The sequence below is a fragment of the Cornus florida genome, unplaced genomic scaffold (assembly GCF_030987335.1).
Source record: "Cornus florida cultivar Cherokee Brave unplaced genomic scaffold, ASM3098733v1 CherokeeBrave_3.0.0_Hap2_Chr10, whole genome shotgun sequence".
NCBI lineage: Eukaryota > Viridiplantae > Streptophyta > Magnoliopsida > Cornales > Cornaceae > Cornus > Cornus florida.
In genome coordinates this window covers 99,958,918-100,031,006 of record NW_026775580.1, presented here as the reverse complement: position 1 = coordinate 100,031,006, position 72,089 = coordinate 99,958,918, and the positions used below count along the sequence as shown (strand labels likewise).

The 72,089-nt window shown below is 36.2% G+C and overlaps 5 protein-coding genes across 5 annotated transcripts in view; 4 read left to right on the top strand and 1 right to left on the bottom strand.

Annotated features, from left to right (window-relative positions):
* The window catches only part of LOC132276349 (hypothetical protein At1g04090-like), a 2,164-nt gene extending 408 nt beyond the window's left edge, over nucleotides 1-1,756 (bottom strand). The window contains exons 1-2 of the mRNA XM_059777739.1: nucleotides 1,574-1,756; nucleotides 1-1,447 (exon numbers count right to left, since the gene is read on the bottom strand). The exon at nucleotides 1-1,447 is cut by the window's left edge and continues 408 nt beyond it. Of these exons, the coding sequence (XP_059633722.1) occupies nucleotides 1-1,447; nucleotides 1,574-1,667 (1,541 nt within the window). The 5' untranslated portion in view covers nucleotides 1,668-1,756. The remainder of the gene's footprint in view (nucleotides 1,448-1,573) is intronic.
* A 6,120-nt stretch (nucleotides 1,757-7,876) lies between these two features.
* On the top strand, nucleotides 7,877-11,017 carry LOC132276348 (beta-hexosaminidase 2-like). Its single transcript, XM_059777738.1, has 2 exons — nucleotides 7,877-8,719; nucleotides 9,868-11,017. Exons 1-2 carry the CDS (start codon nucleotides 7,933-7,935, stop codon nucleotides 10,818-10,820), a joined length of 1,740 nt encoding a protein of 579 aa, XP_059633721.1. The 5' UTR covers nucleotides 7,877-7,932; the 3' UTR covers nucleotides 10,821-11,017.
* A 28,417-nt stretch (nucleotides 11,018-39,434) lies between these two features.
* LOC132276347 (beta-hexosaminidase 2-like) lies at nucleotides 39,435-42,262 on the top strand. The gene is made up of 2 exons (XM_059777737.1): nucleotides 39,435-40,336; nucleotides 41,124-42,262. The coding sequence occupies exons 1-2, from the start codon at nucleotides 39,550-39,552 to the stop codon at nucleotides 42,083-42,085; spliced, it is 1,749 nt and encodes a 582-aa protein (XP_059633720.1). The 5' UTR covers nucleotides 39,435-39,549; the 3' UTR covers nucleotides 42,086-42,262.
* Nucleotides 42,263-45,321: 3,059 nt separating this feature from the next.
* LOC132279445 (glucan endo-1,3-beta-glucosidase-like) lies at nucleotides 45,322-47,112 on the top strand. The gene is made up of 2 exons (XM_059781425.1): nucleotides 45,322-45,591; nucleotides 45,685-47,112. The coding sequence occupies exons 1-2, from the start codon at nucleotides 45,516-45,518 to the stop codon at nucleotides 46,644-46,646; spliced, it is 1,038 nt and encodes a 345-aa protein (XP_059637408.1). The 5' UTR covers nucleotides 45,322-45,515; the 3' UTR covers nucleotides 46,647-47,112.
* A 5,113-nt stretch (nucleotides 47,113-52,225) lies between these two features.
* On the top strand, nucleotides 52,226-56,369 carry LOC132276344 (probable nucleoredoxin 1). The gene is made up of 4 exons (XM_059777733.1): nucleotides 52,226-52,576; nucleotides 54,306-54,785; nucleotides 54,913-55,392; nucleotides 55,559-56,369. Exons 1-4 carry the CDS (start codon nucleotides 52,457-52,459, stop codon nucleotides 56,231-56,233), a joined length of 1,755 nt encoding a protein of 584 aa, XP_059633716.1. The 5' UTR covers nucleotides 52,226-52,456; the 3' UTR covers nucleotides 56,234-56,369.
* The last annotated feature ends 15,720 nt before the right edge of the window (nucleotides 56,370-72,089 follow it).

Here is a 72,089-nt window from a genome sequence, read left to right as displayed (position 1 = left end):
TTCCCAGGTAATAGTTTCTCCACCTTCTTGATTTCTTCTTCAATGTCATAGCCAACTGTTGGACCCCATTCCCTAGCATAGTTCAACCATGGTGGCTCAACAATAGTTGAGCCCAAGTAATCGGCTGCAACCACCACAAACCTCGCTTCAGAGTCCATGACCATCTTACTCTTGGCAGTATCATTCCTTATACCTATACTTCCATTCCCTTGTAAAACTAGGCCTGCCTTTGGATAGAAGGCGTGGCCGTGCAATGATGCATAGGTAACTACTTTGTTACCATTTTGGAACTCAAGTTCTGAAGCACTGACCCATTGGCCTCCACTGTGTTGCGAAAAATAAACACCCTCTAGCTCCCCATTGAAGTTGCTCACCCTTAGTGTTACATGTTCCCAATCACCAACATGTTGCCCAATTTTATCGAGGGAAATATTGATGGGTCCAACTTTAACCCTTGCTGGTCCATTAAAAGGGTACCACACCCATATAGCTATGTCTGTGAATGTTGCGCCAAGCATTGGTTTAACGTGCAAATATACCCCGGCATCTTGTAAATCTCCTTTCTTGATTTGCTGTTTGGCTGCTTCATCCACTGGGAGGTCCAACCAATAGGCACCATCATTTGAACCACCTTGTGGGAGGTTCGAGCCTGTTGGTTCGATAGGAACAGGTTTCGACTCTTCCCCCTTTTTGTATAGCAGTGCCCCATTTGTGAAAAACCAGCTCACTGAAGCGGGAAGGTATTTTTCATCAGGGTGAAAGTAGATAAAAGGAGAGTAAGCTTGAAACAATGCCTGAATTTGGCTTAGATTAGGCATAGAAGAAAGATTGGCTTTGACATTCTTCAAGCAAGCTATAGATAAAGCATCCCCACCATTTTGGGCTATAAATGTATTTGTGGAGACACCTAGAGCTTGTGTCCCTCTATTAGTTGGTCTTGAACTGAATATATTGAACCCGTTTGTATTGACCTCTTTACCTAGCCCCCAAATCCATGCCTCAGTCTCACACACATCAGTGAGGTCAGAGCGAACACACCGGATTTTGTCAAGGGAAGGCTTTTCAGGCGAGTTTGTGACAACATGGCCAACGGCTTTATAACCGTCAGGCGGTGTTGGCAGCCAAATGTAGCCATTGCCATCTTGGTTGATTTTGGAAGACTCGCTACTCCAAACAAGAGTATAGCCAATTGGTTGCTTCAGAGCGCCATTTGATGGGTCAGCTGTGACATCTTTCCCTGCTAGAACCCATCCAAATAGAGGCAAATTGTTCGGTTGGCTATAGTAGCCAAGCATGAAGAAACCTTCTGGCACTGTAGATGGTTCAAAAAATGTCGCGCCACGCCCATCCGGTCCGCCTTCGTGGGTTGCCCAAATTTTGGTGAAAGATGAGATTTGGCACACTTGTAATCCTCCTAGATCAATGGTTCCACTTGCGAAACCTTCACCTACAATTCAAGATGAAAACAAAACACATATATGTATTTAGGACATGTCAAATCGGAACGACACATAGAATATGATGACCATAGGACACAGTAATGATTGCTATGATGATTAGGAGAGAAGAGTACCTGGTGGCCAAGTGGGTAATGAAGAAGGCAACTTGAACAGAGTTTCAATGGGCAAAGGCTTGCTCTTGGAGACACTTGTGAGGCAATTTCCCATTGTTAAGTCTTTCAAATGAAGTCTTGAAACAGAATGAGAGATTTTGGAGATATGAGAAGTGCAAGGAATGTAAAGGGGGAGGCAACAGGTTTAATGGTGGCTGAAAAATGTGAAAAACAATGGGAATAAAAGGCCAAAGACAGGCCTGCACTTTATTGGATATGTCGTGCAAGCTATCTTATTATTGGTTATATACTAAGTTTTCCAACCTCTAGGAACTTGTCTTGTTTGTTCCTGTTGAATTGGAGTCTTATCTTGTACACTAATTTGCTCTTTGTTTGATTAGTAGTTACTGTTCTTATTTATAGTAATAGGTTGTCTTCTCGTTGATCAATATTTTTGCAGGTATATACCCATGTTGGTTCACAGCTAATATAGTCAACTGAATTTGAATCGTCTGATTTTATGAGGGTGGTATTTTATTTTTTATTTTTTATTTTTATTTTGATTTAATTTGGTTGGCAAGAATAATCTGATTATCCTAGTAGCAGCACTGTGGGTTCACAGCTAATATGGTCAAATGAATTTGAATCATCTGATTATCCTAAGTATTTGCTTGTTTGTACGGACATGTGAGTTCAGATCTAAAATAATTAACCAACTTTGAATGATCTGGCTTTCATGTAGTAGGTTTTTGAAGATTTAAACGATGATTTTGTTTGGTTGGCAAGAATCATCTGATTGTCCTGATATTTTATTGTTTAAATGATATGGGTTTAGAGCTTGATATAATCAACCGACTATGAATCATTTGATTACTATGTGTTTTTAGAGGGTTTTTTAAGATTTTAAATATGATACAATTAGGTTGGCAGGAATCTTACAATTATCCTATTATTTGCTTGCTTAAAGTATCAGACATGTGAATTGTATGTGCTTTTAAAAGATTAAAACTGTGATTTAATTAGGTTGGCAACCTTTTTTTTTTTTCCTCAAGAACACGGACTTCTACAACCTAATCACTCGGGACACTTGCACAGTATTTTTACTAATAATTACTCTTTTTCTTTTTTAGAAAGTAAATGTATATATTTTAATCCATTTTTAGGCTGTGGGAAAGGGCAAGCAATGCAAAAAAATTTCTATTTTTTTGGCACTTTTAAGTTGGAAAGAATCCAATTAAATGGTAAGTAGATGATGCCATCGTGACAGGTGTGTATGACTTGTTGGTAAATAAAGAGTACAAGAATAAAATAATTAATTGAGTACGAAACAACATTTATTTAAGCATGTACTTTTATAGAAAATTTGGTGGACTGTGAAAACCATAAATGTAAGACATAAGGAAATTAAAAATAAACAAATTTGTGAGAGAGTGATAATACTTGTTAATAATAGAAGAAGAGAAAATCAATTTATAGAGTTGTTGTGGCGAAGAAAACTAGCTTTTGGTGAGGCAGATATGGTTGACTTACAGGGTTATAAAAAAGCAAATTACATATAGCAATCACGATGTTTTCATCTTGTGTACATAACCAGAAGTATGCCAATTAATAGTAAAATTTAAATTGACTAGGTTACCTTTGAAGATAAAGGTAAATTTACTTATATGACCTTAATGCACATAATCATTGTTTAAAAGAAAATTTTGAAAGAGAGTAGGTGAGCGTAACTTACTGTTTTACTCTTCTAATATTCCCCATTTTTTTTTATGATTTATTTGTCATTTTAGGTTTTAATAAATCATATTTACTATCATGTTTATTTGTCATATTTCGATTGATCATTTTAGGATTTACATTTAATATTCGAAGGGATTTATATCTTGAATGTTTTGTTTATTGTTTATAAATCGCTATTTTAGGATTTTTTTTATCACTGTTTTATGGAGATAATATTGGTTTGTTTAATTTTTTTTGTGTTTTTTCTATTTGTCATGATTGTAAATATATAATTTTTGTTTTTTGTTTAGATCCAAGTTGGGTTACTTTAAATTTTTTTTAAGGATTTCTTTTATTACAATTGAAATGTTAATATCTGAGGTTAAACTTGTGTTTTGACATGCTATATAGGGTTTTGCTAATGTAAATTTTTTTTATTTTTATTTTTAATAATGCTCATGTGAAAAATTCAATATGAAAGGGAACTTTGAAAAAGAAATAATAATATAATGGTAGAGCCCTAACTGTTACTAAAAAAATAATAATAATTAACTTTGAAAAATGAGTCACGTAATCCATTGTGATCCATTAGCAGAAGGGTATTTTTGTCCTTTTGGAATAATTTAATTTCAATTCAATTAATGACTAATTTAGTCTTCTCACAATATTAAGGTTATTTTTGTCCAAAAATATAGGTGTCATACACTAATTTTATGCATCACTTAAGAATGATGGTCATGTGTTAGGTCAATAAAATTATAAGGGTTGTTGATCAATATATGGCGCATACTTCTATCTTGATATACAAAATGAAAACTTTATTGGTGCTATATATAATTTACCCTAATAAAAATGAAGATAGACGTATAAAATTTGAAAAAGGTTATTGAATGTCATTTTTTTCTCTACGAAAAATCTGGGTTGAGGGTATCGAGTTTCCTGAAGCATTTTAATTCATATTGAAAAAATTCTTTAAAAATGATTTAGGAAAATAAAGAAACCAAAAAAAAAATTATAGAGCTATGAGGGAATTCAAATTGCGCATACCCAAATAGAGTCCCCGAAATATCCAATCCCGATCTTCCACCTACGCTTAAACTCTGAACCAATTACATGATCCATCATTAAATTCCAATCAAATTTGCCATCCCAAAAGAGCCTAATAAATTACTGTTCTTTGAATTCCGTCCGGCTCGAATCCCAAATCTCAAAACAGCAGATTAAAAGAATATATCTATACACACACATAAATAAAGAAGGTGATAAAGATGTTGATGAACTGGGAAAATAAAGAAGATAGAGAGTTGTGAGAGAAAAAAAATAACAAATCCAATACACAAAAATTTTCAAGAACTTTTTGGTCGGAGATTTGAAGGGATCTGTGCAAGAAACAACCAAAAGGCGAGGTTTGAGGAAAATTTGTCACATGAATAAATTTGGGATGACATGATTAGTAATTTATCAATAAGGGCAATATTGGAAAGAAGTATAAATTTGAACTAATTTGAAAATAAATTTCAAAAGTAGGACCTTTTTATCCTAATAATTTTTTTTTATAGGAAACAAAAGTAAGACTATATGTTGTAATGTGATGTCTTTCAATTTTCTAAATTTTCAGGACATTTTCTGCATTTATTATTTTATTGCGCATTATTTTTCTTTGTTGTGATCATTTTATTATTTTATTTTGTATGCCATTCATAATATGTATAAGGGATAGTATGGACTTTTGTTATGGAAATGGCATGATGGGGTTTTAGTAATGTTGGGGGGTTGTTTTAGTACTTTTGCAAGGTCACACTTTGACCATGCCTTTGCTTGACACCATGCATTACACTTGGCAGCTCTTTCTCATGCAGAGGACACCTATACACTAAGTGGCAGCATTCCACTAACTCCTAGAGACCCATTTTTGGCAACTAGTCTCAATTTCTTCTATGATTTGATCCTAATCTAATATGAGACAAGAACTTTTTCATCCCAAATCTAACTGAGACAAGACCTTAGTCTCAGTTACACTTGGCCCAGTACTTTTTTCATCTTAATCTAATATGAGACAAGAATCTTCCAACAACAATCTAGTTAGAACAATTTAGTTAGGTTATTATTGAACTCAACATTTATGGATGTAAGCATATGTATGATTTTTTTTTTTTTTTTTTTTTTTTTTTTTGGGTTCCGTGCTTAACATGGTTTAGTTCAGCCCAACCTTGGCCCAGCTCTATCAGTGGAGAACTAAAGTCCACTGTTTGAACCCGGGGCTTCATTTTGATTCTGAAACATTTGTTTAAATAGACAAAGGCCTAAGAACTTAGGCCCGGCCCGGACCATCTTAGAATCCACCCACCCAATCTAGTTACAGGCCCATATCAGTCCAACAGAAACTATTCTCAACCTTGTAAGCCCAAAGGGGGAAATATAATTTTGAGTTAAAACTTGATAAATTCACAATGGACCTCTTTTTAAAGGCTAAAGTTCATCTTCCTCACTAATGATTCATTATAATTTAGACACATGTTTAAAATTTCTAAAAGTAATCATTTCCCATTTTCTTACAGGTTAAATCAAATCTTAATTTTTTTTCCCCTTTCCAAAAGAATACGATTGTTTCTGTATCCAAATTGAACAATTATTAAATTTATTTAAAGAATATAATACATTAAGTGTTCAATAGGAAAAGAATATGAGCTTAAAATATTATATGAAAATTTGATGTTAATCTATATTTGAATATAATTTTTCTCGTATATTTTGTAGATTTATTTTTTATCATAGTTAGATCTATCTTTTGCATTCCTCAAAGTTTCCAGTACCTTCAAGTGATAAAGCCAAGTGTTTTTTTTTTTTTTTTCTTTTTTTTTTTCAATATAAAAAAGAATGCAAATTCCGACTTACGAGCTTTTGTTAGTTTGTATATTATTTTACACATGGAATAAAAGTAGAATAATAACCGTAATTACAATTTTTTTAAAAATAGACATGTCTTAATTTTGTTGGGCCACATCAGCTGGAAGGATAAAGTTCATCCTCTCATAAAAAGACCCAAATATTACCCATACACAATTCTTGCATTAAGAGTACCGAATCAACGCATTGAATTTGAAATTAAAAAAAATTCAGTTTAAATTTTGAAGTAAATTTTCTTTAATTCTAAAATGAAGGCGCAGCAGCCGATTTAAAAGTTTCAAACATGGAAAATATTTAATGGTTTGCATTCAGTTGTTAAGGAGTACGAAGCAAGTGTTTCATTTTGAAGAATTCAAATGCCGTCTTCCCACGTGTGAAATCAAATTTTTGTTTGCCAAATGGACCCCAACTGGAGTTAGAAATAATAGTCTAATCGAAATGGAGAAAGATAACTTTTGACATCTAAAATCTAAAATCTAAAATCGTTGAATTCGAGAATGTGATATTGAATGGACTAGTTAGTTAGTTAGTTAGTTATGGAGGATGATATTCAATGAAGGCTGTCACTTGTAGACAATCGATATAGGTTGCCGGCCGGCAATATGTTTCCAAACAAATGGATTTTATCTTATTTTCTAACCCTTTTTAATATTATCTTATGGAAAGCACTTTATATTATTGGAGTTTTCAACACTCTTTGTGTGACAAATTAACATCTATTGTTTTTGAGTTTCCGATGGCATGAAAGGGACAAATTATTATTCCTATGGGTCCCTTTTTTATATAGGAATCTCTCCACTTAGTTTAAGTTGCATTATTTTCATAAATCACTTAATATTTATTTATTATTATTAAGCTAGTCACCAAAAGAGAAGTCTTTCTCTATTTGGCCTCTTGTCCCCTTTTCTTTTTATATTATCTTTTTCTTGGGGTCTATAAGAATTCAATATTGCAAAGTCACAACATGGGTTTTGAAATGTTGTTTTCCTACTAAGAATCTTGTACAGAAACTTTGAATTTTGTACTAGTTAGTTGTTTTCCCAACATGTATCTTTGGAAGAAATTAATTTTGTGTTGTAAATGTGAGGTTCACCTTAATTTATTTATTTTTTATAATGTGCAAAATGCACTATGTGAAAAGTTGTGTGAATGCAAAGCGTGTGCAGTGGAATGTTGTTGACACCAATGAACTAAAACAGTGAAACGAGGCTGTGTTTTAAAAAAAAAAAATTTGAAGTCCATTGATTTATCACTTGAAAAACAGAAAATTGTTTTTGAGAATTGTTTGCAGACAAACTAATGTGAAAATTATTATTCCTGATAATCGTTTCTGATTTATGATGATTTTGCTCTGAATGATATATAATTGATGAAACCTAATACAAATGACACGTGGATCTAACTCAATCTATTTGTAGTCCAATAAAGATTAAAATATGTATTTTGAGAAGAAAAACAATAAAAGGTGTGTTCTACTTGTTCCTTGCACTTATATCTCTGCTGATATATATAATTTCTTTCCAGTATTTATAACATCATGACCTATATACTAAGTTGGCCCCTTAATGCACGCACTGGTCAAACACATAGCTCCAAATCAGAACAAACAAACAAACAAAACACTGCAGATTTATACAAAGATAGAGAAGAATAAACAATTGACCCGCAACAACAACAAAACCTATATTAAAGGGTACCTCAATCTGTTACTTGGCACCACCATATCATCATCAATTATCACACCACCATCCCCCATTATGGGTAAAAACATGTTCTTTCTTTCTCTCTCTATATTATTTCTCTCTCTACTATCATCCCCCACGTCTTCAATCGCAACCGTCCAATCCCCAATCAACGTCTGGCCCAAACCAAGAACCTTCTCATGGCCCAAACCACAAGCCACTGCTCTCTCTCCACAGTTCACCATCTCATCACCAAACCACCCTTACCTAAGTCCCGCCGTTAACCGTTACCTCCGTCTAGTCCTCACCGAGCACCACGTCCCCCTCGTCAACCCCGCCGTCAACTCCACCTCATCAACGCCGTTACAAACCCTCTTTCTCACAGTCACCGACCTCACTGCTCCGCTACACCACGGCGTCAACGAGTCGTACACCCTCGAAATCCCGGCCGTCGGATCGTCCGCCAATCTGACGGCCGAGACGGTGTGGGGCGCCATGAGAGGGCTCGAGACGTTCTCGCAACTCGTCTGGGGCGACCCGGCACGAGTGGCGTCCGGCTTGTTCGTTTGGGACTCGCCCATTTTCGAGCACAGAGGTTTGATGTTGGACACATCGAGAAATTACTACGGGGTTGGGGATTTGATGAGGCTGATTGGGGCTATGAGTGCGAATAAGGTCAATGTGTTCCATTGGCATGTCACCGACTCGCATTCGTTCCCTTTGGTGTTGCCGTCGGAGCCCGATCTGGCGGCCAAGGGATCGTACGGTGCCGGAATGCAGTACTCGACGGAGGATGTGAAGAAGATAGTGGAATTTGGGTTGGAGCATGGGGTTAGGGTTATGCCCGAAATCGACATGCCAGGTGAGTTGAAAGTAGCATTCAAGCCCTGCTTTCTATTAACAGCGCTCACTTCATTTTCAACAGCAGTGTAGCTGATACAATAAATATAATAATATATATATATCTGTATGTTTATATATATTTATATATGTTACATAGCTGATGCACATCATATATATGTACACACATTAATTACATATATGTTTGTTAGAAGTTGGAAAAGGATGGGTTGAAAGTCTGTACATGGAGTATACAGTATAATTTATTTACCTGACCCATGATGTATGTTTGTGTCTATATTACATATATGTTTGTTAGAAGTCGATTATCTTTTAGTATTCAATTAGCTTAGGGCTGCAAAATTGATATTTTAAAACTCACTGATTCAAAACGAAATGATCAATCATACTATTTTAGTAATTTAATTATGAGTTGCTATGACTTTTAGGATATTTACTCCGTATTATATTGGGTTGCAACTGATGGCTGCTCGATTTTGGCTTAAAATTTTCATGAGCTTCAAAACTTGGCTTGTTTACCGAGAATCTTGACCAAACTTTAAATGATTTCTGTGCTTATGGAGCTGATTTCGAGGTGGACTCAAGTTATCATGATCTCTAAAGTATGATTGATCTTCAGTTGCTTAGCTAATTAGCTTGCTAATGATTTCAAACTAATATTATGAATCCGATCTTAAATGAAGTGCCGATAGCTTTGTTTTTTCTTATAACTGTATATGTTATGGTTAACTGTTTTTTATTTGCTGGTAACATGTTATTTTTAGTTTTAAAATTTTGCTGAGCTTCAAAACTTGGCTTGTTTACCGAGAATCTTGACCAAACTTTAAATGCTCCCAATAATGACTTGAACTCAAGTAGCTCTGTTCATTGTGTAGTTTGAAAATGATTTCTGTGCTTATGGAGCTGAGTTCGAGATGGACCCAAGTTATTCATGAGCTCTAAGGCATAGATTGATCGTCAGTTGCTTAGCTAATTAGCTTGCTAGTGATTTCAAACTAGCATTATGAATCCGATCTTAAATGAAGTGCCAATAGCTTTGTTTTTTTTTCTTATAACTGTATATGTTATGGTTAACTGTTTTTTATTTGCTAGTAAAATGTTATTTTTAGTTTGAATACAATGATAGAATTGCCTTTGTGTATATTGCAGGACATACAGGATCATGGGCTGAAGCTTACCCTGAGATTGTTATATGTGCAAACATGTTCTGGTGGCCTTCAGGAACCGAATGGCCTGATCGACTTGCATCTGAACCGGGAACTGGTCATCTCAATCCCTTAGAGCCCAAGACATACGAGGTAATAAAAAATGTCATTCGTGATGCCACAACTATGTTCCCAGAACCATTCTACCATGCAGGGAGTGATGAGATCATCCCGGGATGTTGGAAAGCCGATCCAGCAGTTCAAGACTTCCTATCAAGAAATGGAACCCTTAGTCAGCTCCTCGAAATGTTTATAAACTCTACTTTACCATACATTGTTTCCCTAAACCGCACTGTGGTATATTGGGAAGATGTTTTATTGGATGCCACTGTAAAGGTAAACCCCACTCTTCTTCCCCCAGAGAGTACCATTCTACAAACATGGAACAATGGTCCAAATAACACAAAACGAATTGTTTCTTCTGGGTACCGGGCCATTGTCTCATCTTCGGACTTCTACTACTTGGATTGTGGACATGGTGATTTTGTTGGGAATAACAGTGAGTATAATCAACCACCGGGTACTGACCAGGGGAATGGGGGATCATGGTGTGGACCCTTCAAACATTGGCAAACCATATATAACTATGATATAACATTTGGGTTGACTGAGGAAGAGGCCAAATTAGTGTTAGGAGGGGAGGTGGCACTGTGGTCTGAACAAGCAGACTCAACGGTATTGGATCCACGAATTTGGCCTAGAACTTCAGCTATGGCAGAGGCATTATGGTCAGGAAACCGGGATGAGACGGGGATGAAGAGATTCGCTGAGGCAACGGATAGGCTGAATGAGTGGAGATATAGAATGGTAACCAGGGGAGTTGGAGCTGAACCTATTCAACCACTTTGGTGTATAAGGAACCCGGGCATGTGCAACACAGTTCAGGGACTTGTTTAGCTATTAGCTTTGTATGTGTTTGATGCCCTATTAAATATATATATATATATATATATATATATATATATATATATATATATATATTTTTAACTTTAAAATTGAAATTTGAGAAATATGGAGAACTATTAATTTGTACCTCAATGTTGATTTATAAATAGATTTTTGTTTTTCAATAACAGTTCAGTTTTCGTTTTGCATATTGGAGAATGCATAGTGATTAAGTTGCCCTGCTACCTTGAATGGTTGATGTCCACCTCTCTCTTCCCTCAATCTTAAAATCATGTGCTCTATTCACAAATTCATAATTGAAGAATGCATAGTGACTAAGGTTCGCGCCGGTCATCTTCTCATTAGGGTTTGCACCGGATTGAGCACTAACCTCCTCCATTAATGGCTAATCAAATAGTTAATTGCGGTTATTAGGTTAGACAATGGACCTGGGCTTGCGCTTACTTTAGGGCTAGTTTGTTGTCCCAGTTGTCGGTGTACTTGGCCTAATGGCCCATCATGTAATTATCTTTCTTATATTTCAGTTGCTTAAAATTTAAAAAAGAAAAATGAAATTTTTTTTTTTTTTTTTCATTGGAAGTAGGGCTGCAACTCGGGCGGGTTGGGCGGGCTGGAGACTGAATTCGGGCTCAGCCCATGTACAAAATCTTTTGCCTAAGCCCAGCCCGAGCCCAATCCCAGCCACCCAAGCCCAGCCCATAAGTAACTTCTCCTGCCTAAGCCCGCCCATGAGCCCACGCCTCTGTATTCAGAATGTAAAAAATAAGAAATTTGTACAGCAACAAGGACACGAACAGCATTCCTCCAAAAAAAATTCCAAACACACTACCAACTAAGTTATTATACACTTGTGAAATAACATAGTTTTAAAATAAATATACCTTTTTCGGGCTCGGGCTGGGCTTCGGGCTTTATATTATATCAACCCAAGCCCAGCCCGAATTTAATTTGGGCTCAGAATATCTAAGCCAAGCTCAGACCTAGAATAGAAAAACACTGCCCAAGCCCTGAAAATTTCTGGTTGGGCTCAGGTAAATTCGGGCTGGCCCAGCCCGAGTTGCAACCCTAGTTGGAAGCTGTACCCAACAATATAATAACGCTTTCAAAATATAAGAACTTGTCCGGAACAATATAATAAAGAAATTCTTTTTTTGTTCATAAAAATACTCAATAAAATTTATTTTATTATAATAATTTAGAAGGAAAAAATTTCCTTGTCATAAATTGTATCTTGAAAAGAAACTCTTTTTTTTTAGTAAATGTGAGGTCCACCTCTGCAGATACTAAAAATGGCCTGGGCCGAGCGCGACCCATATTCTAGGAACGGGTTAGGCAAAAGTAACCGATCCGAACCAAGTCTTCATTGATCAGGCTCAGGACCGAAAGATCATTTTGGAAGCCCAATTTAAGATAAAAGGAATTGGACCCATAACCAAGATGAGCCCAGAAGGTCAACCCAACGTAAGGAGTTAGTTAGGAAACTTCTGGAATATTTATAACAGTCTATAAATGGACAGAAAAGAGAGGAAAAAGGGGTTGGAAAATATTCGCAGTATAGAATTATCCTTTCCAAATTGAGAGAATATTTTTCTTGCATCTTCAATGGCACCGTCTGTGGGAAACGAGCGATCGAGATTCATTCGTGAAGAAGAAGCTTGATCTCTGGAAGTTTGATTCAAATCGGCGAGATCATGATTTGTCTTACAGAGTCTTTATTCTAGTTGATCTTTGGAGATTGGAGTCGGATCTACACAATCACGATCTATTTAGTGAAGCTTGATTTGACGAGTTCATGGTGGGAAAAACTCAGATCCGGCCGAAGGAGATCGAAATTCAGCTAGTTCGAGGCCAGATCTAATACATTCGCATTGGCAAAGTTCAAATCCTATTAGGAATTCACGGTTGAAGACTTTGCTCCGATCAGGAACAATAATAGGAGGTGAGAGTTCTAATCCATAGGAGAATGACCAGCAAATGAAGCTCGATGAATTGTTGAGCATGATTGAAGCTCTGAGAAGAGAGAATGTAGAATTGCGAGCTAGAATGGAGCGTCGGGAAGCTCCGGCGATTCCACGACCACCTCTAGTTGGAAAGAAAGTTATGCAACCCGATGTTGCTTACCAAGGCGAACAGGAAAAAAACAATCACATGGATTTTCATCGCGAAGAGGCCAGGTGACTTACCGACAGATGTTCACCACGTGGAAGATCGAGAATAATTTATTCATGTAGATCCACATCGCGAACGGATCAGGCGAGAAGGAGCCATGGCGATCGATCCATATCAAGAAAGGCTGAGGCGGGAGGAAGCCATGGAGTTTGGTCACCATAAGGCTATGTCACTGTGGCAAAGAGAGTTCACAGAGGAAAGATCTTTCGATCCGTCTTACCGGCCTTCAATGGCTACGTACGACTACACAAGTTCGGATAGGAGATCTGTAGATCAGAGGATTCTCCCAAGCTTTTTGAGGGAGAATGAGGCATTCCGTTCGGCAGCACGAACAGTCGATTCACCATTTATAGACGAGATCCTGAATGCTTCGAATCCAAGAAAGTTTTCTGTGCCACTTTTCATTCCGTTCGATGGAATAACCGATCCAATCGATCACGTTTACCATATACAATTGAAAATGGCTCTGAACACGGAGAACGATCCTTTGATGTGCAAGTGCTTTCATATTAGCCTGACCGGACCAGCGCTCAATTGGTTCAAGAACTTGGCGAGAGGCTCAGTGGATAGCTTTCGGAATTTGTGTGATAGATTCATAAGCCAATATTACAGGAACAAGCGTCCGGCCAAAGATATTTCAAGTCTGTTTACTATGAAGTAGCACGAAGATGAACGTCTCCAATCTTTTCTCACCAGATTCAACCTCGTTAAGAGCATGGTAATAGAATGTCATCCCTTCACGGCAGTTCAAGCATTCAAACTAGCAATGAACCGAGGGAAACCGTTCCACACAATTCTAATGGTGAATACACCAAACACTATGGACGAGCTAAACGAAAGAGCTTATGGTTTTGTGCACTTGGAAGAAGAAGAAGCTGCCAATGCCAGGAAGACGTCCATGATCTCAACGGAAGAGAAGTCCAAAACAAAGATTCGACAAAAACAAGCTACACCACAGCATCAGACCTCCTGGAAGGCAGAAAAGAGGCCTAGAGAGGAGGAATCGGTCACCCCACTCAAGGTCACCCTGGCAAGGTTGTATCAAGAAAACAAAAATAAGTTACGCTCTCCCCTACCAATCAGGCAACCTCTTGAACAGAGAGATCAATCCAAACATTGTGCTTTCTATAGTGGTTTTGGTTATCAGACTAATGAATGTAGGAACTTAAGGAGGCAAGTGGAGATGCTGATAGCAAAGGGAGAGTTCACAAGATATGTCCAAGAGCCGGTAGTAGAGCGGAACTGACCGGCTGAGCAAGTGAAAAGGAATCAAAAGCCAAACTACCATAACGCCCAGCCCGTTTAGATTATAAATGCAATTCATGGCCGACCTGAGCAGACCGAAGAGTCAGAAGAGCTGCTCTAAACACGTCTCCGTCAAGCACAAATAAAGAAGAGAATAGGCAGTGTGCGATACCCCTCGGATCCGAGACACGTGTTGATCAGGCCCAAGCCCAAACCCATGGGAATATCAAATAATTAATATTTTAAAACGAACACAGAATATAAAAAGATTTAAGAATTTAAATAACAAAGCTGAAATAAATACTAAATATAAAATCCTCTAAACTTAAAGATTTATAAAATTCAATTCTCCAAAACTTCCAAGAGTACAATTCGGGAATCCATCTAGTGGAGCCCTCGATAAAAACTCAACTAAAAAGTAAACTATTGAAAATAAAACCAAAACTAAACCATGGAATGAAATCTTACGTCGTCGGTAGAGTGAATAATAGTCTCTGCTCAGCACGATCAAGCCTAAGACTGAAACCGTCCGATACCTGAAAAATATAAGAGTGGGTCAGGCCTATGAACAAGTTCTAATCTAACTACCATACAGTGACCTGATACGCAGATACACCCTAGATATCTCACAATATCTATCTAGTCCATAAATACATATATATATATGCACCCTAACCAACAAACCTGAGACTCAAGCTCATCTCGTGGTACCATAACCATAAATCTAAAGTCCGTCCAAAACCAGAGTATGTCATTCAATTATTCATTGAGCTGACATACAATATAAGATCCAGTTTGTCACTTAACTTATTTAGTTGATAAGACTTAACTATAACCAACTAATCCAGGAAGTTATTCAACTTAGTCAGTTGATCTGACTTAAACATAATTAGGATTCAATATTTTCCAATCCATTCCTTAATCCGATAGGTTAGGTCTTAGCGTTTTGAGCTAAACCATCCCTAGTATGCCACCGTCCCATATCAGTGCATACAATCCTCCATATTCATGTAAATTACAACACATAAATAATAGTTTAGCAATTTACAGTCTAAAACCATTATCCCAATAATTGTAGAAGATTGTTTAATATTTTAGCAATTTAAATCTAAGCAATAATCCATGTAATTGTAGAAAAAGATTTAATATTTCAACAATTAGCATCCAGAGCATGCATAGATCAAAAGTAATAAATAGATAACCCTATCAAGCATTTAAAAATAAGTTTTATAATCATTCTATATCCCATTAACTTGCTAAAATTTAATTAAGCAATTAATTTTCTTTCATCCGTTAACAGCATAGAAAATGCATTAATTTTATACTGTTCGTCCCATTAACTTAGAGGTAAACTTTAATCAATTAGAGGTCTTAATAACACCCACATTTAATTTCTTAATCCCTCTATGAAGTTCTGGAAGCATTCAAAACAGTTCAAACCCTCAACAGTCTCAAAACAGTGCGTCAAAAAACTTCAGAAAAAGAAAATTTGAGAGAGCTTGCTCCATAACTTTGGGAGCAGGCTCTTTTGTGTATGGAGCCGGCTCCATGCATCTTGGAGCCGGTTCTAAGAGTGTGGGAGCTGGCTCTCATGTAATGTTACTGATTTTTTCTATTTTCTATTTTCGGGAACTTTTCCCGGTTTTGTCATTTTAAGAAAAAGGCATAATGGACTTTTCTCATATATATGTATACATTTATATCTATTTATTAGAGTTTGATATTTATGAGGCAAATGAGGCAATGTATGGTTTGAAGGAGGACAATATTGTAACTTTGCACAAAACTAGAGATCAACCAAAAGTTGACACATGGCAAGCCAATGACCAAATGTTGAGATTTTTATCTTACCATCACTTTTCCTCCTCCACCATTTTTGGCACTATGCTCTCTCTCTAACCATTCTTTTATCTCTCGATATCTACCTATATTCACTAAATATCTTCCACCATTTGATCTTGATTTTGGAAATGTTTGAGTTAAAATTTGAAAGGGAGGAAGGAGGGAAGTTGGAAAGCTTGGCATGAGCTTCAAATTGAGGCCAATATTGCTAGGGTTTGGAAAATTTTGAAATTGTGGTTTTTCTTCTATTTGAGATAGAGCTTGTCTAATTGTCAAATTCCTTAGTTGTGGTAGCTAATTGGATATTTTTCCCCCTCTCTAACTTGTTGATTTGAAGTTTAAATGCATGATTTAATTTTAGGGTTTTTGGTTTGTACATGGATTCGTGAATTGAGGTGTTTTAAGTGATTGGGTGTTTATCTTGTGTTTAAATTGCAAGGGACATGTTGTTGAGCTTCTATAAAATGATTTATTTATTTCCCCTCATGTGATTGTTGTGATGTTTTTTTTTTATTATGTACATGCTAGAGAAATATTTGAATGTTGTAATATGCATAAATTGTCAAATTATCTTTTTGAGGCCCTAGAAATATCAATTGTATTATGAAAGCACGATAATGATTACATAATTGAATTTGGACATTTCTATGTGCATGGCATAATGTTGTTCTTGGGTATGAGGGTGGTGTGGAGGTGATAGAGGGGTATGTAAAGGCATGGATGTGGTGGATGGGTGCATTGAGCCTTTTATACAATTCATTGCATATGAATATAAATGATTGATGGTTATGGAAATTGGAAGTGATGCATGTGAACCCTTGCATGATCATCGACTCGTTTTCCTATTCATTGTCTCTAAGGCATGTAATTACTTACCTTGCTTGAGGAGATGCCACTTAGGCATTCTCTACTGAGCCTTGTGCTTACTCCTCTACTTATTATCATTTTTCAGGGCATGACCATAACGTGGTTGAAGACGAGTTTCCTAAATATAGTTATGAATGGCGGACTATAATCCACCGCAATCTTAGCCTAGAGTAGAAGAATGTCTATTTTTGCTATCTTTTGTAATTGGGCCTAATTTTTGTAAAGTGTTGACTAAAAATGTATTATTTTGCAACAAGTGATGTATTTAGGTTCATTTTGTATATGGCCATTGTGGAAATGTAATTATGTTTTAATCACAATATATCCCTTTATGTATTTTAAGTAACGTGTGGTAAATTACGTTAACAATGGTTGTTGTTTTTGGATTAAATGTTGAAATGTATTTAAGTTTGTACGTGAGTGTAGTGGCGTTAGTGGTTGGTTATCAAGTGTGGATATATATTGGTTTTCTTGGGACAGTGAGCAACTGACTGTAAATAACCAAGAACCAGTCGACGTAAAGTCCCATACGTCGGCCGAATGACCTGAACCAGTCGACGTGTAGTCCCCATACGTCGACCGGTATCTTGACAGTGTGTTATTGTTGTACACGTTCCAAACCAGTCGACGTGTAGCTTCCACACGTCGACCGGTATCCTGGCAGTGGGTTTTATCACTGTATACGTCTCCAACCAGTCGACATATAATACCCACACGTCGACCGGTATCTTGGCAGTGAGCAATATCCTGTGCGTGACCCAAACCAGTTGACTTGTAATGTGTACACGTTGACCTGTTCTTATTTCATATATTTTTTATTTAGTTTCCCTAATTATTCTTTTATTTAAAGTTATGAGTATTTATTTTATGACCCAATAAATTTAGTAATTATATTTTGACCACATAAAGGACAATATTGCCCCGGATTTTTATCTTATTTATTATGTGATACAAGTAAACGACTATTATACCCTTGGGGTCTCAAACCGATAGGAGTGCAATGAATGACCATCTCGTCCTTGTTGAACTCTAATATATGAATTTGACGTGAAATAACCATAATACCCTTGGATGATTTTGGGTCGTGTAAGGGCTTGTTTAATGATCCGGATCCAGTGGATTTGGGTCATTACATCCCATTTCCATGGAGCCAGCTCTCTCCTCCTCTGAGAGCCTTCAGCCCAATTTCGCTCCGTTTCAGCCCATTTGCTCCATCTCCGGCCATTCCAACCCCTCTGTTCCACTTCAATACATTCCTATGGTTTGTTTACAATAGTTGAAAGCCATTACAATAATTACAACCGTATTGATTTAGCATGCTTAAAGAACAAAATTGAAACTCAGACATGCAAAAACTGAAACAGAATTTATTCAACGCATACAGATCATCCATATAACATATAATAAACATGTAAGTTTCAGTTAATGATCAATTAAACCCTAGAGACTATTTAGGTGCACAGAACACGAGCCAACGGGAGAAAGGAAGAAAAAAACTTGCCTATGATTTCAGTAACGAAATCTCGGCGTCGTTTCTAAGTTTCCGGTAATATTGAACACCGTCAAGCCTCCTACTACTCCGGCTCTTCCCTTCTTCTAGGTCCGACCTTTAAGCCGCAGCTGAAACCCTCACCGAACGTGCTCTGTTTTCTCAAAACCTCTTTGTTTCTCTCTATAGCTTTGGTACGTGAATAGGGTTTTATTTTTAACCATAGCAGACGTACTATTCTATATATAAAGGTTAAACAAAACCCTAATCCATGTATAATTAGAGATAAAATCCTAACTAAATCCTAATCGGCCTATAGAACAACCCAAGTTATAATATATGCCAGATACACATACGTAACGTCTCAAAGAAAACCCTAAATAAATAACGTATTTAAAATACTCATTTAACTTATTTACATAATTAAACCATTATAATAAATCAATTAAGGACACATAATAAATAAAAATAATTTACCAATTAAATCAAATAATTCAATTAAATCAAATCATCCAAATAATTCAAATAACTAAGCAACAAAATAATTAAATAATTAAAAATGCAACAAAATACTTAATTAAAATACTAGGACTATCCTTTTAAAATTAGGGGTATTACACAATGTAAATGCTCTGTACCAACAGAACGCATCAGCATAGATAAAGTTTGACAGAACAGGCATGCTGTAAGTTCAGATCCCTCATGAAGATCCTCTAGTCGACCGCTTGACGGTGGCAGAGTGCTTAGTACGAAGAGTTCTAATTGATCCAGGGAGCAGTGCCAAGAATAACATTCGACTGGCTTAAAATCAAACAAGAAAAACTTAAACCCACTGGAAATCCTTTGTTGGGATTCGATAGGAACCGAGTGGAACCAATCGGTATGGTAGAATTACCGGTTTGAGCTGCTGAGAGAGAGTTGATTGAAAGCTTTATGGTAATCGAGATCCATCCGTCTTACAATCTTTTAATGGGAAGGGGGTGGATTCACAGGGTCCAGAGTGTCTCGTTGACTTTGCACCAAATATGATGAGATGTTTGAGCCCAGATGGGAACAAGGTGAATGATATTCATGGGGACCAGGTCACAGCCAAAGAATGTTATTCTGTAACTTTGAATGCTGCTGGGAAGGGAAAAGCTCCCATCCATTCTGCTAGCCCAGGATAACAATTACAGGAGCCTTAACCCAATGAGAATGGGGAAGAGGAGCCTTCGGTCCTGACCGAAGAACCTCTTGTTGATGTGCAAGTCAATCATCTGAGGGCAGACCGAACCACAAGAGTAGGGTCAGGGCTTGTAGAGGAAGAAAAGCGCCAGTTGGTTTATTTTCTATTTCAGAACGTGGATGTGTTTGCTTAGAGCCATTCGGACATGTCAAGGATCGATCCCTCTGTCTCCTGTCATTCCCTCAACGTAGACCCGAAAGTCAAGCGTGTAAGACAGAAGCAGAGGAGGTTCACCCCGGAGCGTAACCAGATCATAACTGATGAAATTGACAGGTTACTAGAAGCAAGGTTCACTAGAAAAGTTCAATACCCGTCTTGGCTCTCGAATGTGGTCGTAGTGCAAAAGAAGAATGGGAAATTGAGAGTTTGTATTTACTTCACCAACCTAAATAAAGCCTGCCCGAATGATAGCTTTCCGTTGCTAAAGATTGATCAAATGGTGGATGCCACAACTAGGTATGAACGGCTAACCTTTCTGGATGCTTACTCAAGCTACAATCAAATCCCTATGGATCAGAACGATGAGGAAAAAACTTCTTTTGTTACTGAACGAGGGATCTACTGCTATAAGGTCATTCCGTTCGAGTTGAAGAATGCTGGGGCCACTTACCAAATGCTGGTCAGCAAGATCTTCAAAAGTCAAATGGGTAAGACTGTAGAGGCTTATATTGATGACATGGTGGTAAAGAGTAGAAAGAGGGACCATTATTTGCAACACTTGTAAGATGTGTTCGGGGTATTGAGAAGGTACGGTATGAAGCTGAACCCGACCAAGTGCTTATTCGGTGTAGGCTCTGGGTAGTTCGTAGGGTACATGGTCAACAACAGAGGGATTGAAGTTAGCCCAGCCCAAGTGGAAGCTCTGCTGTGATACCCCCGAGTTTCCGAATGCGGGTTGGCCAGACCCACGCCCGAATACCCGAGGATATCAAAACAAATTGATAATAAACGAACACAGACTACAAAAGAATAAAGAAGAATAAATAAAATGCTGACAAGAACCTAAAATGATAATCTAATAATAAACCTCATAATATATTTCCATTAATTAATAAACTCTTCTGATACAACTGATCTTCCAAAGTACAACTCGAGAATCCATACTGTGTGGACCCCTAGAAAATCCAAACTAAACAAATAACAGTAATCTAAAACAGGAAACTGAATCATAAAGGAACTCCTATATAGCATCGGAAGAATGAAGTAGACTGATCCCCGCTCAGCACGAATAACCTCTACTCGTGACGAACACCTGAAAAATAATGGTGGGTCAGGCTCACAAACAAGTTCTACTCTATTACAGTCCAAGCAGAGATCCGATACACGTATACATCCTAGTCAATCCAACAGTAATTAGTAGTCCACATATATATATATATACACACTAAAGGAACCTCACTAGACTATAGGGTTGTCTCAACCTGAATAGTAGGCAACATGCAAAACGCACATATAGTGGGCATGAGTACCTAGACCTACCAGGGTACACAACTACACTACATCTAGCTACACATCCCTGGCGATATACGCGCCCTAACCATTGATCCTGAGACTCAAGCTCATATTATGGCACCATACTTATATATATAAAATCTAGTAACCATCCTATCCAGTATAAATTAATCCTCCATAAGTCATTCAACTTGTTCAGCTGACCTGACTTGAATATAAGTAGGACTTAACATTCTAGTTAATCCATTCCCTTATATAATAAATTAATCCTCCATAAGTCATTCAACTTGTTTAGCTGACCTGACTTAAATATAAGTAGGACTTAACATTTTAGTTAATCCATTCCCTTATATAAAATAGGTAGGACTTAACTGATAAGTTAATCCATCCCTAGAATGCCACCGTCCCATACCGGTGCATTAAGCCACACAATCCAACAATTGATGTAACAATTAAGGAAATACATCAAACATTCCATAAATAACCATGATAAATATGATATCAAGTTATCACATAATAGGAATGACTTATTATTTCTTTAAACTTCCTGTATCATATGTCCTACACAAACTGAATCTTATACATGATGATATTTTATTATACCGTTAAATAAGGATTATCTATATCCAATTCATCCTACACATTTAATCTCAATTGCTAAAATATTTTAAAAGATTAAATCCATTCGTTTGTTTAAAACATTCAAATAGCAAACATCATTATGATTGAGTCTATTTAAATTTATTAAAACCCAAACCTAGTCCCTATTTAATGTTCAGGAATCCTAGACATGTTTCTACGTTCCATCATTCCACAGATATGAAAAATACATAATTTAAACATGTAAAAATTCACATAAGAAATCAAATCAAAATCATGCATTTTATCAATTCATAACACAAGAACAGATATGAACCAATTTCATAAGACCTATGTTCTAACCCAACTAAACATGCATAATTATTTAATTTTATGTGTTTAATAAATCCTGAAATTTCCTAGGCATGTACAGAAACATGAATCAAAGGGAAAGAGATAGAAGAAGAACTTGCCTTAAACTTTCAGATCGAAAGTTAAACTTCTTCTTCCTTGATCTTCTCTCTACAGGGTTTTTTTCCTCCTTCCCTCTCTAACTCTCTCTCTAGAATACATCACGTGAATATTTCTAACCCCCTTTTTACAACCTATAGCTATATATTTATAGGCTAAATAAAATAACCCTAACTCTTTTCCCAATTCAAGTCAACTTAAAAAAATAAATATTAAAATATTAAAAAGGTAAGTAAAATATGTTACGTATATAATTTATGTATATCTTTATTAAATAAATAAATTATACACATCCCATTATTTATTAATAGATTATCCAATAATACTTAAGTTACTATAATATTATAAAGTAACTTAAAACATAACACGTATCAAATCTATGTATATTTTTACTATTTAAATATAAAACATATATATCAGATTGAATATTACTACCCAAATTACCATAAAAGTAATTAATAAATTACCTTCCCTTTTATATATATTAAAAAGGTAAGTAAAATATGTTACGTATATAATTTATGTATATCTTTATTAAATAAATAAATTATACACATTCCATTATTTATTAATGGATTATCCAATAATACTTAAGTTAGCATAATATTATAAAATAACTTAAAACATAACACGTATCAAATTTATGTATATTTTTATTATTTAAATATAAAACATATACATCAGATTAAATATTACTACCCAATTTACCATAAAAGTAATTAATAAATTACTTTCCTTTTTATATATGTATATAATATATATCTATATATATACATGCACAACAATCCATGAGTAATAATCCATACACATTCAACCTCCTATTCAAGTAATCCATGGGACTCAATTGGTTGACTCATGACTACTAACCATAACCATAAAAGAAAACTAAAATAATAAAAGAAAAGAAAACATTTACTTTACAATTAATCAAAATACCATTTAAGCACATAATCTAATTAAACAATTAACACATAGACAAATACAAATAATACATAGACACATAATCAAATAATCAAGTAATACCTAATTCAATTAAACACATAAGCAATTAGTCAAATAATCAATTAAATAATTAAAAATACAATTAAAATTAAATAAGTAAAAATACAGTTAAAACAAGTAAATAAATACCGAGACTATCCTTTTAAAATTAGGGGTATTACATTCTTCCCCCCTAATAAAAGGAATTCCGTCCTCGGAATTCGCCCTTACTTTTTTCCATTATGCTTAGAAATTATGAGCGAAATACATCCTCATATTACTAAGTAGACGCAACCTCACTATAAGGGCTCCACTTAACTCCATTATACCAAGTGGTATACAGGGTTCCTATATTTTAAGAAACACAATAATCATACGATGCGTAGGTTGTATCAACGTAATCCTCCCATGTCGACAAGAGAATGATCTACATACCTCTAAGTGCCATAGAATATACGCACAAACTCCTATATACCCAGCGCTAATAATTCGGTAACGCTAATTCAGAGGCGACTGCCTCAATTGCGAAACACAATCTTTTAAAAGTCAATGTAATAAGTAAAATTGACCTTTCTCCAAAAATCGTCGTTCTTCCTACATGGAAAACAGAACGAGCAAACTACTCCTTGATAGAAAAACTCTAGTATACGAGTTTAACTATTTACAACATCCCACTGTCGCCTCCCAACCGCGGGTAGTTCAATACAAAGGGAAATATCTCTTTCTGACATATTTTTAAATGAAGTCGAGGTCTGATTGTACAACCCTTACTTCCATTTCCAACCAACAAATGAGAGGTATGCATTGTGAAAGATACAAAACCTCCAAAGTTGTCACTCTAACCTTCTTGTGCCAATAATATCACAAACAAAATTCCGACAAGTGAAGTAAACACTTCCAATTGTCTATGAAAATTTAGGATATACGCCTCAAACATATCATGTATGGTTTAATTTAATCTCTCGATTAATTCCTCCGTCTATAGATATGAAGTAGAGCTGCTGCTCCGAAATCTTCATAAAGCTTCTTCGAAATAGCACTTTGCATCCACTAATATGGACATCCACATATTATAACACCACTATCACTGAATTATAGAACTACTATGAAGTTCTAAAATAAGCATCACTCAAATTTATGTCCTCAAGCGATCTTTCTCAATCCACCACTCGGATTCCATATGAAAAATTAAAATTCTAAATCAATGTCGATCCTTCCCACTGACCGTCACTCCTATTTAGTTCAACTTCCATATTTGTTATAAAAAGTGGCTAAAGATTCCTATGATATCCGATGATCAACTTTCCACTTTTGTAGCAGGTTTTACACTTAGGGCAATTATATACACGTCCCTATCTGTACCTGTTCACCAAAACTGACATTTAATGTCGTGATGTACCTTCTAACCATTTGGGTATACCAAGAAAAATTATAAATTTCCATCTCAGTCGCCCGACCGTCATATCACTATTTACAGAAACTACTAACTCTCCTCCAGTACCTTAAACTCCTTCTCTAGGGTCAGTTCCAATATTTAAAATTGACCTCCTAAACTACCTTGCTAATAATGTAATACCCCTAATTTTAAAAGGATAGTCTCGGTATTTATTTATTTATTTTTATTGTATTTTTTTAATTGTTTAATTGATTATTTGACTAATTGTTTATGCGTTTAATTGAATTAAGTGTTACTTGATTAATTAGTTACTTATCTATGTGTTATTTGTATTTTGTCTAGGTGTTATTTGTATTATTTGTTTAATTAGATTATGTGCTTAAATGATGTATTTGATTAATTGTAATTAATTATAAATTAAATGATTAAATGTTTTATTTTATTTTATTTTATGGTTATGGTTAATGGTAATGGACTAACTAATTGGGTCTCATGAATTACTTGGATAGGAAGTTGGATGGGTATGGATAATTACCTATGGATAGTTGTATATGTATATATATAGATATATATGTATATACATATATATAAAAAGGAAAGTAATTTATTAATATTATAGTAACTTTAGTATTAATAAATAATCTGATGTATATATTTTATATATTTATATAATAAGGATATACATATATTTTATACGTAATATGTTTTAAGTTACCTTTTTAATATTATGGTAACTTTAGTATCAATAAATAATCTGATGTATATATTTTATTTATTTAATGAGGATATAGATAGATTATATACGTAACATGTTTTAAGTTACCTTTTAATATTATGATAACTTTAGTATTAATAAATAATCTAATGTATATATTTTATTTAATTAATAAGGATATACATAGATTATATACGTAACATATTTTAAGTTACCTTTTTAATATTTTCATTTTTTTTTATTTTTCTTTATTAAGTTGACTTGGATTAGGAAAAGGAATAGGGTTATTATTTAGCCTATAAATACACAACTATAGGTTGAAAAAGGAGTGAAAATATATCACGTAATATATTCTAGAGAGAGAGAGTTAGAGAGGGAAGGAGAAAGATGAAGGAATGAGGAAAAAACCCTTTAGAGAGAAGATCAAGGAAGAAGAAATTTAACTTTCAATCCGAAAGTTTAAGGCAAGTTCTTCTTTTATCTCTTTCCCTTTGATTCGTGTTTCTGTACATGCCTAGGAAATTTCAAGATTTATCAAACACATAAAATTAAATTATTATGCATGTTTAATTGGATTAGAACATAAGTTTTATGAATTTTGTTCAAATCTGTTCTTGTATTATGAATTGATAAATGCATGATTTTGATTTGATTTTCGGTGTGAATTTTTACATGTTTAAATTATGTATTTTTCATATCTGTGGAATGATGGAACGTAGAAACATGTCTAGGATTCCTGAACAATAAATAGGAACTAAGTTTGGGTTTAAATAAATTTAAATAGACTCAATCATAATGATACTTGCTATTTGAATGTTTTAAACAAACGAATGAATTTAATCTTTTAATATGTTTTAGCAATTGAGATTAAATGTGTAGGATGAATTAGATATGGAGAATGCTTATTTGATGGTATAATAAAATATCATCATATGTATAAGAATCAGTTAATGTAGAACATATGATATAGGAAACTTAAATAAATAATAAGTCATTCCTATTTTGTGATAACTTGATATCATATTATCATAGTTATTTCTGGATTGTTTAATGTATTTCCTTAATCGTTACATTAATTGTTGGATTGTGTGGTTTAATGCACCGGTATGGGACGGTGGCATTCTAGGGACGGATTAACTTATCAGTTAAGTCTTACCTATTTTATATAAGGGAATGGATTAACTAAAATGCTAAGTCCTACTTATATTCAAATCAGGTCAGCTGAACAAGTTGAATGACTTATGGAGGATTAATTTATTATATAAGGGAATGGATTAACTAAAATGTTAAATCTTACTTATATTCAAGTCAGGTCAGCTGAACAAGTTGAATGACTTATGGAGGATTAATTTATACTGAATAGGATGGTTACTAGATTTTATATATAAGTATGGTGCCATGATATGAGCTTGAGTCTCAGAATCAGTGGTTAGGGTGCGTATATCGCCAGGGATGTGTAGCTAGATATAGTGTAGTTGTGTACCCTGGTAGGTCTAGGTACTCATGCCCACTATATGTGCGTTTTGCATGTTGCCTACTATTTAGGTTGAGATAACCCTATAGTTTAGTGAGGTTCCTTTAGTGTGTATATATATATATATATACGAACTACTAGTTACTGTTGGATTGACTAGGATGTATACGTGTATCGGATCTCTGCTTGGACTATAGTAGAGTAGAACTTGTTTGTGGGCCTGGCCCACCATTATTTTTCAGATATTCGTCAGGAGTAAAGGTTGTTCGTGCTGAGCGGGGATCAGTCTACTTCATTCTTCCGATGCTACATAGGAGTTCCTTTATGATTCAGTTTCCTGATTTAGACAGTTATTGCTGTCATTTGTTTAGTTTGGGTTTTCTAGGGGTCCACACAGTATGGATTCCCGAGTTGTATTTTAGAGGATCAGTTGTATCAGAAGAGTTTATTAATTAATGGAAATATATTCTGAGGTTTATTATTAGATTATCATTTTAGTTTCTTGTCAGCATTTTATTTATTCTTCTTTATTCTTTTGTACTCTGTATTCGTTTATTATCGATTTGTTTTGATATCCTCGAGTATTCGGGCGTGGGCCTGGCCAACCCGCATTCGGAAATTCGGGGGTATCACAAATAACAAGTGTTATTATTACACCTGCTATACATTCAACTGATAACTCATCAACGAACCGAAAGATTTAAATATCTTATCGGTTGTTAAGAGCATCCACTTCCATAATTGCTTCCACCAGACAGAACTTGATAGAAAATGTGAATTACCACTTCTATCTATCTAAACCGTCTCGTGATCCATTCTATTAATATGAACTAAAGTCCTACCAGTTCGAAATAGACAAGAACTAAGCTGACCTAACTTATCAGTCAACCAATATCCCATCCAGAATCATGAGCCTTGTGCGAAGTCAGCAATCCCTCAACTAAATTCGTGGAAAATGCTCTCTCATTTCCACTTCAATATAGGGAATAGCTATAAATGATCTAGTGATCTCTGATGGTCCATCTAGACTATCTAATAAAAATTACAATGGGAGACAAAATCACTATGTCCCCCCTCCTGCCTGTCATCTAAACATCTGCTTCATACCATGAAGTATTATATTTCCACTAAGATAAATAAAGAACTAAGAGTTGTGAAATTCAGTCCTTGCATCCTCTATCCAATTTGTCTGCAGAAAGTATTGTTAATCTGGTACCACCAGCTTTCGTCTGTACCCATTGTTTAAATTGGAGTATCTTCAAAAGCGAATTCTGTAACTAAATCTATCCACTACTGATCTGTGATAAACTTACCGATATTGCAAGTCAATCGGTAATTCCATTTATCAATAATCAACTATGACTTTAACTCAACAAAAGTCAACAAACTACGACATTTCCATACATACCATGCACCTCATCTTTATATAAGTGTTTGGTCTCACCATCTTATCTTTGACACACCCTGCTTCTTTAAGACAAGTTAATGACAATCTAACTTCTTTGTCTAACTTCAAAAGAATATGAAATCTTTCCATCCTCTACATAAGTCATCAATTTCCTTGCAACAGCTAATTGTTGCAAATTGTGACTAAAAAATAATTCCATATTATTTATGGAAATGAAGAGACTTAGTTTCTTCCTCCATGTACAACACCGGCAAATTCCTCTTAATGACACACCCTCTTGAATAAATTCTTGATTAAGAATTTACTGATGAATATTTATTCAGTCTCCTATCCTCACTCGGTGTCACTCCAATAATTACTTAATCCGATACTAAATTCTTCTTCTGATATGGTAACAACTTCTGAAATTTTCAAGAAGATGTTCAGCAAATCCAGTACCTCTGATATATCATCATAGCGTTACAGTGGTCTTTATTTACCACTACCTCACACATACCGAAACATTAACAATCACCAATATCATGGCATTGTAATATGATACGAATCAATACCTAACGTAAAGTATATCAAATTAATCGTTCTAAATTGTTTGACTCGTAGTGATGATTTAATTATCTCATCCCAAAACACACCATAATGACACACGTCCAAGTCCAATAGATTGGTTAGATTTATGTGTATCTACCAAATCCTATGACCGTATGCTCACAAATTTAGTGTAAATAGCGCTATTACACCATGTTACTAAAACAATAATTGGTTGATCACACCCTTATGTCCCCAACTAAACCACATACCAAATCCCGAGTAATTAACAAAATAAATAAATAAAACACGTATGATAAACACAATAGAACAAAATATACTCCTACTTAGGACATCGTTCTTTCTAGAAAAGAAAGTCTCCTTTGAAATCAACCTTACTAGATTGTTTCAAAATTTTCTTTTATAGTTTCGTAAATAATCATTCAACCTCAAAACATATCCTTTAAAACATCGCTTAAAAGCACAAATGTTTGCCTAAGCAAATACCAAGGGCTTAACCCTTATCCTCCTTATATGAGGAATGTAAACTGTCTAACTTGACTTTATAAATCAAATTATAACGTCACAACATAATACCAATGCCTTTTTGTATATGATTTAAAAATTATGTATTTCGTTCTGATAAGAACACATCCGATCCCCAAACTCCTGAACAATACTTCTTATATACCTCTTTTAGAGATGATAAGAAAGCTTAATTATTTGTAGATTGATCAACTCCAATTCTACTAATAACATTCGCTATACTATTAGCAATTCAGATCACCTCGCGCGATTATCCATCTTCAAGATTTAGTACCCTCTCTACTGGATGCACATAAATCTCCTCCATTAGGATCCTCTTCGGCTCCTACTCCTTGCTTGTCTCCTTTTTGAGATCAACTGAAGTCGTGTTGGTCCTGATATGCGGTGACCTATCACGTACACCTAAATCCTTCCTTGGCTTATACTTTTAAAGAAACGCCAAACGAACCTAAACCGTCAATCATTAACTCTGCCTTCTGGCAACGAAATCGATAACATACTCCTCTACTCCTTTGGGTCTTTATTGCTCTCGCCTTGAACCTATCCTTTTTCTAGTGCTAACCATTCTATGACTACAGAATATAATTGACATCAGTTTTTCCTAACAAACCATAAATAGAGTACAACGAATCCTAATACGGGCTCTAAGTTTTAAGAGACGCAACGCGGAAGTCACATAACGAAAGACACTCCTAAGGACACTTGAACCTGGAGTGCTCTGATACCAACTGTGATACCCCCGAGTTTCCGAATGCGGGTTGGCCAGGCCCACGCCCGAATACCCGAGGATATCAAAACAAATTGATAATAAACGAACACAGAGTACAAAAGAATAAATAAAATGCTGACAAGAACCTAAAATGATAATCTAATAATAAACCTCATAATATATTTTCATTAATTAATAAACTCTTCTGATACAACTGATCCTCCAAAATACAACTCGAGAATCCATACTGTGTGGACCCCTAGAAAATCCAAACTAAACAAATGACAGTAATCTAAAATAGGAAACTGAATCATAAAGGAACTCCTATGTAGTATCGGAAGAATGAAGTAGACTGATCCCCGCTCAGCACGAACAACCTCTACTCGTGACGAACACCTGAAAAATAATGGTGTGTCAGGCCCACAAACAAGTTCTACTCTCCTACAGTCCAAGCAGAGATCCGATACACGTATACATCCTAGTCAATCCAACAATAACTAGTAGTCCGTATATATATATATACACACTAAAGGAACTTCACTAGACTATAAGGTTGTCTCAACCTGAATAGTAGGCAACATGCAAAACGCACATATAGTGGGCATGAGTACCTAGACCTACCAGGGTACACAACTACACTACATCTAGCTACACATCCCTGGCGATATACGCGCCCTAACCATTGATCCTGAGACTCAAACTCATATCATGGCATCATACTTATATATATAAAATTTAGTAACCATCCTATCCAGTACAAATTAATCCTCCATAAGTCATTCAACTTGTTCGGCTGACCTGACTTGAATATAAGTAGGATTTAACATTTTAGTTAATCCATTCCCTTATATAATAAATTAATCCTCCATAAGTCATTCAACTTGTTCAGCTGACCTGACTTAAATATAAGTAGGACTTAACATTTTAGTTAATCCATTCCCTTATATAAAATAGGTAGGACTTAACTGATAAGTTAATCCATCCCTAAAATGCCACCGTCCCATACCGGTGCATTAAACCACACAATCCAACAATTGATGTAACAATTAAGGAAATACATCAAACATTCCATAAATAACCATGATAAATATGATATCAAGTTATCACATAATAGGAATGACTTATTATTTCTTTAAACTTCATATATCATATGTCCTACACAAACTGAATCTTATACATGATGATATTTTATTATACCGTTAAATAAGGATTCTCTATATTCAATTCATCCTATACATTTAATCTCAATTGCTAAAATATTTTAAAAGATTAAATCCATTCGTTTGTTTAAAACATTCAAATAGCAAACATCATTATGATTGAGTCTATTTAAATTTATTAAAACCCAAACCTAGTCCCTATTTAATGTTCAGGAATCCTAGACATGTTTCTACGTTCCATCATTCCACAGATATGAAAAATACATAATTTAAACATGTAAAAATTCACATAAGAAATCAAATCAAAATCATGCATTTTATCAATTCATAACACAAGAACAGATATGAACCAATTTCATAAAACCTATGTTCTAACCCAATTAAACATACATAATTATTTAGTTTTATGTGTTTAATAAATCTTGAAATTTCCTAGGCATGTATAGAAACACGAATCAAAGGGAAAGAGATAGAAGAAGAATTTACCTTAAACTTTTGGATCGAAAGTTAAACTTCTTCTTCCTTGATCTTCTCTCTAAAGGGTTTTTTTCCTTCTTCCCTCTCTAACTCTCTCTCTAGAATACATCACGTGAATATTTCTAACCCCCTTTTACAACCTATAGCTATATATTTATAGGCTAAATAAAATAACCCTAACTCTTTTCCCAATTCAAGTCAACTTAAAAAAATAAATATTAAAATATTAAAAAGGTAAGTAAAATATGTTACGTATATAATTTATGTATATCTTTATTAAATAAATAAATTATACACATCCCATTATTTATTAATAGATTATCCAATAATACTTAAGTTACTATAATATTATAAAGTAACTTAGAACATAGCACGTATCAAATCTATGTATATTTTTACTATTTAAATATAAAACATATACATCAGATTGAATATTATTACCCAAGTTACCATAAAAGTAATTAATAAATTACTTTCCCTTTTATATATATTAAAAAGGTAAATAAAATATGTTACGTATATAATTTATGTATATCTTTATTAAATAAATAAATTATACATATTTCATTATTTATTAATGGATTATCCAATAATACTTAAGTTGCCATAATATTATAAAATAACTTAAAACATAACACGTATCAAATTTATGTATATTTTTATTATTTAAATATAAAACATATACATCAGATTAAATATTACTACCCAATTTACCATAAAAGTAATTAATAAATTACTTTCCTTTTTATATATGTATATAATATATATCTATATATATACATGCACAACAATCCATGAGTAATAATCCATACACATTCAACCTCCTATTCAAGTAATCCATGGGACTCAATTGGTTGGCCCATGACTACTAACCATAACCATAAAAGAAAACTAAAATAATAAAAGAAAAGAAAACATTTACTTTACAATTAATCAAAACACTATTTAAGCACATAATCTAATTAAACAATTAACACATAGACAAATACAAATAATACATAGACACATAATCAAATAATCAAGTATTACCTAATTCAATTAAACACATAAGTAATTAGTCAAATAATCAATTAAATAATTAAAAATACAATTAAAATTGAATAAGTAAAAATACAGTTAAAACAAGTAAATAAATACCGAGACTATCCTTTTAAAATTAGGGGAATTACATCTGCTAAAAAATACAGAGCCAAATACAGTCAAAGAGGTGCAAGCTCTCATCGAACGAATAGCGGCATTGAGTTGATTCATTTATAGGTTGTCGGATCGTTATAAGCCATTCTTCGATACAATAAGAAGCGATGGAAGGCAATCTTGGGGGGATGAACAAAAACAGGCACTGACCAGGTTGAAAGAGTATATGCGAAATGCTCTAATCTTGATTGCCCCAAAACCAGGTAAAAAACTTTTCATGTAGCTTGGAGTGTCCAGTATTGCAACAAGTGTCGTTTTGATACAGTATAAAGAAGGTAAGCAATTCCCAGTGTTTTATGTTAGCAAAATAATGACCGAGTCAGAAAGAAGGTATTCGAAGGCCGAACGAGTGATCCTATTATTGGTGAATGCAAAGAAAAAGCTCAGGCACTACTTCAATCCCATCCTATCGTCGTTCTGACCACTTTTCCTATAAAGGTAATCCTACATAAGCCAGATCTATCAGGAAGAATAACAAAGTAGGCCATAGAGTTGAGCTCATTCGACATAACGTATAAACCCAGAACGGCCATCAAAGGACAAGCGATGGCTGATTTCCTGCTAGAATGTGACATAGGAGACATAAAGGAAGATCCTGAAGATTCTTCATGGAAGCTTTTCGTTGATGACTCTTCGAATCAAATGGGGGCAGGAATTGGGATCAAACTGCAGACGCCAGAAGGCACCACGGTAAGTCAAGCGATCAGACTTGAATTCAGAGCAACCAATAATGAGGCAGAATACAAAGCGTTGCTGGCTGGACTAAAGCTGGCCAAAGAACTGAAGGTCAAAAGTCTAGTTGCTTTTAGCGATTCACAGCTGATCATTCAGCAAGTGACTGGGGAATACAGAACCAAGGATGAGACAATAGAGGCATACCGCTCTTCCGTTATGCGTGAAACAAAGGGCTTTGATCAAATTGAATTCATCCAATTGCCGAGAGAATGTAACGAGGATGCCGATCGGTTAGCTTGCAGTGCGTCGAGTTATAGAGAAACACTGGAAAAGGTTATTCTTGTTGATATGTTGTGTCAGCCATTTATCTACTAGGAAACATCTGGCTCAGATCTTTGGCAAGTGAATGTCATATCATATAAGCCGAGTTGGATCGATCCAATCATAACTTTCATACGAAATGGTGTTTTGCCCGAACGAAGAGATGAAACAAGAAAAATCAGATTCAACTGTACAAAGTATGCCATCGTACATAACCAGTTGTATAGAAGGTCTTTCTCGGGTCCGTACTTGAAATGTGTTACCCCTACAGAAGCTAGGCAGATCTTGCGAACTATCTATGAGGGTTTGTGTGGCAATCACTCAGGAGGGATATCTCTAGCGCACAAAGCGATGACGCAAGGATATTTTTGGCTGAACCTGTCACGAGATGCAGAAGAATTCTCTAGAAGATGTGATAAATGCCAAAAGTTTGGACCATTGATCCACCAACCACCTGAAGACTTACACGTAATGGCTAAACCATGGCCTTTCACGCAATGGGGAATGAATGTGGTTGGCCCTCTACCGACCGCGAGATCACAAAACAAATACGTTCTGCTTGCAACAGATTATTTTACCAAATGGGTGGAGGCAGAACCGTATCCTAGTATGACCCAGACTCAAGTAAGACACTTCATTTGAAGTAATATCATTTGTCATTTTAGCGTGCCAAAATCGATTGTTATGAACAATAGGACTAATCTTCACAGTAAACAAGTGAGGGATTTGATAGAAGAGTATGAAATTAATCAAAAGTTAGCAGCGGTTAGCCATCCTCAGACAAACGGTCAGGCTGAAATCACGAATAAAACAATATTTGTTTGTATTAAGAAGAAGCTTGAAGACGAAAAGGGAAAATGGTTGGACGAGGTTCCGAACGTCCTGTGGGCTTGTAGAATAACCCCAAGGCAACCAACCGGAGAAAGCCCATTTACTATGGCGTACGACACCGAGGCAGTAATACCAGTCGAGCATTTAGTTCCAACTGTTCAAAGTTTGGCATGGAATCAAGAGCAGAATGATAGTATGTTGAATTTTAACCTCGATTTGCTGGAAGTTAAAAGAGATGCAGCAACGTTAAGGCTCGCGTCATATCATCAAACACTTATGAACAGTCACAACAAAAAGGTGAAGCACAAAGATTTTGCACTTAGTGATTTAGTTCTGAAAAAGAAAATGAGAATTATCAAAAAGATGATGTCACCCTGGGAAGGTTCATACAGAGTTGTAGAAGCAATAGGAAAGAGGGCATACAATTTAGAGACCATGGCTGGAAGATTGGTCAACAAACCATGGAATGCCACATCTCTAAAAAGGTATTACCAGTAAAAATTGAATTACATTCTAAAAAATGTTCATTTGGAATTACGCTCTTACAAATGTATAGATTATTAAAGATTTAGAAAAGGAATTCATTTGGTTTCAAAAGTTGATTGAGCAAAGAAAACAAAGCCAATAAAGTGGCAACTAGCAACGCCAAAAACTTACATAAAATAAAAATCAGGTGGCAAGTGGCATTCTAGCCGAGCGCCAAGCACTTAGCCAAGTAAGTGGCAACTAGCACTATGGACCGAACGCCAAAAACTTACACAAAATAAAAATCAAATGGCAAGTGGCATTCTAACCGAGCGTCAAACACTTAGACAAATAGGTGGCAAGTGGCGCTATGAGCCGAACGCCAAAAACTTGCACAAAATCAAGTGGCAAGTGGCGTTGACACAAAAAACTTGCACAAAATCAAGTGGCAAGTAACATTCTAGTCGAGCGCCAAGCACTTAGCTAAGTAGGTGGCAAGTGGCACAGTTAGCTGAGCGCCAAACACTTGCGAGAAACAAAAATCAAATGGCAAAGTTATATTGTTAGTGCACTCAGATACAAATTGGGATATGGATACTTTGCAAAATAAAGTTATCTTTTCATTCGTCATTAAAGAGTTCATGATACAAGAGGAATGATGTTGAAATGAAAAAATACAAAGGCAAGCAGAACCCTATTATGTCATATCTCCCCTTGGGCCTGACTTGTTGTTTGTTCCATCATCCCTGGCTACCTCATCGCCACCAGTCAGTTCATTATCTCCTTTTCCACCATTAGCTGTTTCCTCACCTCTGGAGGGAGAGTCGAGATGGATGATTTCCTTAGTTGGCAGAGCTCTGTCAATAGTAGCAGCTGTGGGAGGAACAATGGTGGTGATGGGAGGAACATTCAAAGGACGAACAAGTAGGATAACCCCTGAGGTTGTAATCTCGTTGCACTCAATAAATATGTTCTCAGCAGGAATGGGAAGTGGATCCCTGTAGATGCTCAGAGGGCCAATGCCCAAAGAAGTGTCAAGCTTATCCGAACCTGCATAAGAGCTCGATTCACCCTCGGGAGGAGATCGGTCCATAAAACCATCCCTATATCCCTCGGCATACCTCAGAGCCCCTATCTGAGATAAACGAACGTGAAGAGCTTTCACGCCACCATCAACTCTGCCAATGACATTCAGCAGAGTGATGCGCTCGTTTGAGAGCTTCTCTTCAGAAATGAAATGGGTCAACCGTTCAGCAATTAGAGTACACTGAAGGTCCCTCTTTTCAGCTTTCAGAGCGTCTCTCTCGGTCTGCATGACATTCTTCTCAATCTTTAGAACGTCCAGCTCATCCTGAAGAGAGTCTCGCTCGTTCTTTAGGGCATTTCTCTCAGCCTTCAGGGCTAGTTTGGTGCAGTGGAATAGGATAAAAGAAAGTGGAATTGAATGGTTTTTTTTTTTCAATTCTCGTGTTTGGTGCCAATTTTAAAGTTGGAATCATCATTCCCCACTATTCTTGGAGAATGGTCATTCCATTAAAATCATTTTACCTTCAAATAAAAGGAATGACCATTCTATTCCACTCCCACCTCCATTCTCATTCCATTCCAATTCATTCCACCTCACCAAACTAGCCCTCAAGTTGTTTATCTCCTTTTCTGAGTTGTTCAGTTTGACTAACAACTCTGTGTTCTTGGCTTCGGTTATCTTTTCTGATTCAACAGATCTGTTAAGGCCAATAGAGAGGGCCCTAATTCTTTTGTTTGCCGTTTCAAGAGTCCTCTGAAAGGTGATCATCCCAAACAGAGTCTGCACAAAAACACAAGTGTTCTGATAAGTACAACTATAAGGAGATCTGAACAGGAAAAATGAATGAAATATAGTGCAAAAGGAAATAGAGTTACCTCCATAGCGGCTGCAGGAAAGCGGTTGTACATTTCGCTATAAGTCATTTTCTCCTAGATCTGGAGATCCTTGGGGGTCCAAATGCCCCTGTAATAGGCAAAGAAAGTGACATGATCCTTAAACATAGAGTCAGTAGAGGCCACTACTGATTCATCCTCCCGTCTGAGCAAGAGGAGCCATGAAACCACTGCTGGGGAGGAGACAGAGGTTCTGGCTGACTTACTTTCTGGAATAGCTACTTGAGGTGAAGGGGAAAAGGTGATGACCCTATAAGTTCGGGCTCTCTAGGCTGGAAGAAGGACACTCTAGTTATAACCATCCTCTCGTTGGGGTTTTTTGCCCAGACTCTTCTCTGAAACATGGGCTCGGACTAGGGAGGATCCCCTAACGTTCTGAGAAGATCCCCCAGCGTTCTGAGGAGATCCCTCAGCATTCTGAGTAGCTAATGGAGAGGTTTCATTGAGGGTTTCAGAAGGTTCATCGTTCGGCAAGGTAGACTGAACTTCGGCCGAGGTGGATGCAGAACGTTCAGTGGTAGGATGCCCATCATTTTTAGCCATAATTGAAACGGCTAGAGTGGAAACAGAGGCGACCGGTGTAGCCGCAGGAGCGGCTACAGAGGAACGTCTTCTTCTCCTACTGAACGAGGGAATTTGAATATGTTCCATGGTAGCACCATGGGTATAAATGTTAAAAAGGTTGTCTGGGGAAAGCAGGTTAGTGGTAGAGGGGACGTCGTTCAGAACTTTCTCCTCCAGAAGGTCAATTCTAGCCCTGCAAACGCTATAAACCAATTTATCATGAGGAATGCGAAAGCAATCACAAAGAAAAGTACAAAAATGAGGCAGACAAACTTTACAGTGACAATCGGTCGGGTGTTTCCTAAACTTCTTATACAGAGGGACATAGCACTTTCCAAAAGTGATCGGGATAGGGAAAGTTTGAGTGAACGGAGTTTGCCAATTTCCACTAACCCTAATTAGATTTTTCCTCCAACCCTTTTCAAATGAGAGCTTGTCCGTACAGATAGATCGCTTCTCGATGGGAAAGAAGTGAAAATACATTTCGTTGGTTCTGATTTTGGTAACTCGGTAGCAAAGGAGAAGGTCTATAATATCTAAGTCAAGATTTCTATCACGATTTAAAATCAAGAGGACTGATATTACCCTAAGGAAGCTAGTTAACCTGAAGAGGGGAAACCCTAATTTACTGAAGACATAATAGAGGAACGAGTGTAAATGAAATCTAACTACATTCAAGTGAAGAGCAGAAAAGAGAACCTCCCTTGGAAGGAGACCCTCACCAGATTTCTCATCCAAATTCACGGGGTAAACCCTAAGGGAGACATCGTTAGAAATTTTGTTCCTCGAGCAAAGAGCCTCTAACTCAGGAGCCATAATAATGGCGGAAAGGATTTTTGATTTTAAATTTTCTTTCTGTCAAGAAAAATAGTAAGGAATAGAGCTTTTGAAAAACAGTAAGGAATAAGAACTAACCTTAGAAAGGGGGTTTGCAGAGTACACTGTATCAAAGCGAAAGTTGAAGAATCACAAAGGGAAAACTCACCGGAGAAGACAAGGAAAGCTAGCAGGAGAAGACTAGCAGTTGACAGAGACAATTAGAAAAGATAGAGCTTGAGGATGAAAGTGAGAAAGATAAAAGGAAGACAAAACGGGGGAAGATTGGGCTTTTAAAGCGAAAATGATTCAACATCTAAGGAACTACAGCAATAATGGTGCAATCAATCTCAAAGCGTGGGTCTCTGAGCCAACCGTTCGCTTCCTCACGTCACCGCCTCGAGCCGTCATGTCATGATTGTGTTCTTTCGATAATCTTACCCTAATTAATTAGGGAGAGATTATGGGGGTAGATAAGGATACTAAAAATGGCCTGGGCCGTGCGCGACTCATATTGCTAGGAATGGGTCAGGCAAAAGCAACAGATCCAAACCAAGTCTTCATTGATCAGGCCCAGGACTGGAAGATCATTTTGGAAGCCCAATTTAAGATAAAAAGAATTGGGGTCATAGCAACCCAACGTAAAGAGTTAGTTAGAAAGTTTTTGGAATATTTGTAATAGTCTATAAATAGACCGAAAAGAAAGGGAAAAGGGGTTGAAAAATATTCAAAGTGTAAAATTATCCTTTCCAAATTGAGAGATAATTTTTCTTGCATCTTCAACCTCATTTATAATTATGCAGAATGCATGACATGAAAAAAATTGTGTGCAGTGAAATGTCGGGGCGAATGAAGTAAAACGGTGAAATGACTTTCAAATCCTAGCAATAATCTAAAATTGAAACATGTATCACAAGAGTTGAATTCAAGAAAAGTTGCTAGATTTGAACCTTTTGAGAAGAAAAACAATAAAAGTTTGTGGTTGTAATTCTTCCTTGCACTTATATCTTTGTTGATATACATAGTAACTTTTTTCCTGTATTTTTATAACATTTAGAACACTATTGACTACACTTGTAGGATGCTCAAACAAACTAACAGAACATATCAGATCTATACAAAGATTAAGGAGAAAATAATGAATTGACCAACGAACACAGAACCTACATATTAAAGGGTAGTTCTCTTACTTGGCACCACCATAATGGGTAAGAGCATGTTCTTTATTTCTCTCTCTATATTCGTTCTCTCTCTACTATCAACCCCCACATCTTCAATCTCCGCCGTCCAATTTCCGATCAACGTCTGGCCCAAGCCCAGAACCTTCTCATGGCCCCACCCACAAGCCATCACTCTCTCTCCACTCTTCACCATGTCATCCCCAGACCACCCATACTTAACTCCAGCCGTTAACCGTTACCTCCGTCAAGTCCTCACCGAGCACCACGTACCCCTCGTCGCCCCCGCCGTCAACTCCACGTCATCAACGCCTTTACAATCCCTGATTCTCAGCGTCACCGACCTCACTGTTCCGCTACATCACGGCGTGAACGAGTCGTACACCCTCACCATCCCGGCCGTCGGATCGTCCGCCAATCTGACGGCCGAGACGGTGTGGGGCGCCATGAGAGGGCTCGAGACGTTCTCGCAACTCGTTTGGGGCGACCCGGCACGAGTCGCGTCCGGGTTGTTCGTCTGGGACAGGCCCATTTTCGAGCACAGAGGTGTGATGTTGGACACATCGAGAAATTACTATGGAGTTGGGGATTTGATGAGGCTGATTGGGGCTATGAGTGAGAATAAGCTCAATGCTTTCCATTGGCACGTCACGGACTCGCATTCGTTTCCTTTGGTTTTGCCTTCGGAGCCCGATCTGGCGGCCAAGGGATCGTACGGTGCCGGAATGCAGTACTCGCCGGGGGATGTGAAGAAGATAGTGGAATTTGGGTTAGAACATGGGGTTAGGGTTATGCCCGAAATCGACATGCCAGGTGAGTTGAAGTAGCATCCAAACCCTATTTCTATTAACAGGGCTCACTTCATTTTCAACAGCAATGTAGTAGTGTGGTAAATACTATATATATATATACATATTATATATATTACATAGGCATTAGGCAATGCACATCATATATATATATATACACAAATATACATATATGTATATTAAAACTTAGAAGTTGGAAAAGAATGGGTATACATACATGCACATCATATATATATACACACAAATATACATATATGTATATTAAAACTTAGAAGTTGGAAAAGAATGGGTATATATATATATATATATATATCACAGAAATGATCTATTGCTCACCAACAAGAAATTTATCCGCACCAGATATAATTCAAGTGTAAAAAATGTACTTCACTTCATTTTAATTCACAGTTGCTATGACTATTAGGGTATTAATAATTTGGTTGCAACTGATGTCTGCTTGCGTTTGGCTTAAAATTTTAATGAACTTCAAAATTTGGCATGTTTACCGAGAATTTTGAGCAAACTTTAAATCCGACCAGTGATGACTTGAACTCGAATAACTTTGTTGCGAATTTTGACCAAACTTTAAATCCACCCAATAATGAGTTGAACTCAGGTAACTTTGTTCTTTGTGTAATCTGAAAATGATTATGAGCTTGTGGAGTTATGAGCTTGTTGATCTTCAGTTGCTTACTTTATATATTATCGTTCTGTTTTTTTTTTTTTACTTCCTGGTAACATGTTATTTTTAGTTTGAATACAATGATAAAATTGCTTTGTGTATATTGTAGGACATACAGGATCATGGGCTGAAGCTTACCCTGAGATTGTCACATGTGCAAACATGTTCTGGTGGCCTTCAGGAAGCAAATGGCCTGATCGACTTGCATCTGAACCGGGAACTGGTCATCTCAACCCCTTAGAGCCCAAGACTTATGAGGTTGTCAAAAATGTCATTCGTGATGCTTCAACTATGTTCCCAGAACCATTCTACCATGCAGGGAGTGATGAGATCATCCCGGGATGTTGGAAAGCTGATCCATCTGTTCAGGCCTACCTATCAATAAATGGAACCCTTAGTCAGCTCCTTGAAACGTTTATTAACTCTACTTTACCATACATTGTTTCCCTAAACCGCACTGTGGTATATTGGGCAGATGTTTTATTGGATGCCAATGTAAAGGTGAGCCAAAATCTTCTTCCCCCAGAGAATACCATTCTACAAACATGGAATAATGGTCCAAATAACACTAAACGAATTGTTACTTCTGGGTACCGGGCCATTGTCTCTTCTTCAGACTTCTACTACTTGGATTGTGGACATGGTGGTTTTGTTGGGAATGACAGTCAGTATGATCAACCACCGAGTACTGACCAGGGGAATGGCGGGTCATGGTGTGGTCCCTTCAAAACATGGCAAACCATATATAATTATGATATAACGTTCGGGTTGAGTAAGGAGGAGGCCAAATTAGTATTAGGAGGCGAGGTGGCACTGTGGTCCGAGCAAGCAGATCCAGTGGTATTGGATTCACGTGTTTGGCCTAGAGCTTCAGCAATGGCAGAGGCATTATGGTCGGGAAACCGTGATGAGACGGGCATGAAGAGGTCTGCTGAGGCAACGGATAGGTTGAACGAGTGGAGGTACAGAATGGTAACCAGGGGAGTTGGAGCTGAACCTCTTCAACCACTTTGGTGTGCAAGGAACCCAGGCATGTGTAACACAGTTCAGGGCCTTCACGCAATTATTTAGGTTTTTATTTGTTTGTGTTTGATACCCTATTAGTTTTTTACTTTAATATTGAAAATTGAGATACATGGAGAACGATTTATTTGTACCTCCATGTTGATTTAAAACTAGATTTTTTTTTTTTTTTTTTTTTTTTCAATAACAATAAAATAACACTAAAGATTTAATTTATTGGAGAAAGCACAGTGATTCATTTGCCCTGTTAGCTTGGATGGTGTTTCCGGTCACTCCCAAAGGAAGAAGGTGCAGGGTTTGAGTCCTGATTGGAATATGTGTTGATGATTATTGGTCTATGGTGAAGGCAAAATGCCTCGTTGCTAGTCTTTAGTCTCTGAATTACGCTCTTTTGCTCTGAAAATCCTTTCTATATTTCTTGGTAAATAGAAAACATTACATTTCACCATACCATACATAGCGATGTAATTTTAGAGGTGTAACAACATAAGAGAAAATAATAATATTGATCTTGATAGCAAAACCAGTACACAGAAAAAAACATGAATGAGGGAGTTCCTCATTCATTACCATCATGCCTGAGCTACCTATATATTATCCATCATGGGCAAACCTCACTTCTCCTTTAAATTGACCACCATTTTCAGATAGTTTTGGTCCTTCGGAGTTCCCTTGGCCAGGCATTTTGGCAGCTGGAATTCCCATGTCAAACCCGAATTCTATGTCCCCTTCTCCCGGGTGAGAGGCCGGGTGGTTCTGCCTAGCTTCGCCTTCTCTGGGGTGAAAGGAAGTGTGGTTCGGCCTAGCTTGACCTTCTTTGGGGTGAAAGGCAGTGTGGTTTGGCCTAGCTTGACCTTCTTTGGGGTGAAAGGCAGTGTGGTTCGGCCTAGCTTGACCTTCTTTGGGGCGAAAGGTCTTGTGGCTCTGCTTTGGTTCACCTTCTTTGGGGCGAGAGATCTTGTGGCTCTGCTGGGCTTCACCTTCTTTTGGGTGAAAGGTTTGGCTCTGCTTAGCCTTTGGATGGTGGTAGCGCTTGCTACAGAGCCGTCCGAGAAAGCAAGCAATGGCAGATATGACAACTATCACAGCCAGGACTATGAAAACTGTCCCAAATGATTCATTGGAGTGGGATGGAGGCGGTCTTGTGACAGTAATTGGATAAACATCAACTGGCTGTGACATTTGCAAGTTAGAGAGAGAGAGAGAGAGAGAGGAGCGAGAGACAGCACAGAGGAGTGAGAGAGAGGTTTAGTACAAAACTTATTCAGGTCTTGTTCTTTGAGTGGAAACAAAGGCAGACTTAAGGGAGAGATCATGGAAGAAGCAAGATCAGTGTCTGTGAGGATGGGTTATATTATATAATTTATATTCAAAATTGGGCTGTTATTTGAGGCTTTAGAATTCAAAAAACAGGAACTTTCTTTAATAAAGAGACAACTAAAGATATTCTTTGTGTTCTTTACTACAGAAGAAGAGGTATTGTTGTTGCTTTGTATGGAGAGAGAGTATGATTTTGGCTCCTTTGGAGATCAGTCTCCAAACCCCATAAATTAAAGAGCAGAGCTGGTTCACTTATCTCAACTTTATTTGTTTTACTATCATAGTTGAAATGGAATAATCTTCTGTGTTAACCATGTTTATCAAAGGCAGAGTATGTATGTGTATTAATCTGCCACTATTTGTTTGATTATTTGATCACATGATTTCGATGGCTCTATGAGTAAATGCTATCAAGAGAGCCTCCTGATTGCTCAGTGGCTCCATGTTTTTTATACAATCGATTCCAAACCTGAATAAAGAAAGAAAGTTGCGTAAGCTAACTTGACAGTTGACAAAACACTTTGTTACGACTAATATAAACATGAATCTATTGATGATGCAGGATTGTTGTAGCTTAAGTGTGGAAGGAAAAAAAATATAGTGTGAAAATAACATGTAACGGTTTTTGTGTTTTTTTTTTTTTTTTTTTTTTTTTTTTTCGATGCAGGAGCTTATCAGCAAAATGAATGGGGACACACACTACCCGGTTTTCATCTTTATTCTTTTCTTTTCCAAAGAAAGATTCTGGTAGACTAGGGTGGGGTTTAATGTAAATTCCAATGATTTGTTCACTGATGTATCACACACTAACAAGTTGCTGCTTTTTTCGAAGCTACCAAGAAATAAAGAAGTCTGAAAAACAGCAACATTGGTGGCCACAAAAGAAACAGTCAATCTTCCATGACACAAAGGAAGAGAGCACTGCACATGCCCACTCATGCATGTGCTGGTGATGCTAACTTCTAAATGACACTTCTGTGTGAAGACCCCAATTATTTCAAAAAATTCAAAATGTTAGATAATCTAAATAGTACCTTCTCAGTTCTCGCCCCTTCAGGAATGAAAGGTCGATGGTTCAAGTTCTCATAGAAGCAAGTAGATACTGTGTTATTATTCGGACTTGAGCCTAACATGTTAGACTATTAATTGTACCAAAAACTTATGACTGACTGTTAGAGAATGAGATCAATAACATTGTATCAAGCTCCAAGTACCTCAAGCTGGGGTAAACCAACCAAAAACTTATGACTGACTGTTAGAGAATGAGATCAATAACATTGTATCAAGCTCCAAGTACCTCAAGCTGGGGTAAACCAACCAAACCAAAATCAGAAGAAGTAGGTAGATAGCAATTAAATTAAACTCTTCCACAATCATAATTATTTATTTATTTATTTTTAATAATGGGTTTTGTCTATCTCACATCTTAGCAGGCAGCTATCGATAGTTGCAGGAAATAAAAATATCCAGATCAGGCTTGCCTCTTATCAATGACAATTTATCATACAAACTTGATTTCTAAATTTGTGTGTGTTTGTGTGTGTGTGTTTGTGTGTGTGACCTACAACTTACAAGGCTACAACACAGACAGATGGGTCCTTCCATTTCTTTATGTACACAAATTATCGAAGGAATAAAAGTGGTAATTCTTGTGAACCTACTACTTAGGAACATCTCACAATGAGCTTATTGAAAGAATCTTTTCTCGAAGCCACATTAACATTCCAAATCTTGTTCTTCCTTCATTCAAGGTAATATAAATAGGTTTTGGTTGTTCATTTTATTATTATTATTATTATTATTATTATTATTATTATATATATATTTTTTGGTAAGGAGTTGTTCCATTCTAGTTGTTAGTATTATTATTATTTTAATTGGTTGAATAACAACTATTCGACCAATATCTAAATAGATGTTTGAACCCATTTAAATTTCAAAGTTAGAAAGGGTAAAATGAGTGCCCTCGCACCATATTACAACGGTTATTATATTTCAACGGAACACAAATAAACAAAAGCCCATTTCAAACCAAAATCAAACCTATGCTCAGAAGAGTCAGAACCTAACACTTTCTCTCTGTCATCCTATATATAGATATTGGACTCCTCTGTATCCCCATAAAAGAAGTCAATTAGTCCTTCTTCAATCTAACTTGATGCTATCAAGAATGGGAATTCAACACTTCCTTCTCTATCTAACCTCTATCTTGATCCCTCTTTCACATTTAACAGGTTTCATCGACGCCCATTTCGTGCGATTAATCTTTTTAATGTTCAAATTTACTTGTTTTCTTGACAATGATTTTATTTCCTCTGTTTTTGCAGCCTCTGCACCAATCGGAATATGCTACGGTCGAGTCGCAAACAACCTTCCACCACCGGCCACCGCCGTCAACCTCCTGAAATCCAATGGAATCTCAAGAATTCGGCTATTCAAAGCCGACCCAGAAACACTTTCTGCATTTTCTGGCTCCGGAATCTTGCTCATGATCGGAGTCCCCAACGAAGTCCTCCCTGACCTTGCCGGTGGCACTGTGAGTACCTCGCTGCAATGGCTTCAATTCAACATTTTTGCCCATATCACCGCCGATCAAGTCCAATACATTGCCGTCGGGAACGAAATCTTCCTTAAAGATCCATTCTTGACTCCACTTTTGGTCCCTGCCATTGCCAACCTATACCAAGCTCTTCAAACACTAGGCTTTGCTAATACAATCAAGCTTTCATCGCCTCATGCAGCGTCCATACTCTCCAATTCATACCCACCCTCTGCCGGAACTTTCGACCCGAATCTCCGATCCGCTATGATTCCTCTCCTGCAGTTCCTGCGTGACAGTGGGTCACCATTGATGGTCAATGTGTATCCATTTTTCAGCTACACAAACAACCCACAAGACATATCACTAGACTATGCTCTGTTTCGATCCAAAAACGTTGGACCGGACCAAAACTTGGTGTATGACAATCTCTTCGATGCGACTATTGATTCATTTGTGTCTGCGATGGAGAGAGAAGGGTTCGCCGGAATTTCGGTGGTGGTGTCAGAAACAGGGTGGCCCACGTCCGGTGGTGAGGCGGCGAGTGTCGGGAATGCATTGGCTTATAATGGAGAAGTTGTGAGACGAGCATTGAACAATGTTGGTACACCAAAAAGGCCCGGTGTCGGAGTTGAAGTGTTCTTGTTTGATCTGTTTGATGAGAATGAGAAGAATGGAGAGGAGTTTGAGAAGCATTTTGGAATTTTTGAACTAAATGGTGTCAAGGCTTATGACCTTAATTTCGTGTAAAAAGACTTGTTGGGATTTGTATGTTCTTGCTCAGTTGACAAACTTGACTTGTATTGGTAGCTTTTGGTTTTCATGTATGCCTTCTAGCAAATTCAATCAAATGTAAGCAATTCAAAAAATGAGTCCCTATATTGGTGTTTCCGTTAAATATTGAGATATGCTGTGTTGTAAAGTACAAATTCACCACTACCTTTGTTTTTTTATTTAGGGAGGGGGAGTCCAACACCTACTAAGAGAGTGGAACGTTCTAACAATTAAACCATTAGGTAATGTTCAAATTTATCATTAAATGTTAACAAATATAAAAATGAGATCAATCATAGTTACACATTCGGTACCTATTACATAAAAATTATCTACTTTTTATATTTAATAAAAAAACAAAAAATAAAATCATTGGCTGGGATACTATATTCTCGGTCGATACCTCCAGCTACCTAATATTTTCTCGAATTTGCCCATGAGTACTGAGACCCTTCCGATGTTGTTTTATAAGGGCAGATACGCTTTACTTTTGTGCAAATAAACCGATTTCCATAGTTGTCCTGCCTTGTGATCACCATTTGCAACATAACCATGACAAATTGGAACTCTCAAATTCTACAATAAGGTAGTTGATTTTTGGTCCAAAGCATTATACTGTATCTCTTAATACATAAGTTGGCAGGGCTTTTGGGTTTTGCCCGCGTTGCGTTATATTCAAACTCTAGACAAAAATAACGACAACAATGTGTGATGTTAGTAACATATTCTTCAGACTTGTTCTTCTAACCGTTACATTTCAGTATTTTGAGATTTTGAGTTTTTTTTTATTTTTTATTTTTTATTCCTCGCAAACAAAAACTGCACTACACAACAACAAGATTACAAAGAGCATCCGGTGCAAATACGAGGATGAGAACATACAAACCACAAGCAACAAACAAGCCATCAGCCAAGCATACATAGAGAGACTTCAAACCAAAAGGCAATCCAAGCACTCCATAGAAGCCCCAAGCAAACCAAAAGGCAAACCAAAGCAATTATAGTGCATCACACAAACCACGAGACCGTTAACCCAAATTCCACTGTCCCACAGAAACCAAACACCCTTTCATCCAGCAGCCCAGTAACAGATGGGCCTGCCATATGAAAATTCCATCTGCAGTGAGAGTACATTGCACAAGCTTAATGGCAAACAATAAGAGTGGGCTTAAAGAAAAGCCTAGTAAAGCTTCAGGCCCATTGAATGTCCCCACCACCGCATCCTTATAATGGACAGCACCCATAACAAAATTCACAAATGGTGGCCCTAGTTTAGTGGAATAAATGGGCCTTGCGTCTTCCTTACGCACCATCAGCAAAATCATTAGCCTGTGGTCCACCAGCTTGTAGATATCCTTATACAAAAGATGCATTGAAGGATGACTCAACGTGCGGTACATCCAATAAGATAGATAGATACATACATATATATATATATATATATATATATATATATATATATATATATATATATATATTTAAAGCTTGCTTTAGGGGTAGATCAACAAGCTATAAAGAAATTAATGATATTCAATGCCGACTCCAATACAAAGGCTTATCCGGTTCCAATACAAAGGCTTATCCGGTTTCTTAGCCAATACGATTCACAATCAGACTCCCAAAAAAGGACTTAAGTCTGGTCTCCTAGTTAGTAGGATATTAATACAATAAAGACTAATGCAATTAAAAGATGCCCTCGTTAGGGCTAATTATTATTATTATTTTATTAAAAGGTAAGAAGATTAGAAGTTAGATTAGTGGAGAGAGTTGAAACATGACACTTTAAAGTTTACCGAAGATACTAATTCATTAGGCTATCGAGATATTGGTAACGACCTAATTATCAGGAATGGCAACAGGGCGGGTTTGGAGCGGGTTTCCCTAAATCCCGCCCCGCTCCTTTTAATTTTTGTCAAGTCCATGCCTGCCCCGAGATCCGCGACGAGTTGGATTTTCATGTCCAGTTCCGCCCCGTTGGGAAATACTGTGCCTCTATGCCCACTCCGCTAATAAATTTTTTTCTCCCACTTTTTGAAACTTAAGCTCCTGCTATTTAAATGTAGAAAGCCTGGGAATGGCACAACATAAATGAAATTATGTATGACAACAAAAATAAAAAAAAATAACATGCACGTAACATAATTCAGAGAACATAATAAACAAAAATAAAAGTTTAATACAACCAAATTATAAAAAGTTTTAAACTCCAACTTCTACCATAAATAAAGCAAAAGTAAATTTAATACCAAGTTTACATCCCAAATTAGGATTGTAAGAGATGAGTAACTGGGTAAGCCGCTAAAATAAGTTATTAATATTATATATATATTATTTTAGCGGCTGGGTATATATATATATATATAATATAGTAATATGTTTAGCGGGGCGGGGCCCCTGGGATATATACACTGAAACCCTTACCCGCCCCGTGACCCACGACGAGTACAAAATTTGTATTCATACCCACCCCAACAGTATAAGAAGTATTCACATATTCGTTATTAACGGGACGGTAAAAATTGACATCCCTACTAATTATAAATTCTGTCTATTATTAGATTGAGATAGTTTTTGAAATATGTAAAAAAAAATCAAATTTATTTTTTAATTAATTGGGTTTATTTCAATGACGAAATAAACCCAATTATGTTTGGCGAAATATTATATAAAGATATCTTTCGAAAATAAGTATTACTCAAATTACAAATATTTGGTCCGTTTTTCATTCACACCTCAAATGTCACTTTTTAGCAATGTCATAACACTTTTTACACATAAAATGACATTATTACCTTTTTACTTTGTCTTACTTAGTAAAGAAATCAAAATTATGAAGTAAAATATAGCTTTTTTGTATATGTATTATTTTAGAGAAAAATATAGTGCAAAAATTAACTACGTGTGACGTGTATCTACCATTTCCATTAGAAAAATGGTAAGAGTATCTTAGGCAAAACAAAATCAGTATGCAACAACAACAAAAAACATTAAAAAAAAAATTTATTTTATATATTTTTACCAAGAAAATCCCATTGCTGATTGTAAATTTGGTTTCAGTACTTTGTAATTGTAAAATTATGATTATTATATATAATATATATTTATGTTATATCTATACTATATAATATATGCATTCTCAAGTGATCAGATGAAAACGTCAATATATATTAATTCACCACCACTGTCCATAAAAGATGACATCGATGTAGAGGAGTATGGACTCGAAAGCTACCGGCGGTGGAATGATTAACTACTTGTCCTGAAATGAAGATGGCCATTGATCAATTCAACTCACATGGTCCGATTCACTGAAGTGAAAAACATTGTTTGATTTTAATTAAAAACACATAAGTAGAGACATAACGAGGGAATGGTCGGTTTCTATTGTCTCTAATCATCAATTTAAAAAAAAAGAAAAACTTAAATACTTGTTAATATTTTATTGGGCCTCATCATAAGAAGGAGGCCTAAAATAAGTGTTGTTCTCTCTCTCTCTCTATTTATATATATATATATATATATCAAAACATATGTATAAAAATATCAACACCAACTACACATATAAATCTGAAATTACCTTTTTACATACTGAAAAAGTCCACTTTTCCAATCATACTTACATGTTCACTAAATATGTAAAACTTATATAAAAAGGCCTTTTTAAAAGGCTAGTCTTGAATGATAAGGTAGAACGGCCTTTTTAAAAGGCTTTGGAGAGAGAGAATTGAGTAGTATTTTGTCTCTATAGGCATGATTGAGTATAGTTGACTGACGAGTTGTTCTATAGAGAAACAATAATGTTTGGTTACATTCAAGAAAGGGAACGTAAAGGGTTAGAAGGTAAACAAAAGAGAAAAAATTATGTATCGCATTGAGTTCATTGTTTATTGTTTGATCTTCTAATATAATTCATTTCATGGATAGACCACTCAGATCATGGCCGAAGATATATACTCTACTACTTTGATAATCTAATAGTTTAGTCTGACAAGCTTCGGATGGAAATGTCCGCACGCACGCACGCAGAGAGAGAGAGAGGGGGAGGGAGAGGGAGAGAGGGAGGTGTTCTTTCAAGTTATCTGCATCAGCCTTTTCGAATTTTGGCTCTCTAAAAATATCACATCAATTTTTTTAATAGTTACATCAGTAATTTCAAAAGCCACGTCAGTAACTTTCGCTATCCAGAAACATGCACTCCATTAGACTGTTCGAATTTTCGTTCTCTCTAAAAAAAATAATAATAATAAATTAAAATTATTATTATTTTTTATTTTTTTTACTTTTCCTAAACAACTATATTTGTAACGGCCATATTTTTAATATAATTATTTTTAATCCTATGGAAATAAGTAGATGAATTTGTAATTTTAATTATTTTTTTTACAAAAAAAAAATTTTTTTAAAAATTATAGCCGTTAAATGCACTATTTGTGTCGGCCAAACAATGCCTTAACGGCCAAATGCATTATTTGTGGTACGCATTTAAAATTTAAAGCAAAAAAATAAAAAATAAAAACCAATTTTAAGGGGAAAAAACTAAAAAAAAAGCTTTTTTAATTTATTTTTAATTTTATTTGACAAATAGTGCCTAAAAAATATTTTTTTATTTTATGAATTTTATTTTATTTTTTTTAAAAAAAAAGCTCAAAATAACCTATTTTTAGTTTTTTTTTTTTTTAAAAAAATTCTACCAAACAATGCCTTAAGGCACTGTTCGGCGCACTGTTCCAGGGCAGTGGAATAAGACAAAACAGGTGCAGCGGAAACGGTGCTGTTTTGATGCAAAAAAAAAAAAACAAAAAAAAAAAATTTCAGCGATCGCGGGCCGGCTCACTGAATACCGCAAGCCTGCCCGCGAGAAAAACTGGGCCCTACCAATTTTGGCTAGCCGGCTACACGCCCATAGGCCCTTCAACTCGCGAAAAATGGGATTTGAAGAGCCTGCTGTAGCTGCTCTCAGATCTGTAATGGTGAAGAGAGAGGAATGGTGGGAGTGCGGGCAGTGGAAGTAATTAATGGGGGTGTTAATATTTAGGAATAAAAAGTATTAAAATATTAGGAATAAAATTGTTATTTTGCATTTTTTAGCGGTGTTATTGACTAAAAAGTCATTTGGGATCTAAATGACCATTTTTTAAAGATATTTTTAGGTAAAATTTGTCCAAATTCTAGGGAGTGTCACCTAATTTATTGATGAATAATTAAAAATATACCAGACTTAAAATGTGCATAACATTCCTTTTTCACCTTAGATATCGTCATCAACCTCCCGAGTTTTATTTTTATATTTTAAGAAATTAGATTTTTAATAATCAAATTATAATTATAACTTTAACATTATAAAAAATGGATAATCATCTATCATTTTCCTAGATTTATTTATTGTCTCCTCAACTGGTAAATATTTGCGTGTGCCATTATTAGGCTTTGTGACGTGTCGGTTTTAGAACATTAGCATCTGGACCTGTCGCATTGTACGGCTCAGATGAGAGAATAGGTCTGATATTTCAAAAACCACACAGATTGTTCACAACTCATGCTGGAATAATGTTCAACCGAACGTTGTCCCTACGCGAACTTCAATAACCTTTCCTTGGTCACCAAGAATAATCTAGAAACCGAAATAATTTTTTTTTTCTTTTTTTCTTTTTTTTAAATGTATGAAACGAATAGTATCTCCGATTTCTTCATTTCTCTCTATATATACGCACACGGACATTCATTGAACCGTGGCCTAGAGTCTGGCATTCTTGTTTGTTTGGTGAGTCCGAAATTGAGAGGAAAAAATGGTGGACCACGATGATGATGGTGTTGCAGAGCATATGAACGGCGGAGATTCACATGATCTCCAATCTCTGCTCTCTTCTTCAGAGAAGGACTTTCTAATTCGCAACAACGGTGATCAGGTTCCAATTCTTTTTGACTATTGTCTGTTCCAAATTATGTATTTTTTATTCTTTTGGTTCTCTATTGTTTAATTAAACTACTTCCCTGGTTTCATATATATATATGTGTGTGGTATGTATGTATATATGTGTAGTATGTATGTCATGCATACTTATATTGGATGATTGAAAAATATTGCTGAAACTCAGAGGATGCTTGTGAGAATTGTTTGGACATGTAATGAATTTCTTTTATCATGTTATGATAAATTGGATGAATTGTAAATTTTGAAGACCATATTTTAGATTTTTTTTTGAGTAAATTCAGTCCTTGTATTTAACAAATTGGACAATTAAAGATGCAAATTCAAATGTAATTGCCATCAGTCTTCATATTATGAAATCATTTAGCCAGTGGTGGACCAGTATCTCTGCTTAAAACGGCAAGCATATGCTTCTCTGTGTAGTTGGGTGAGTGGTGCTTGACTACAAGTCTCAGAATTCATTTGTGGGCATGCCACGTCCCATGGAATGGAGCGTGTGAAGCGTGTCGGACGAGCTATTAGTATCTAGAGTTCTAGACTAATCTACAGGGAAGTAGGAATAACCCTTCCCTGTAGATTAGTCTACCTCGACAGAAGAACTTCAATCTAGTGTAAATTGACCATTGAACAAATTATATGTAGGATGAAGTAGCAATTAGCATAGATGCCATTAAAGCAACCGGCTTCTATTTGTGCAGTTTGTTTGGCAGTTAGATTTCATATAGAACTGCCTCCTCTTCTTCTGTTAGGTGTCTCTATGGTGTACACTTTGCTATCCACTTTTCCAACCTCCCAAGTCGAGTGTGATGGTAGATACATGTCCTCACATTTCCATTAACTATTTTGATCAGGTCGAACCATTTCTGCATATCTTGAATAACCTAAAGCCACATTTTCGGATGATTAAATAACCTTGAGCGGTTTTGTAAGAGTTCCTTGACCATTTAATCCCTGGATTTATGACTAAATATTGGGTCCATTTTACAGTTGGTTTATTCCCTTATGGTTGAAAACCTTTTACGTTTGGATATTTGTTTTCTGATCCTTCTCCATTTGATAATGCTTCTGTGTATCAACCATTTGTTTTTCTAACCATTACTAATTCCTGTAGCTAATGCCGTAATAAGCAGAGGTAGGATGTGCATTTCGATATCCCAATTAACCACTTTGACTCTCTCCATGTGTCCCATGCTAATGGCTGTATTTTCCTATCCGCTCAAGATTGTCATCCTCTAAGAGATTGGTGATCAACGACACTAGTTCCTCATACCATTCATCCTTGGCATTCTTGCGTTTTCCTTGACCCTTTTGGTGAAATTTGCCAAGTGTGATAGACCTTCCTTCATACAACATGCCATCTGGTCATGATTGCACATGCCAGCCACTTAGCTTTCTTCTTCACGTGATATTGGGGGGCAAACAGCTAGTGACTGTACTAATCATGATATAACACGTCCAAGTTTTGTTGTTCTTGATGTAAGAATTAATAAACTCGATGGAGAAAGCTGATTAAATCTGAAGCAACAAGGGCCACTAAATTCAATATTGTTGATGCATAGGAAATCTTCTTAGAAGTTTCTTTGACTGGAGGTGTTATGCTGGAGTAAAAAATGACAGTTTAAATTATACTGGTCATTATATTCCTGAAGGATTTTTCTGTTGAATTTAATATGTTAAATTCTGAATGTAGACTCTGAATTGTATAGGTTAAAATTGACAGCTTAAAGGGGAAAAAAGTTGGGTTATATTTTTCAGCATCATGGTGTGGCCCATGTCAACGATTCACACCAAATCTGGTGGAGGTTTACAATGATCTCTATCCGAAAGGAAATTTTGAGATCGTCTTTGTCTCGGCTGATGAAGATGACGAATCTTTTAGTGGGTATTTCTCCAAGATGCCATGGCTTGCAATCCCATTTTCTGATTCAGACACACGCGATCACTTGGATGGTTTGTTTAAAGTGATGGGAATACCTTACTTTGTGATCCTTGACGAAAATGGGATGGTTTTGACTCTGAGTGGAGTTCAGATCATCCAGGAGTACGGTGCAGAAGGATACCCTTTTACCCCGGAACGGGTTAAAGAAATCAAGGAGCAGGAAGAAGTAGCTAGGAGGGAACAATCCTTGAGATCTGTCTTGGTCTCCCATTCCCGTGACTTTGTAATTACTGCCGATGGGAAGAAGGTGAGTTTCAATTGCAGTGTCTTCACTGAAATACTCACATTTTGGTTACTTCTGTTTGTCTTAAATAAACCCTTTTATATATTTTTTGTTCCGTAATCTGAATATATTCTTACACATTTTATATAAGGTTCCTGTATCTGAGCTTGAAGGGAAGACTGTAGGCCTGTATTTCTCATTGTCTTCGTACAAGAAGTGTCTTGAGTTTACTTCAGCACTCATGGAAGTTTATGAGAAGTTGAAGGCAAAAGGAGAGAACTTTGAAATCGTGATGATACCCCTTGATGATGATGAAGAATTATTCATTCAAGGCTTTGGAAGCATGTCTTGGTTCTCACTGCCCTTTAAAGACAAGAGCTGCGAGAAGCTGGTGCGGTACTTTGAGCTTGCAGGTCTACCAACTTTGGTCATCATTGGGCCAGATGGGAAGACTCTTCACTCTAATGTTGCTGATGCCATTGAAGAATATGGCATTATGGCATACCCTTTTACGCCTCAGAAGTTCGCTGAGCTCGAGGAGATAGAGAAGGCAAAACGGGAAGCTCAAACATTGGAGTCAATTTTGGTTTCAGGAGATCACAATTTTGTAATTGGAAGAGACGGAGTAAAGGTAAGATTCTGAGGGGTTACTGAATGCCACTCGCTCAACTTACCTGGTATTGATATGATGATGTTTCATTTTATCAATGCTCCCCCCCCCCCCCATCTTCTTTTCCGCTGCTTTCCTCTTATATATACTACATTGTTTTGGTCACTGACAAAAAAACTCTTTCCAGATTCCAGTTTCCGATCTTGTTGGGAAAAATATTATTCTATACTTCTCAGCACATTGGTGTCCTCCATGCCGCGCTTTTCTACCAAAGCTGATAGAAGCATATCACAAGATTAAGGAAAAGGATAATGAATTTGAAGTGATTTTCATCTCTAGCGACCGGGACCAACCCTCCTTTGATGAATTCTTTTCTGGGATGCCGTGGCTGGCACTTCCCTTTGGTGACAAGAGGAAGGCATCTTTGCAACGCACATTTAAAGTCCAAGGTATCCCCATGCTAGTTGCAATTGGACCAACTGGTAAAACTGTCACTACAGAAGCCAGAGATCTTATTAGTTATCATGGGGCTGATGCTTATCCCTTCACCGAGGAGCGTCTAAAGGAGATTGAGGTGCAATATGAGCAAATGGCAGAGGGGTGGCCTGAGAAGGTGAAGCACACGCTTCATGATGAGCACGAGCTTGTGCTCAAACGGTGTCAGTTATACACGTGCGACGCTTGTGATGAGCAGGGCCAGGTCTGGTCTTTTAGTTGTGACGATTGTGATTTTGATCTCCATCCAAAATGTGCTCTCAAGGAAGACGGGGGAACCAAAGATGACACTGAGGACGATGTTATGGACACAGAGAACGCCAAAGAAGGATGGATTTGTGATGGAGAAGTCTGTTTTAAAGCTTAAGAAGTTTGTGTATAAAAGCTAAATTCAGGGTCTTCGTTGTTATGAAACATATATATGTGTGTGTGCTTGTAATAACAGTATAATATTTGAAGGCTTCTTTCTAATAAATATAAATTATGAATGCCCTTTCATCTTATGGTAGTATCCGGCGAGTTCCAAAATGCCCTTTCCACCTTCCTAATGAATATAAAGGAAGTATTTGTGATGTTTTAGATTGGCTCGACAATGGTGATTCACAAGCTCCAGCCAGGCACGGTCTGGACTTCAGCTAATAAGGTTATCAAATGGGTATTGAATCCTTAAAATAAAAAGTTAAAAGAAAAAAAAAAAAAAAAAAATTGTAAGCAGTGCGTTTGAGTATCAGAAAAAAGGCTTCAAAAAGTTATTATTTTACTTCAGAGTCTTCTTTGTACCCATTTTGTGAATTTTAAGTACGGAAATGGCAGAAGGTTGTTTTTTGGGTTGGGTTGGGGGGTGGGGGAATTTCGAAATAATTAGGGGACTTACGGGATAGAAATTTTTCACTTTTATGTTTTCTAATATTTTCTTGTCATTATGGCAAAAATCATGATTCTTAGGCCTCTTGGTTTGGGTACTCAATTTGATAGATAAAGTTCGAAGCCTAAAGGGTTTGCTAATATGCCTTTTCTAGTTAGAAATGAATTCTCTCGGTTAGGTTTTCAAACATTTTTAAGCTATCAATCAAGAACGTTCTAAAAAACAAAAAAGTGACGACACTATAACTTTATTAAAAAAAAAAAACATAGAAACTAAAATTTAGGGATCGAATAGTCACCAAAAAATATAACAAACTGAAAAGAAAACAAAGAAAAATGGTAAAAATATATATATGAAAATCATTTTTGAATTTTTAAAAACAAATCAATTTGGCTTAATAATAATTGGCCTCCTGTGTACTTAATTTGGTAAGATAAAGTTCAAAAGCAATACTCAAATCAACGGCAATATACCATTAAACTTAAAACCAAAAGAAATAATCAACAGTATTTCTATTAAAATCAAAAGAAGTAATAGTATCATTAAACTTAATATACCATTATCGGGAAGCTTGTTTAAGTCCATCTATTAACTTATTAAGTTTACAGACTATGTGTTCTTTACCCTTTGATGTGAAGCCTTCAGGTTAATCCATATAGACATCTTCTTCTAAACTTCTATTTAGAAAAGTTGTTTTCACATCCATTTGATGTAACTCTAAATCTAATAAGCTACAAACGCCATGATAATTCTAAAAAAATCCTTCTTAGATATAGGAGAGAATGTTTCTTTATAATCAATGCCTCATATCTGAGTGAAACCCTTGGCTACAAGTCTGACTTTATATCGTTCAATAATGCCATTAGAGTCGCATTTGGTCTTAAAGACCCATTTACACTCAACATGTTTAAATCCTTCAGGTAATTCAACGAGTTCCCAAACTTTATTTTGTTCCATTGACTTCAACTCTTCATTCATGGAATTAATTCAATTAGTAGAACTATTACTGTTAATGGCTTGTGAATATGTAACTGTAATGACCCGGTCATTTTCTTTCTTTTCCTTTTTCCTCAAACTTTGCAGATAAATTTTTTTCGTTGTCTTTTCTTTTCTATGGATGGTTTTTCGTCACTTAGTGTCGTCTTGAGTGCTCGAAAATGATTTTTGAGACTCTTTTCCGTGAATTGACAACTTCCTTTGAGGACCGAGTCATTTCCACAATTTTCGTTTTTCGACACTATTCACTTTTTTGTCCTTATTCCTATTTCGTCCTTTTTCTTATTTCGTCTTTTCTCCGTTTGTCACTTTGTTGGCAAAACCTCACTTCTTGTGCTCGGAGTTGGTTTTTGACTTCACGTATCTTTATCGTGAGTGATTTCCACGAAATACGTATATTTACTTTTGTAGGAAAGTACTCTATTTGCTCCCGGTGTCCATAGGGGCATGGATGCATAATTCTTTGAAATTAATTTCTTTTCTTGGGGTGTTTTTCGTAAATATCTTTTGGAAGATATTTTCATTCTGGGGCAGTTTTGCAGTTAACCCTTTTTGTGGGGGCCATTGTGCAATTAATGAAAGTTATTGCAAATTATTTTGTTTTGAGCCTGAATCCTCGTACAGGATTCATTTTCACTTTTCGTCCAGTCGTAAACTCTAAAAAGTCCCTTCTAGTCAATGTTTTTCAGTTTCAGGGTTTCTGACCCCGGTTTGCGCCAAACTTGTTTGGGCATAACTTTCTGCTCGGGACTCGGTTTTTTGACGCCGTTTCTTCCGTTATTCTTATTTTCTCATTTTGAATCTTTTTCGTTGACATAGTTTCATCATTTGAGCGTGTCTGCTCAAATTTCACTTTTCCGGACCCGGTAGGACCCGTTCGGGGCACTTTTTGATATTTCTAAAAGGGGGATGAGATATTTTATTTTTTCATCTTCCCCACTCTCTTGCACGACCTGAAGCTTCCATGGCAGCCCAAGGGAGGTTGCCACATTCTCCCTCCTCATTTGAACTTCATTTCTTTGTCAGAACATAGTAGGGCCTTTGGGTTTTGTGTTCGTGTTGACTACGTGCTTCTTTCACTCTTATTAGAACTCATTTTTGGCCAAATTTTGAGTTTGGTTTTAAAGTCAAGTTGTGATTTTCATAGGTCCTCTTTGGAGTTTATCGTTCATGGCGTTGTCCCCGACGAAACCCCGAAGTATTATCGGATTTGGAGCCATTTCGTTTTGATGGCTTTTGAGATTTTCATCTCAAATTGAGGTAGGGGGTGTCTTAGGTTTATATTATTATTGTATTGATTGTTTTATAAGCATATACAACTTGTGAGCATGCCTTGTTCAAGTTTTTAGAATTTAATTTATTTATTTTCTTTGTTTAGGATTTAATTATAATGATGATATATAGTTTAGAATTAAATTGTGGCATGCTAGTAAATTAGGCCTTGGTGAGTTGTGTAACATATATTAAATTTGGAGCATTTGAGTAAGAATTGCAAAACTTATTTAATATTTATCTTTTGAGAAAGATTAATTCACATAGTTGTATCAAGCATGAAACCAACTTGTAATGTGATATTAAAGTAGGTCTTAGTGAGTTCTTTAAGATATATTAAATTGAGGACATTTGGATATGTTTGAAAATCTAGAAAAAAAATTAATTAATGAGCTTAATTAATTTTATTTTAAGTGTGTTGGTCACTTAAATTGATATTGGAGGTAATAGGTTGATAATCCCTTGAAATGTAGTCTGTTTAATCACCTTGTGAGCATGTTACTAATTTGATGTAGAATTAGTACTTGAGACATCTTGAAATGGTAATTGGACTTAGCATGATATAGAATATCATTGACTTGCATAGCTTGTTTAGATATATCTTGTATATGTGTATAGCTTGTTAGAATATTACAATTGTTTACCTTAGAAGCTCGTTACTAAATTGGGACTTATTTAGTACTTGTGGCTTAGTGTGGTAATGTGGTTCAACTGTTGCATATTAGAGGCTTGACATGTCATATGCTATCTAGACTTGAATTATAGGACATGGTTTGTGTGGATTCAACCTTATTTGTGCATGGATGATGGTTTTATGCATCAGTGGATTTGGTATAAGTTTGGTCTAACTTATTGATTTTTGTATAAGTTTTGGACTTATTAATTTTGGAAAGCTTGTAAGGACATATTTCACGTGATGGTTAGGGTTTGGCTCTAGTACGGAGACAAGAGTCTTATAAGTCATAAGTACGCACTAGGTAGTACCTTGTGGGTCGTAACCGGAATAACTTATGCATGTGTGCACTAGGTAGTGCCTTGTGGGTCGTAATTACCCGGAAACACTTGCTTGGTCTAATGACCACATGTCCTAGTCTTTTCACTTTGATTTCGCATTCAATTTCAAGTTGTTATTCATGGATTACTTGTAACTTGAGAATTGGTGCTTGCCTATGTATTTTGATCTCATTTAGTATACTTGAAACTATATACTTGAACTTGTATCCTTGTTGGTGTATCTAAACTCTATCTAGTGTATTTACGCTTAGTATGCTTGTCTTGTGTGTGCGGATTTCATTTTTGTATACTTATGCCATGCATACTTGTCTTATGCGTATGTGTTTAGCTTAGTATACTTGTGTTTGTATACTTGATTTATGAGTACACTATACATATATCTTATACTTATGTATGTATGCTAGATATTGCTTATCCCGTTTAACATGATTTAGTATACTTGTGAGCATGTGTACTTGAATGTCGTGTATCATGTTTTAATACAGTTTAGTGTACTTGAGCATGCATACTTGTATGCCGTAGTTCATTTCAATTGTATGAATAGCTTAGGATGATCCCTGAGTCTCACTTTGACATAGACGTTAGGTGGCATGAGCCCCCTTTAACATGTTTCACCATAAGGTGATAATTTGTTAAATGCTAAGTCGATGCATGCTCACTTCCTACGAGTAGCTTTATGTTACTCACCCACGTAGTGGGGATATTTTTCAGGTATGAAGACTTGGTTCGTGATGCTTATTGCTCCTTGGATGGCTTATAGTTTCTAAGTTTCCATTATGCAAGTGTTAGCATAAAATGCCTTTTTGTAGCCACATGTTAACCTTGTAATATTTGATCCCATTTATGTAAAGTGTACACGAGTACACTCTTTTCAATATATTTAACATGTATGAGATGAGGCCGGAAGCTAATGACATGTATCTTGCTTTCTATGCACTTTCGTTTTCAAGGCTTAATATGAAAACGTTGAAAAATGCTTAGACATTGTGTCACAACTTTTGCATCGGGTGTGGAAATTTCATTTTTATTCTTTCGTAGGGTCTCATTAATCATGTATGAAGTGTGGTCAAGGGCCAAACAGTAATTTGAAATCATTTGTTAATTTTGGTTTTCAAATTTCTCAATTCTTATGCATTTTCGCCTTTTTGGCCGTTGGAAGGTCGAATTTTGCATCGGGTCTTCTTGGGAGCCGAGGACCATTCTCGTTTGCCTAAAAACACTAAATACACTTGCGTGCACATTCGTTTCAACCTAGAAATGCATTTAGGGCCAAATGCATACTTGGTGCAAAGTTACATTTTTTTGAGTTTTTGACCCCTTACTGAGCTAGGGGCATTTTGGGCATTTTATAGTGAGTTTTTTTTTAATTCCCTCGCGAGTCATGTAGAAAACTCAATTTTGAGGGGGTTTCTTCTTTGTGTTTTTCCAGAAAAATTCATCTACTAGCCCGTTTTTACTCTCTGTTCTGGCTGTTTCTGGAAAAAAATGCTTGTAGCAGCTTTTTGGGTCCCTCTTGACCTACTCTGTTCTAGGGGCATTTTAGGGATTTTACAGCGTGTTTTTTTTCGTTTCTTTCACGTAACTGGGTAGGAAACATGATTTTAAGGGGGGTTTCTTCTTCGTGTTTTTGCAGAAAAATTCGTTTAAGGGTCCGTTTCTAGCCTCAGTTCTGGAAAAAAAATTGAAAAGTTGCTTTCTATCAAACCACTATTCCTACCCAGATTTTCTTACCCGGAAAAGTTGGTTTTTTTTGAAACTTTGAGACTTCATATCTCCTTCGTCCCGACTCCAAATCAAGTGATTTTTGAGTCTAAGTTTATTAAATTTTACTTGTCTATCCAACGGTATGAATGGTTGCATCCAATTCTATCTGAAAAGACATTTTACCCCTTGCAAAGTACCCTTGCCACATTGATTTGAACCCAGAAGTCTATTTTTTTGAAACTTTGAGGCTTCATATCTTCTTTGCCCAGACTCCAAATCAAGTGATTCTTGAGTGTAGATTTATTAAATTTTCCTTGTCTATCTAATGGTATGCTCAGTTGCATCTAGTTTTGTCTTAAAAGACTATTTTACCCCTTGTAAAGTACCCTTACCGCATTTATTTTAATTCAAAAGTTTGATTTTATGAAACTTTGGAGTTTCATATCTTCTTCATCCGGACCCCGAATCAAGTGATTCTTAGGTCTAACTTGGTTAATTTTTTACTGTCTTCCCAGTGGTGTGCTCGGTAGCACCCGATTCTATATTTTTAAAAATGACTATTTTGCCCCTAGGGGCTTAATCGTTATGTTTCCGATCTCTTACTTCCGCACTTTATTTCATTGAGTTCCATGACCTTATGGAAAGTCATCAAAGTGTCTTAGAGGTGTGTTGAGCATTGGGAGATCGTTGTCTTGTTTCTTACTTCCGCATTTCAGATCCGTTACTGGATCATCCTTTCGGCTCATCCCTGACGCACTCGCCTAAAAACCAGGGTTGTCACAGGTGGTATCAGAGCTACCAGGTTTGAATACCTTGGGACGACGGGTTTTGGGTGCATATCACATTTCTGTTGCTTTGTTTTACGTGTTAATATGCTTCATGATAACATGTTTTGGCTTGGTAACATGTTTATGTGCTTACGTGCTATATGTGTTATGCTATCTATTTAGCTTGTTTTGATTCTAATGTAAAGAGCATAACATATGATGTATGCTAGATTAGATTTGTATATGCATGATTATGTTGCATATTTGGCATGACACGGGATTGGTCATTGAGGCACGAGTTGAGGTTGATGGTGATTATAGTCACAGTTTCATTGTAGTTTAGGTTGTTGTTGACCTAGAGTTAACTTTAGATAGGTGGAGAGACACATTTTGTTTAGGCTCTCGTGAGGTGAGCCATTAAGCACAACCGTAGTACTGGATTTGTTGATTTTGGGCCATGATTATGTTTTGGACCTTTTGGGCACCTTGGTTGTTTTAGAAGGTTCCTCTGAGATTGCAATTTTCGTGGGCGGGTACGTTGTGGGCGGGTGCATGGAACTGTCATGCTATCGTGCTGGCTAGCTACGAGCGCAGTTTGGCTGGAATCAACTTTGGCTTTTGTTTTGATAGGCGTTATCCTTTTAATCGATGATGATGATATTGTGTTGGGGATCAGTCGTAGTGATTGATTTGGTTGTTATTGGTATGTCAATAGTTGCCGCTTTCTTTGAGTTCTCCTTGCGTGATGACGCTTTTGGGATCAAGTCGATTGATTGACGTTTGGGGTTGGTGAGAGCATTGCACTGTTAGTGTCACTTGTAGTGTCACCTTTAGATTTAGAGATGGATTGTTAGAGTTTTACCAGTGTGGTAAGGGCTCACGTTGTTTTGAGACAGGTTGTTGTCACATTTGTTTTGTCTTGAGCTGTCCATTTCTTTAAGGTGGGACGAATGTTTCCTTTTCGTGTTCGTCATGTTGACACTTGTGGGGGGGATAGGGTTCTCACATTTTCTTGGTCTGTGTTTGGGACTTCATAAGGAATGAGTCTCTTCTCTTCGTTGCCTTGTGCATGGTTTGGGGTTGGTTGGTCCGTGAGGATCATTGTTGTCGTTTTGAGTCCTTGGTGAGGATTTGGTGGATTTTGGTCGACTTACTTCCATGGAGGGAGTGAAGTCTTTGACCTTATTGTCTTTCTTTCAGAGATGGGGTTGTGGTGCTCAAAGGGAATTGATTTGTATGAGATCATTTTCGGGGACTTGTGTCCATTTGATTGAGGAATTGGTTGATTCATGAGGTGAACTCGATGCTTTTTTGAGAATGTCTTTTGGAGACTTGCTTTGGTTTTGGGAGACCTGGATGTGGTTGACTCTTAGGAGAGGTTTTGAAAGATCGCTGTTGGATTTGGCTTATTTATGGAGTTTTCTCGTCCTAATTATGGCTAGGCGTAGTTTTGAGAAATTGTTGTTCCAGTGATTGATTAAAGGATTTTGATTTAGCTTGGTGATGCCAAGCACGGTTTTAAGAGATTCATTTTGTGACTTTGGTTGTCAAGACTTGATGTGTGTACTGCTTATTGGACTTGTATTTCGGGGATTTAGTCATCCGTGATAGGTATTTTGATCCGATGTTTGATTTCGGTGTGGTTTTGTAGTTGATCTGTTTCAGGATGATATCTGGAATTTTGAGACATTGGAGTTGTTGGTTCTGTGGTATTGAGGATTTAAGGCCTTAAGCGTAGCGGTGCCTGTGACATTGTTGTCAGAGCTTTGGGATTTGCTACCCTAACTCTCACAAGATGCCTGGTTTTCGTAGTACTTTTGGTAATGATGATTCACGACATTGATGTCATTGGTATCGAAAGGTTTCATGGGTAGACCTAGTGGGGGCAGGTTATGAACAAGTGCCTTATACTGTCATGCTACCGTACAAAGTTGTGTGTTGTGGGCGAGTGCAAGTTGCCGTCGATGCTACCTTACTGACGAGTAAGTGTGGGCGGGCACTAGGTACTATTGTTACTACCACACATTTGAGTACGTCGTGGGTGGGTTCTAGTCACTATTCGTACTGCCATGTTGTCTTTGTTCTGTACCTTGATTTGATACGTGATTATCTTGGAGTTCTTTTGGGGGTTGTTTTTGGATCGGTATGATGGTTCATCAGGAGAAATGCTTACGGTTGTTGTCTTACGTTCCTTTATCTGGCGTTGGGTTCTGTGAGTGACCTTTGACTTGTCGTGTGGCCGTGTGGTCATTTTTCTTTTAAGAGGTTGTCCTGTCGTAAGCACGTGGGTGCAAATGGCATTGGTTTGCGTGTTGTCTTCTAGTTTTGGAATTGCTCTCGTAGCATATCGTGGGGTACTCGGAGATGTACTCCGTAGTTATTCTAGTTTCGCTTTTTGTTTTGTTGGGGCTGGATTTCGGGGACGAAATCCCTTTAAGGTGGGAAGGCTGTAATGACCCGGTCATTTTCTTCCTTTTCCTTTTTCCTCAAATTTTGCGGATAAATTTTTTCCGTTGTCTTTTCTTTTCTGTGGATGGTTTTTCGTCACTTGGTGTCATCTTGAGTGCTCGGAAATGGTTTTTGAGACTCTTTTTCATGGATTGACAACTTCCTTTGAAGACCGAGTCATTTCCACAATTTTTGTTTTTCGACACTATTCACTTTTTTGTCTATATTCCTAATTCGTCATTTTCCCTATTTCGTCTTTTTCCCTGTTTGTCACTTTATTGGCAAAACCTCACTTCTTGTGCTCGGAGTTGGTTTTTGACTTCACCTATCTTTATTGAGAGTGGTTACCACGAAATACGTATCTTTACTTTTGTAGGAAAGTACTTTGGTTGCTCCCGGTGTCCATAGGGGCATGGATGCATAATTCTTTGAAATTAATTTCTTTTCTTAGGGTATTTTTTGTAAATATCTTTTGAAGATATTTTATTTCAGGGGTATCTAAGAAAATATCTTTTGGAAGATATTTTCATTCTGGGTAGTTTTATAGTTAACCCTTTTTGTGGGGGGCCATTGTGCAATTAATGAAAGTTGTTGCAAATTATCTTGTTTTGAGCCTAGATCTTCGTACGTGATTCATTTTCACTTTTCATCGAGTCGTAAACTCGTAGAAGTCCCTTCTGGTCGATGTTTTCCAGTTTCAGGGTTTTTGGCCCCGGTTTGCGCCAAACTTGTTTGGGCATAACTTTCTGCTCGGGACTCGGTTTTTTGACGCCGTTTCTTCCGTTATTCTTATTTTCTCATTTTGAATCTTTTTCGTTCACATAGTTTCATTATTTGAGCGCGTCTGCTCAAATTTCACTTTTCAGGACCCGGCGGGGCCCGTTCGGGGCACTTTTTGATATTTCTATAAAAGGGGGATGAGATATTTTATTTTTTCATCTTCCCCACTCTCTTGCACGACCTGAAGCTTCCATGGCAGCCCAAGGGAGGCTGCCACCTTCTCTCTCCTCATTTGAACTTCATTTCTTTGTCAGAACATAGTAGGGCCTTTGCGTTTTCTTTCACCCTTATTAGAACCCATTTCTGGCCAAATTTTGAGTTTGGTTTTGAAGTCAAGTTCTAATTTTCATGGGTCCTCTTTGGAGTTTATCGTTCATGGCGTTGTCCTCGAAGAAACCCCGAAGTATTATCGGATTCGGAGCCATTTCGTTTTGATGGCTTTTGAGATTTTCATCTCAAATTGAGGTAGGGGGTGTCTTAGGTTTATATTATTGTTGTATTGATTGTTTTATAAGCATATATAACTTGTGAGCATGCCTTGTTCAAGTTTTTAGAATTTAATTTATTTATTTTCTTTGTTTATGATTTAATTCTAATGATGATATATAGTTTAGAATTAAATTGTGGCATGCTAGTAAATTAGGCCTTGGTGAGTTGTGTAACATATATTAAATTTGGAGCATTTGAGTAAGAATTGCAAAACTTATTTAATATTTGTCTTTTGTGAAAGATTAATTCACATAGTTGTATCAAGTATGAAACCAACTTGTAATGTGATATTAAAGTAGGCCTTGGTTCTTTAAGATATATTAAATTGAGGACATTTGGATATGTTTGAAAATCTAGAGAAAAATTAATTAATGGACTTAATTAATTTTATTTTAAGTGTGTTGGTCACTTAAATTGATATTGAAGGTAATAGGTTGATAATCCCTTGAAATGTAATCTGTTTAATCACCTAGTGAGCATGTTACTAATTTGATGTAGAATTAGTACTTGAGACATTTTGAAATAGTAATTGGACTTAGCATGATATAGAATATCATTGACTTGCATAGCTAGTTTAGATATATCTTATATAGGTGTATAACTTGTTAAAATATTACAATTGTTTACCTTGGAATCTAGTTACTAAATTGGGACTTATTTAGTACTTGTGGCTTAGTGTGGTAATGTGGTTCAATTGTTGTAAAATATTCTTGTTTTGGTGTATAAATTGCATATTGGAGGCTTGACATGTCATATGTTATCTAAATTTGAATTATAGGACATGGTTTGTGTGAATTCAACCTTATTTGTGCATGGAAGATGGTTTTATGCATTAGTGGACTTGGTATAAGTTTAGTCTAACTTATTGATTTTTGCATAAGTTTTGGACTAATTGATTTTGGAAAGCTTGTAAAGACATATTTCACGTGATGGCTAGGGTTTGGCTCTAGTACGAAGACAAGAGTCTTCTAAGTCATAAGTGCGCACTAGGTAGTACCTTGTGGGTCGTAATTACCCGGAAGAACTTATGCATATGCGCACTAGGTAGTGCCTTGTGGGTCGTCATTACCCGGAAACACTTGTTTGGTCTAGTGACCACATGTCATAGTCTTTCCACTTTGATTTCCCATTCAATTTCAAGTTGTTAATCATGGATTACTTGTAACTTGAGAATTGGTGCTTGCCCATGTATTTTGATCTCATTTAGTATACTTGAAACTGTATACTTGAACTTGTATCCTTGTTGGTGTATCTAAACTCTATCTAGTGTATTTACGCTTAGTATGCTTGTCTTGTGTGTGCGGATTTCATTTTTATATACTTGTGCCATCTATACTTGTCTTGTGCGTATGTGTTTAGCTTAGTACACTTGATTTATGAGTACACTATACATATATCTTATACTTGTGTATGTATGCTAGATATTGCTTATCCCGTTTAACATGATTTAGTATAATTGTTAGCATGTGTACTTGAATGTCGTATATCATGTTTTAATACGGTTTAGTATACTTGAGCATGTATACTTGTATGTCGTAATTCATTTCAATTGCATGAGTAGCTTAGGATGATCTCTGAGTCTTACTTTGACATAGACGTTAGGTGGCATGAGCCCCTTTAATATGTTTCAGCAAAAGGTGATAATTTGTAAAATGCTAGGTCGATGCATGTTCACTTCCTACGAATAGCTTTATGTTACTCACCCACGTAGTGGGGACATTTTTCAGGTATGAAGACTTGGTTCGTGATGCTTATGGCTCCTTGGATGGCTTGTAGTTTCTAAGTTTCCATTTTATGCAAGTGTTAGCATAAAATGCCTTTTTGTAGCCATATGTTAACCTTGTAATATTTGATCCCATTTATGTAAAGTGTACATGAGTATACTCTTTTCAATGTATTTAACATGTATGAGATGAGGCCGGAAGCCAATGACATGTATCTTGCTTTCTATGCACTTTCGTTTTCAAGGCTTAATATGAAAACGTTGAAAAATGCTTAGACATTGTGTCACAACTTTTGCATCGGGTGTGGAAATTTCATTTTTATTCTTTCGTAGGGTCTCATTAATCATGTATGAAGTGTGGTCAAGGGCCAAACGGTAATTTGAAATCATTTGTTAATTTTGGTTTTCAAATTTCTCAATTCTTGTGCATTTTTGCCTTTTTGGCCGTTGGGGGGTCGGATTTTGCATCGGGTCTTCTCGGGAGCCGCGGACCATTCCCGCACGCTTAAAAACACTAAATACACTTTCGTGCACATTTGTTTCAACCTAGAAATGCATTTAGGGCCAAATGCATACTTGATGCAAAGTTACATTTTTTTGAGTTTTTGACCCCTTACTGAGCTAGGGGCATTTTGGGCATTTTATAATGAGTTTTTTTTTTAATTCCTTTGCGAGTCATGTAGAAAACTCAATTTTGAGGGAGGTTTCTTCTTTGTGTTTTTCCAGAAAAATTCATCTACTAGCCCGTTTTTACTCTCTGTTCTGGCTGTTTCTGGAAAAAAATGCTTGTAGCAGCTTTTTAGGTCCCTCTTGACTTACTCTGTTCTAGGGGCATTTTAGGGATTTTACAGCATGTTTTTTTTCATTTCTTCAATGCAACCGGGTAGGAAATGTGATTTTAAGGGGGGTTTCTTCTTCATGTTTTTGCAGAAAAATTCGTTTAAGGGTCCGTTTCTAGCCTCAGTTCTGGAAAAAAAATTGAAAAGTTGCTTTCTGTGAAAACACTATTCCTACCCAGATTTTCGTACCAAGAAAAGTTGGTTTTTTTAAAACTTTGAGGCTTCATATCTCCTTCGTCCCGATTCCAAATCAAGTGATTTTTGAGTCTAAGTTTATTAAATTTTGCTTGTCTATCCAACGGTATGAATGGTTGCATCCAATTCTATCTGAAAAGACCATTTTACCCATTGCAAAGTACCCTTGCCACATTGATTTGAACCCAGAAGTCTATTTTTTTGAAACTTTGAGACTTTATATCTTCTTTGTCCGAACTCTGAATCAAGTGATTCTTGAGTGTAGATTTATTAAATTTTCCTTGTCTATCTAATGGTATGCTCAGTTGCATCTAGTTTTGTCTTAAAAGACCATTTTACCCCTGTAAAGTACCCTTGCCGCATTGATTTTAACTCAAAAGTTTGATTTTATGAAACTTTGGAGTTTCATATCTTCTTCATCCGGACCACGAATTAAGTGATTCTTGAGTCTAACTTAGTTTATTTTTTGCTGTCTTCCCAGTGGTATGCTCAGTAGCACCCGATTCTATATTTTTAAAAATAACTATTTTGCCCCTGGGGGCTTAATCGTTATTTTTCTGATCTCTTGCTTCCGCACTTTATTTCATTGAGTTCCATGACCTCATGGAAGGTCATCAAAGTGTCTTAGAGGTGTGTTGAGCCTTGGGAGATCGTTGTCTTGTTTCTTGCTTCCGCATTTCGGATCCGTTACCGGATCATCCTTTCGATTCATCCCTGACACACTCGCCTAAAAACCAGGGTCGTCACAGTAACCGAATCCTTACATATCCCTATATCAAAATCAGATTCATGTAGATATACCACATAATCATTTGGAATAACATGTCTTTTTTCTCTTTGAGACCGTCTTAATGTTATTCCTTGTGATTCTTCTATAACCTCATTGGTGACACTTTCATTATGGAATTGTTGATCATTTAATTATTCTTCGTTGTTATGCAGTTCAACAAATGGAGAAACAATTATTTCTTTAGAAATTATGGGTAAAGGGATTTGTACCATAACTTCTTGAATGATCACATTCTTATTTCTATCACTCCCACTGATTTCACCATCCTCAATGAATCTGGCATTACCGGTTTTAACAATTCTTGTACTATATGAAGGACAGTAAAACCTACCATTTGGATTTTTCTGGGTAACCAATAAAGTACCTACTAACTGTTCTAAAATCCAACTTTTTTTTCATGTGGATTATAAATCCTAGTTTCCGCTGGGCAACCCCAAATATATAAGTGCCTTAAACTAGGTTTCCTTTCTGTCCACTGTTCAAATGAAGTTTTTGAAATTGCCTTACTAGGAACCATGTTTAATACATACATAGCAGTTTTAAGAGCATACATCCACAATGATATGGGTAACAAGAAATTATTTAACATACTCTTAAGAGTACGATTACGCCTTTTAACTACACCATTCTGCTGTGGCATGCCTGGCATAGTGTATTTAGCACAAATGACATGTTTTTTAAGGAGTTTAGCAAACGGTTCAGGGCATTGACCCGTTTCATCATACTTTCCATAATATTCACCACCTCTATCTGACCTTACTATTTTCACATTTTTATCTAGTTGCCTTTCAACCTCATTTATGTGTACTTTAAGAATATTCATTGCTTGAGATTTTTCATGTAATAAATAAATATATCCATAACTTGAAAAATCATCTATAAAGATGATAAAATATTTTTCTCCACCAAAAGATGAAACATCAAAAGGTCCACAAATGTCTGTATGAATAATTTCAAGAAGCTCTATACTTCTTGTGGCTCATTTCTTTGTGTGTTTGGTTTATTTACCTTTAATACAATTCACACACACAATAAAATTTAGATTCCAAATAATTCCATCTTTTACTAATCTTTTTAATCTTTCACTAAATATATGACCCAATTTTTTATGTCACAAGAAAGATGAATTTTCATTAATTGAGCTACGTTTGGTTCCAACATTATGATGCAAGGTCAAAAGTGTTTCAGAAAATAAATCATCAAGTTTTATCTTATATAAACCATCAACAAGAATACCAGAACCAACAAATTGGGATTTTTTTGAACAAACTGAAACATCCATTACTAAATTTAAATGAAAAACCATCAACATCAAGTTTGGACATAGAAATCAAATTAAAGAACATAAAGGGTTTTAAACAAATTTAAATGAAATCCATTATCTAAAACTAAACGAAACGTCCCAATGGCTTCAACTGGAATTTTCTCCCTATTCCCTGTAAACAAGAAATCATCATTTGGATTTGTGGTTTTGGTTGAAAGGAATCCCTACATCGTATTGGGAATATGAACATTAGAACCTAAATCAACCCACCAAGTATTAGAAGGAACTTCAATTAAGTTTGATTCAAAACATACAAAAGCCAAAGGCTTGCCCTTCTTTTCGAACCATTCTTTACGTTTTATGCAATCTTTCTGATAGTGTCCAGATTTGTTATAAAAATGACATTTATCATTCTTGCGTTCCTTCTTTTGAGTAACTTAATCAGAATCCTGTTGCTCGTTTAATGCCCTTTCCAGACCTTTTCCCAAATTTCTTTTTAGCTTCTTAAGTCAAGAGATGAACATTATGATTACTTTGTTGCTTAAGCCTTCCATCCTTCTGAACTAACATATTGGTCAATTTATTCACATTCCACTTGTCATTAATAGTATTATAGTGAATTTGAAATGGCCCATACTGAATAGGTAAGGAATTGAGAATAAATTGAACGAGAAAAGTCTCATCCACATTCATCCCTAAAGTTTTCAATTTCGCAACAAGATTAGTCATGTCAAGAACATGCTCATGCATATTACGAGTACCATCAAAACGCATAGTAGTGAGGTCAACCATTAATTTCCCTGCAAGAGACTTATATGCAATGCGAAAACGTTCTTCTATATTTTTCAAATATTCCTTAGCACTGTCAGTTTGGGAAAGAGTTGTTTTGATATTGTTTGTAATAGTCATTCGCATAAACATAATACTCAATCTGTTCGATTTCCCCCAAGCTTTATGGAGAATCTTTTCTTTCTCACTGCTTTTATCAGTAATAGCAACAAGTTTCTCAATTTGAAATGTTAAATCAAGATCTAGCACACCTAAGTTGAACTGAGCTTGATCATTCTATTCTGACAA

Excerpts from the sequence above, each read along its gene's own strand:
- LOC132276344 (XM_059777733.1), top strand. The coding sequence starts at position 52,457 with ATGGTGGACCACGATGATGATGGTGTTGCAGAGCATATGAACGGCGGA. Across the intron at positions 54,786-54,912 it reads TTACTGCCGATGGGAAGAAG|GTTCCTGTATCTGAGCTTGA; the intron begins GTGAGTTTCAAT and ends ATTTTATATAAG. Across the intron at positions 55,393-55,558 it reads TTGGAAGAGACGGAGTAAAG|ATTCCAGTTTCCGATCTTGT; the intron begins GTAAGATTCTGA and ends AACTCTTTCCAG.
- LOC132276348 (XM_059777738.1), top strand. The coding sequence starts at position 7,933 with ATGGGTAAAAACATGTTCTTTCTTTCTCTCTCTATATTATTTCTCTCT. Across the intron at positions 8,720-9,867 it reads GCCCGAAATCGACATGCCAG|GACATACAGGATCATGGGCT; the intron begins GTGAGTTGAAAG and ends TGTATATTGCAG.
- LOC132276347 (XM_059777737.1), top strand. The coding sequence starts at position 39,550 with ATGGGTAAGAGCATGTTCTTTATTTCTCTCTCTATATTCGTTCTCTCT. Across the intron at positions 40,337-41,123 it reads GCCCGAAATCGACATGCCAG|GACATACAGGATCATGGGCT; the intron begins GTGAGTTGAAGT and ends TGTATATTGTAG.
- LOC132279445 (XM_059781425.1), top strand. The coding sequence starts at position 45,516 with ATGCTATCAAGAATGGGAATTCAACACTTCCTTCTCTATCTAACCTCT. Across the intron at positions 45,592-45,684 it reads CCCTCTTTCACATTTAACAG|CCTCTGCACCAATCGGAATA; the intron begins GTTTCATCGACG and ends CTGTTTTTGCAG.